The sequence below is a fragment of the Anabrus simplex genome, chromosome 8, assembly GCF_040414725.1.
Source record: "Anabrus simplex isolate iqAnaSimp1 chromosome 8, ASM4041472v1, whole genome shotgun sequence".
Lineage (NCBI taxonomy): Eukaryota > Metazoa > Arthropoda > Insecta > Orthoptera > Tettigoniidae > Anabrus > Anabrus simplex.
In genome coordinates, this window is record NC_090272.1 from 237,121,492 (window position 1) to 237,193,580 (window position 72,089).

At 38.9% G+C, this 72,089-nt stretch overlaps 2 protein-coding genes across 2 annotated transcripts in view; one reads left to right on the top strand and one right to left on the bottom strand.

Annotated features, from left to right (window-relative positions):
* Positions 1-23,812: 23,812 nt before the first annotated feature.
* LOC136878752 (zinc finger protein 501) lies at positions 23,813-42,369 on the bottom strand. The gene is made up of 3 exons (XM_067152209.2): positions 41,717-42,369; positions 37,185-37,261; positions 23,813-29,313 (listed from the first exon to the last, which is right to left on the bottom strand). The coding sequence occupies exons 1-3, from the start codon at positions 41,828-41,830 to the stop codon at positions 28,614-28,616; spliced, it is 891 nt and encodes a 296-aa protein (XP_067008310.2). The 5' UTR covers positions 41,831-42,369; the 3' UTR covers positions 23,813-28,613.
* A 17,386-nt stretch (positions 42,370-59,755) lies between these two features.
* The window catches only part of LOC136878753 (TAF5-like RNA polymerase II p300/CBP-associated factor-associated factor 65 kDa subunit 5L), a 79,088-nt gene continuing 66,754 nt past the window's right edge, over positions 59,756-72,089 (top strand). The window contains exons 1-2 of the mRNA XM_067152210.2: positions 59,756-59,919; positions 60,270-60,430. Coding sequence (XP_067008311.2) covers positions 59,851-59,919; positions 60,270-60,430 — 230 coding nt within the window. The 5' untranslated portion in view covers positions 59,756-59,850. The remainder of the gene's footprint in view (positions 59,920-60,269; positions 60,431-72,089) is intronic.

Below are 72,089 nucleotides of genomic sequence, written 5' to 3' on the forward strand. Positions count from 1 at the left end.
TGATTCGTACACTTTCCACTGATAAGCATTAAAAAATATCATAATTAGTCCGCCTCTGTGGTGTAGTGGTTAGTGTGATTAGCTGCCACCCCCGGAGGCCCGGGTTCGATTCCCGGCTCTGCCACGAAATTTGAGAAGTGGTACGAGGGCTGGAACGGGGTCCACTCAGCTTAGGAAGTCAACTGAGTAGAGGTGGGTTCGATTCCCAACTCAGCCATCCCGGAAGTGGTTTTCCGTGGTTTCCCACTTCTCCAGGCAAATGCCAGGATGGTACCTAACTTAAGGCTATGGCTGCTTCCTTCCCTCATCCTTGTCTATCCCTTCCAATCTTACCCTCCCGCACCAAGGCCCCTGTTCAGCATAGCACGTGAGGCCGCCTGGGCGAGGTACTGGTCATCCTCCCCAGTTGTATCCCCCGACCCAATGTCTCACGCTTCAGGACACTGTCCTTGTGGCGGTAGAGGTGGGATACCTCGCTGAGTCCGAGGGAAAAACCAACCCTGGAGGGTAAACAGATTAAGAAAGAGAGAGAGAGAATTCATAATTATCCGCCCACTGCAATGTGCTCCAGTCAAATCAAACAAGATGATGGGCATTAAATGTGTCCTGTTACTATATTTTAACAATCGCTATTTGTGTGGTATTAGATTATATTCAGTGTAGTGAACAGCCAGCGTCAGTGTTCTACACGAGTGGATTAGTGATCAAGTTTGTTGTGTACTGGAGCGTACTCCTCTAATAAAGTGAACTGTTATAGATCGAAACACATTAAAAGTGAATTCTCTGCCAAGAGGATTATAGTTAAGTCTCGATAATCCTCACTGAGTACACAAGGCATATATAAATCCTCTCTCCTAGCTTTCAGCATACATAGTAACCAACATCAGAGCTCCAGTCGATTTACCTTTAACAAAGCGTTTCTCATCTCATCACGTACTTATTTACAAAATTAATGCCGCTGCAGCCTCATCATGATCAAATCTGTTAAATTAAATAAATTAATGCTACTACAGTAACTGGTAAATTCACGAATCCAATTAGAATTTTTAATCATGTTCTGAGACTATGTAAACTTTAATGGATGGGTGCAGACTGGAATATAGCCTACGTGTAATTCTTGACTCTATGATTTGCATTCATTCTTGCTCTTCACTTACTACTATAAACATAGAATTTACTAAGTTATATTTGTGTTATTTCTTCGTGTACCGGTACTAAAATTGTGCTATGTTGACAACATTTTCGTAGATAAGAATGAAACAAGTTTCACCCCATTTAGGAACAATGTTCATGAACATATCACCAAATTGAATCACTGCACATGCAGTATTTGTCTTTAACGATGAACACAAAATTTTATTTAAAGACTAGCAAATGTACCCGTGCTTCGCAACGGTATTCTACATTGTATCCGAATACCGAAGTAAATACTGTACATGCAGTAAATAAGATTGTTTTAAAATTGCATGTCTCTTAGCGTTATCCGAGAAACAGCATGGGGAGGTCCGCAGACGTTGTTTCCAATGTAAAGTGCGAGTTGCAGAGTTGTGATGATAACGACAGGTCCACTTGTCTGCCGCAATTCACTATGCGTAACGTCAGTCACATTTTGATGGGTAAATTTGCTTATAATCAGGCGCACCTATACCTAATGATAAAGAGAATCAGGTAAAAGAGTTTTAAAAAATGTACGCTCCTTTGCCTTCTGCTAGTCAAATCAAGAAGGGAATTATACATTACAACGGTACACAGGGGTTGGAGAACTGCCCCCTTCCTATTGCTAATTAAGGTCGATGTGGGGAGTGCTGATTACAACAGCAGACGCCCTCCTGCTGAGAGTCACTTTTGATTTGTAAAGTATTAATTACAATGTAAGACACACCCCTTTCTAGATCGCTAAAATCGACTTAAATTAATAAATGTAGATCGACATACGGAAGTATATGCATGTTCACCTTCGTTTACAGAATAACTGCTGCTAAACGGTGCATTCATATTGAAAAACGGATTGTATTAAAAGACGACTCTGGCCTCATTTAGCTATCTAAATGGCTGGCCCTATGGTATTTCCTCGTATCTCATCTATTTAAAGGCAAGATTATTTTAGAACCGTTGAATAGGGTGAAATTTGTGTAAGGTTTTCACACAGTGAATTACTTTTCAGATACTTATGCGACAGCTTCAAACATAGAATTTGGCTGGGTGGGCCAATATTCGTGTAGAATTTGATGATCCCATCTTTCCTATAAGTGAATCAAACCATCAATTTACGTGTACAAAGTGCAAAATTTAGGTAATTCCAGAAATAGAGCCAAATTTAACATAAGGGATAGAGATACAACAAAAAGTTATAGGATCAAAGTTGTAGATCACTCTAAATTGAACGGAGATTGTGCCATCCGTTTTGTGATACGACTTACCGTCTAGCCACCAAACACCTCGAAAGGAAAGTCTGCGCCGTCATTAAAATTGCCTCCATATTTCGATATTTTTGGGGGGTAAAAAATTATTTTTTTAAACATCTCGTAAATCTTCCATCGATTACAGGCAAAAAGCATTAATTTTGCCAAATTTCTATTTTCTAACTCGTCTGGGAGATTGTGCTGCCATCTTGATATGGGAGAGGGGGTTAAAAATTAGGATTTTCAGGAAACTTTTAAGCCCATGAAACGTATAGGTCATCCTTCAGGATAAATATCACCGACTGTGTTCTTATGCAGATTTGAAAATTCCCAACGTGTCCCTCTTAGAGAATTTTGAGAATTTTAGATTTTTCTAGGGATCCTGAAGTCATCAGGTTGTCTGGTACCAAGTTTTAAGTTTCTAGGATGCCTAGAATGGTCTCATTAATTCACGTCTGTTTTCGTTTTTATGCCTTAATTTATATATGTATAGTACAGTATATATAGATCGCGCCAAACTGACGTCTATTTATTAATATGGATTTTATATTTCACCCGCTTCCGAAGTGGTTCTAGGGGCGTCTTACTCCCACAGTGTGTTTTCCAGGTAGTAAGTCATACTTGAAAGTCATACTGAAACATACACACGTCTATTACCTTGGGCATATTTGACACTTTATTTTTTCACCCTTTCTCACCCTCTATGCCAAAGGGGGGCATTTTTGACAATTTATTATTTCACCCTTTCTCACCCTGTATACCAAAGGGGCTGGACTTTAAAAATCCGGAATGTTACTATTCATCTCAGGACCCGGAAAACTATGGATTAGGCAGTATATTCGATTATTATTATATCTCATTACCCTCCCCCCTAAAGGGGGTCAAACTTTGAGTTTTAAAAAACCGGGAGTGTTACTATTCATCTCAGCGACCACGAAAACTATGGCCTCGACACTATTTTCGATTATTTTTAAATCTGAATCCCCCTCAACCCCATCAGAAAGGGGGATGAACTTGGACTTGTAAAATATCCGGGGTCTCACCATTCATCTCAGCGACCCCGACAACTATGGATTCAACATTATTTTCATTTATTTTTATATATCACTCTCCAATTGCCACCCACCACGAAGGGGGCTGAACTTTAAAAAAATTGCGGAGTGCCATTATTCATCTCAGCGACCCCGAAAAGTATGGATTCTACACTACTTTCGATGATTTTTATATCTCAGCCCCCTCGCTCATCGGTGCCTAAGGGTTCCTGGGGTGTCCTACCCCCACGTGGTTTGTCTCCTGATACTAAAATTTCGAAGTGTACAATTCACCTCGGCGAAATCGAAAACTATGTATTCGACACTATTTTCGATTAATTTTATATATCAATACCCCTCGCTCCCGATCCCAAAGGGGGATAAACTTGGACTTATAAAATAAACGAATTCTCACTATTCATCTCAGCGACCCCGACAACTATGGATTCGACACTATTTTCCATTACTTTTATATAACATTCTCCCATCTCCCCCACCACGATGAGGGCTAAAATTGGACTTTAAAAAATTCCGGAGTGTCACTATTCATCTCAGCGACCCCCAAAAATATGGAATGTACACTACATTCGATGATTTGTATATCTCAGCCACTCGCCCCCACCCCTAATGATTCCTAGGGTGTATTACCCCCACGTGGTTTGTTTCCTGATACTAAAATTCCGGAGTGTCACTATTCATCTCAGCGAACCCGAAGCCAACGTATTCGACAGTATTTTCTATTATTTCTATATATCAGTCCCCCATCCCCCCCCTCAACGAAGAGGGCTGAACTTGGACATTAAAAAATTTCGGAGTGTTGCTATTCATTTCAGGGAGCCCGAAAAGTATTGATTCGACACTACTTTCGATGATATATATGTCGCACCCCCTCTCCCCCCCCCGCCCCTAAGCGTTCCTGGGGTGTCCTACCCCCACGTATTTTTGTCTCCTGATACTAAAAATGCGAAGTGTACCATTCACCACGGCGACCCCGAAAACTATGTATTCGACACTATTTTCGATTAATTTTATATATCACTCCTCCCTCGCCCCCGCACCAAAGGGGGATAAACTTAGATTTATAAAATATCCGGAGTCTCACTATTCATCTCAGCGACCCCGACAACTATGGATTCGCCACTCTTTTCGATTATTTTTATATATCACTCTCCCATCGCCTCATACCACGAAGGGGGCTGAACTTGGACTTAAAAAAATTCCGGAGTGTGATTATTCATCTCAGCGACCACGAAAAGTATGGATTCAACATTACTTTTGATGATTTTTCTATCTGAGCACTTTTGCCCCCCTGCCCCTAAGGTTTCTTGGGTTTGTGGTTTGTCTCCTGATACTAAAAATCCGGACTGTACAATTCCCATCGGCGACCCCGAAAACTATATATTCGGCACTATTTTCGTTTAATTTTATATATTACTCCCCCCTTGCCCCCACCCGAAAGGGGACTGAACTTGGACTTTAAAAAAATCCAGAGTGTCACTATTCATCCCAGCGACCCCAAAGAGGATGGATTCGACACTATTTTCGTTAACTTGTGTATCTGACCCCCTCACCACCCCTAAGGTTTCCTGTGCTGTCTTACCCCCACGTGGTTTTTCTCCTGATACTAAAAATCCGAAGTGTACAATTCCCCTCGGCGACCCCGAAAAGTATGTATTCGACACAATTTTCGTTTATTTTTATATATCACTCACCCCTCACCCCCACCCCAAAGGGGGCTCAACTCGGACTTTAAAAAATCCGGAGTGTCACTATTCATCTCAGCGACCCTGAAAAGTATGGATTCGACACTATTTTCGTTATTTTTTATATATGACCCCCTTGTCCCCCCCCCCCGCCCCTAAGCTTTCCTTGGCTGTCTTAACCCCACGTGGTTTGTCTCCTGATCCTAAAAATCCGGAGTGTACAATTCACCTCGACAACCCCGAAAACTATGTGTTCGACACTATTTTCGTTTAATTTTATATATCAGTCCCCCCTCGCCACCGACCCAAATGGGAGCAGAAATTTGACTTTTAAAAAATCGGGACTGTCACTATTCACCTCAGCGACCCCAAAAACTATGGATTCGACACTATTTTCGATTTAGCTTTAACCTGAACCCCCTAACCCCCACCCCTACGGGGGGGTAGTGGTGGCTTACCCCCACAGTGCCCGTCTCCAGATAGCAAATAATAAGTGTTCAAAATTTGATTGAAATTGCTCCAGTAGTTTAGGAGGAGATGTGTCATTTACACACATACATTTATCATCAGCCTCCCCTCGCCCCCCACCCAAATGGGAGCAGAATTTTGACTTTTCAAAAATCGGGAGTGTCACTATTCACCTCAGCGACCCCAAAAAATATGGATTCGACACTATTTTATATTATGTTTTTACCTGACGCCCCTAACCCCCCACCCCTAAGGGGGGTAGTGGTGGCTTACCCCCACAGTGCTCGTCTCCAGATAGCAAATAATATGTGTTCAAAATTTGATTGAAATTTCTCCAGTGGTTTAGGAGGACATGTGTCATATACACACATACATTCATCATCAGTCCCCCCTCACCCCCCACCCAAATGGGCGCAGAATTTTGACTTTTAAAAAATCGGGAGTGTCACTATTCACCTCAGCGACCCCAAAAACTATGGATTCGACACCATTTTCGATTATTTTTTACCTGACCCCCCTAACCCCCCCACTCCTAAGGGGGGCTAGAGGTGGCTTACCCCCACAGTGCTCGTCTCCGGATAGCAAATAATAAGTGTTCAAAATTTGATTGAAATTGCTCCAGTGGTTTAGGAGGAGATGTGTCATTTACATACAAACATTCATTTTTATATATATAGATGCACCAGGAACTACACTGCCTGACGGATGCCATTGTAACTTCGTACGCGTACATATTATCTGCGCGTATATGAATTACTAGCTGATGTATCCGTGCTTCGCTACGGAATTCTACATTGTAGGCCTATACAGAATTGTAGGCTAGGTAGTGTACACATTGTGAGCAAGACTGTAATAAATTGCATAGCTCTTAACGTTACCCTAGAAACGCAAGGGAGAAATCACCAAACGTCTTTTCTCATATGAAGACTGGGTTAGGAATTTTCATTGAAATGGTAGGCCCGCTTGCCTAGCATCAGTCACAATCAGGTTGGGGAATTTCATTAAATTGGCAGACACTTACTCTCCACCTGCCTGTTCACATCCTCAGAAAGACTGTCCTAGTAGATTTCCCAACTGAAATGAACATAGGTCATTACAATGACGTCAGTCACACTTTCTCACTTTAAACAAACAGCTGCCGATCTAACAGTCCAAATTTCCAGAGCTGGAATGACCAGGACGCAGACAGACGTGATACGTGAACACTCTTCGTCTTTTTTTAGGGGGGGGGGGGGGGGGGGAAGTCGAATTGTGGATAGTCCCAGGGCAAAAGCTATGTCCTTTTACTAATCTGTTTCCTAGGAGTACCCAATGAGTCGGAAAATCTCAATTCACTACACTGGCGGTGGAAAAATCTATCTGACTTAGAGGCAAGTTTTCCCTACAAGCCAGAGGAGAAACCCCCTCTTCACTGCTAATCTATATAAATAAAGTTGTTTCTGTTTGTCTGTTTGTCTGTTTGTCTGTTCCACCATCACGTCGAAACGGCTGGATAGATCTCAACCAAACTTCATATTTAGAGTATACTCCTCCCGGGGAAGGTTTCGATATGCATATCATTTTAAAATCTTTGAATACACGGGGGGTTTATAGGAAAACCAGAATGGTTTTTCCACCATCACGTCGAAACGGCTGGATAGATCTCAACCAAATTTCATATTTAGAGTATACTCATCCCGGGGAAGGTTTCGATATGCATATCATTTTAATATCTTTGAATACACGGGGGTTTATAGGAAAACCATAATGGTTTTTCCACCATCACGTCGAAATGGCTGGATAGATCTCAACCAAACTTCATATTTAGAGTATACTCCTCCCGGGGAAGGTTTTGATATGCATATCATTTTAAAATCTTTGAATACACGGGGGAGGGGGGGTTATAGGAAAACCAGAATGTTTTTTCCACCATCACGTCGAAACGGCTGGATAGATCTCAACCAAATTTCATATTTAGAGTATACTCATCCCGGGGAAGGTTTCGATATGCATATCATTTTAAAATCTTTGAATAGACGGGGGTTTATAGGAAAACCAGAATGGTTCTTCCACCATCACGTCGAAACGGCTCGATAGATCTCAACTAAACTTCATATTTAGAGTATACTCCTCCCGGGGAAGTTTTCGATATGCATATCATTTTAAAATCTTTGAATACAGGGGGGTTTATAGGAAAACCAGAATGGTTTCTCCACCATCAGGTCGAAACGGCTGGATAGATCTCAACCAAACTTCATATTTAGAGTATACTCCTCCCGGGGAAGGTTTCGATATGCATATCATTTTAAAATCTTTGAATACACGGGGGATTTATATGAAAACCAGAATGGTTTTTCCACCATCACGTCGAAACGGCTGGATAGATCTCAACCAAACTTCATATTTAGAGTGTACTCCTCCCGGGGAAGGTTTTGATATGCATATCATTTTAAAATCTTTGAATACACGGGGGGGTTTATAGGAAAACCAGAATGTTTTTCCACCATCACGTCGAAACGGCTGGATAGATCTCAACCAAATTTCATATTTAGAGTATACTCATCCCGGGGAAGGTTTCGATATGTATATCATTTTAAAATCTTTGAATAGACGGGGGTTTATAGGAAAACCAGAATGGTTCTTCCACCACCACGTCGAAACGGCTCGATAGATCTCAACCAAACTTCATATTTAGAGTATACTCCTCCCGGGGAAGGTTTCGATATGCATATCATTTTAGAAACTTTGAATACACGGGGGTTTATAGGAAAACCAGAATGGTTTTCCTCCATTTTCTCTTATACTATTGATTTTCTGTAAACTTCGTTTACCGTACGTGAAACGTCTCTTCATTATAAACAACTTTCGTTATGTTCATAATTTACCTTACTCTGTACATGACGGAGAAATTTACAATTTTCTGCTGGTACCATGCTCTGCATTGAGTGACCGACAGACCGACAACGAACCTACAGGTTACCATGGCAACGTCTCTGACTGCATGCCAGCAGGGAAGTAACGTATTGCCATTTTCCTCATCATGCTTTTAAATTCGTGGTTGTTCCTTGGGTAGAAGGCAAGAGAGGCGTCAATCGGCCTATCTGCGGGATATTGGCGGAATATCGTTGGATGTTATAACCGCCTTTGAATAGATTAAGTAATAACACCATTAGTCATCTTCTTATTATTTGTTTACCTAGGAATCAATGGACCTAAATTTCTCCTCTGTTACCGCTTTATTATATCCATAACTCACACTAGCATCATTTATTGAGGGGCATTTGATTTTCCAATACATTAACTTGGCATTTACATATTTGTCGTTATCCGGCTGTCCTCAGTTATAATCCATTTTCTATTACTTTCAACTTTCTTAACTGTATTATTTTCTTCCTTAATTACGCCGTATGTACGCGAGTGCTACAAACTACTGGATGTATTTCCACCAATACTCATATTTAGAATACACCTGTCCTTGATAGGTTTTAGGGCAAATATTGTTTCTAAATCCCTGAATTGACTGGGGGTTTATACGAAACCGAAACAGTGATTTTGCACTTCCACAAAATATACACAACCAACGTTAATTTAAATCTACCTGCCTTGGTAGCAATTAATTTCTAAACCTTTTTTCTCATGTGCATCATTTCGATACGAGGATTAATAAGGGAGGTATCATTAACGGACCGTTTTTTTGTACAAGTCCCATCGGACTTAACTCTCGAGCGGGTGCGTGTAAAGCGTATTCCTTACAACTTGAAAACTACTGAAGACATTCGAACCAAAATTCATATTAGCATCCACCTGTCCAAAGGTAGGTTTTAAACGTAAATAACATTTCATGTTCCGGAATGGACTGGCGGTTTATAGCGAACCGAAATGGTGATTTTACTCTTCCACAATATATACAGAACAAGACCAACCTGACTGGAAATCGACCAAACGTGATGGAATTCCACCTCTAAACCTTTTTTTCATGTGCATTTTTTCGTCAGGAGGATTAATAAGGGAGATATCATGAATGGTCAGTTTTGCAGGTTAAGTCCAGCGGACATAGCCAAAAAGGTGTTTTACATGGAGCAGATTCCTTGTCTATATAAATCAAATCGTAACGACTGTGTGCCTCTACACTGACTATTTTGGCGAAATTTTCGTACAGCTTTCCGTTTAAGGGGTAATAATGACCATCTGCATAATTTTTGGTTTAGTTTCCTGAAAGTCCTAATTTTTACCCGCCTCGTCCAAAATCCAGATTGCGGCATAATCTGCCAGAAGAAAAAGAAGATAATTGAAATTTACAAAATTATACGTTTTAGCCTGTAACGAACGGAAAACATCCAAGATCATTAAATTTTTCACTTTTTATCCCCGAAGAATATCGAAATATTCAGGCAATTTTAATGATGGTGCAGACCTTCGGAAATTCCTATCACATAACAGATTACACAATCTCCGTTCAATTTGGAATGATCTACAACCTTGGTCTTATGACTTTTTGCCGTATCTGTATCCCTTTTACGTTTGATTTTCCTCTATTAATGGATGTTAAGTCAATTTGGAATTTTCACATGCATAATTCATACCTTCGGTTACTTATATGAAATACAGAATCATCAAACTCTTCACGAAAATTGGCCCACCCAGTAGCCATATATGAGCCAAATGCTATGTATGTAGCTCTCACATAATTATCCGAAAAGTAATGTAATGTGAGATAATCTTACAAGAACGTTACCCTGTTCCACGTTTCTAACTCAATCTGACCCAAGAATAGATGACATATCATAGGACCAGCCATTTAGGCCACTAAATCCGGCGTGTCTTATGGTATAATCCTTTGTCGATATGACGTACGTTTAGTAGCAGTTAATCTGTAAATGAAGTTCTTCAATATTGTAAACACGCATATACTGTCGTATGTCGATCTCCAACTCCTGTGTAACTGTCATTAGTAAGGAAGGTCTACAATTGTAATGAATAGTTCACTTCTCGATTTGACTTGCAGAAGGCAAGTGAGCATGCAGTTTTGTTTAAAACTCTCCTACCCGATTGTGTTTGGCAGTAGGCAAGGGTGCCCGCCATTATAAAGAAATGTCCTCATCTAAAATGTGACTGGCATTAGGCATAGTGGCCTGCTATTTTGATGGAAACTCACCAACTTGGTGTGACTGGCAGTAAGCTGGCTGGAGGTAGGAAAATGGGCCTGGCATTACAATGATAACTGTACAACTCAATTTCGAGTGATAGTAGAGTAATTACCTGCCATTATGATAGAAACTACTGAACTGTAATCTGTCTGGAAGTAGGAAACGGGGGCTGCCATTTTAACGAAAACTCCCCAAATCGATTCTGTCCGCATAGTAGGCAATGGGGCCTGCAATTATAATGTAAACTTCCCAGATTGTGAATGGCAGTAGGCAAGTGTGCCTGCCGTTATATCACAAATCCATAACAAACACTTTACATTGGAAACAACGTACGGGGACCTCCCCATGCTCTTTCTCGGATAACGCTAAGAGACATGCAATTTTAAAACAATCTTATTTACTGCATGCACACTATTTACTTCGATATCCGAATACAATGTAGAATACCGTAGCGAAGCACGGGTACATTCGCTAGTTTGGAATAAAATGAATGTAGAATTTAATAACACCGAAGAGGAAGAAGCTCTTTTTAAGAAAGGGCTCTTTTAAGGGTTGAATTTTGAGTTATTTAGTGAATTGTGGTGGTATAATTTAGAATATGCCTAAATTGTAATTCTAGACCAGGTCATACTACTACTATCAAGTGAGCCTCAACCTTAAGTGTACACACTGCTCATTCAAAACAGCACGTCAGAGTAGAGATCGATGGCTGGAATACTATGATGAACCAGTGTGTTACGTACCAGCAGTACGGTATCAGAAAATGTATGAACCAGAGGAATGACATGCTAAAGAAGAAAGTTTTCTAGCTCCCCTGCTACTTCCTACTAATATTCAGTCCGGCTGTTATACTCGGTACGCAGCAGTAATCCCATCTATCGGAGTTGAGCGGCAACATAAGAGACAAAGAACATCACAACAAACAATGGTCAATGTTATGTTATTGTTGATCAATGTTATGCGCTTTCGATATAGTCGGGCTTCACATTTAGTTTCCTACCGACTCTGAAATACCACTCTTATCATAGTCGGTATGGTAAAACAATATAAAATATAAATGGTCGGAAATTGTATTCTCTATAACTTTTGTTATGTAGTACTTTTCGATAGGACCAACATTAACATAGGTATTTAAAGAATAAATTTTAGGCGCCTTCCCCTAAACTACAACTTTATCCAGGGTAGATAAATTTGTTCAGAAGTTAGACTGTAGTTTCTTATTCCACGACTCTATATACCAATTTTCATTAAATTCCGTTTTTCCATTTTCTCGAGACTCGGTGTTGATATGGACTTAGCAACAAAAATACAAATTCTTTAATATCTGTGTTATCAAAGCCGGTACGGTAAAAATGTATGACATAAATGATCGGAAATTTAATTCTATACAACTTTAGTTATGTCGTATTTATCGATAGGACCACTAATAATATAAATATTTCAGAATTACGTTTTAGACCTTCCCCTAAACTACTATTTCACTCAGCGTGAGTAAAATTATTTATAGCCTAGATTGTAGCGGCTCATCCCCCGACTTCACATACCGATTTTCATTAAATTTTCTTCAGCCGTTTTCTCGTGATGCGTGTACATACATACATACAGACAGGCAGAATGACAGAAATTACGGAAAAGTAAAAAATGCAGTTCCTTGTTACTATGGATATGACCGATACAGAAATACCATTCTTTTCAAATTCTGAGCAATGTACAGACACAACTCTTATTATATATATATATAAATTAGAATTGCAATTCTCAGTAAGAGATAGAACGGCCACCAGATTTCATTAGTGCTGTTCGTGTTTTAGTGTTGTTACCTGGCCTGGTAGCGTATATAAGGGGCGTGAACAGCGTCAGATATACCCACCACCACATCTGGCCTGGTAACATGCCCAGCATGGGGACAGGCAGATACTCCTGTAGTATCACAATCCCACTCCTCCCTGCTATCTTTCTCTTCTTAGAACTAAGAGCATGTCGGAGGCCATGTAGATTGAGTCGATGGTCACGCGGGGGGAGCGGGCTACGCACCCCCCCACCCCGAAAAAAGTCAGATGTTGAGTGGTCACTGTGAAGGACATGGAGATGACGCGTAGTCGTGTGACATCTGACAGAGTTTGAAAGGGGCCTGATTTTAGGTCTTCATTTGGCCGGCTGGTCGAATCGTGCAATGTCCAGATTTGTGGGGCTTTCGAATGTGTCAGTAGCCCGATGTTGGACTGCATGGGAACGTGAAAGCAGGCATACTAGTCGTCAAGGTTCCGGTCGACCACGTCTGGCCACCACACGGGAGGATCGTCGTATTGTGCACCAAGCATATGGTAATCCCTTCAAATCTGCGCCTGTCATTCGAGAACAAGTAATGGACTCCCTGTAACATCGTGTGTCATCCCGTACCATTAGTCGGGGAGTAGCAGCAGCCGAAGTAGGGAATTACCGTCCCATGGTTAGGCTGCCACTAAAACCACAACACAAACGGCTGCATTTGGAGTGGTGCCGTGACCGGGAAGTATGGACTGCTGATGAATGGCGTCGCGATGCTTTATGGTTCTGCACTACCCTGGTTGACCATCAGCTGCGAGTATGGCGGTGACCTGGTTCCATTCTCCCAATGTTCTTGAGACGCACAGTGGTGCGTCATAGTGTGGGGCACCATCGGGTATGACTTTACGTCACGGCTGGTAGTAACTGAGGGAACTCTGTCGGCACTCACGGACATCCTGCATCCTCATGTACTATCCCTAATGCGGCAGTATCGTCCTGCCTATTTTCAACAGGACAATGCTCGTCCACACAAGACACGTCTCTCTATGAACTGTCTGCGTGATGCTGAGGTATTCCCGTGGTCAGAAAGATCCCCAGATCTGTCCCCGATAGAACAGCTTGCCTCAAAAGAGGACATGACGGCTTTATGACACCCTTCCCAATCGGATCAGCGCATTTATCCAGGCCAGAGAGGGTGCAACGTCATACTGATAAGTGGGCTCGTACTGCCAAGTTTCTTGTAAATTTGACTCGATTTTGTAATCACTGAAATAATATCACATACCCTCCCAACTCGTGAAGTTTCAATTCGTTTCCTCACCCCTCCCCCTTTCAGGGTGCTGCAATTTTTTTTGTGAGCCCGTGTATGTGTAGATTTATCATATATATAACTAATGTATGGCAATAATTTCTCAGCAAATATTTGCGAAAACACGCTTTTCAACTACAAATACTCATTCTTTTCACAAAAAAGGAAATAAAAGACATTCGTAAAATTTTCATTCTGGAAATACACCCATCAAAAAAGTTTCGCATCACTTCGGACCAAAGAGTTCATGACACTTTACAAAAGCTACAGACAGCGTTTCTTATTCACCAACAAATGAGAGCCTCTAGAGCAACACACCTTTGCTTTCTGAATTTGAGTTACTGAATACAGCACATTACAGTACCTACCTTTAATTTCGTGTAACACCGCCCCCTTGCACTGACGCATGCCTGAATTCATCTTGGCATACTGTCCACCAGTTTATCGAGGTAATATTGGTTCAAATTGTCCCAATACTCAATGATGATTCATAGTATATCTCGTAGAAATGTTGGTTGGTCAGGAGTTCCATAAACAGCTTTCTTTAATTTATACCAGACAAGTTCAATTTGGTTCACGTCTGTGTTACACAGTGGCCACTCTAGTCCAACGATTCCGTGATCACGAAGGAAGTCATGAACGAAAACCGCACGATGAATGTGCGCATTATCTCCTATTTTGAAAAATTCTAAACCAAAAGTCTGGGGAACGGAGGATGTCCCTGTATCGTAGACATGACATTGCCCTCATGACTAGGATTGCTTTACGGTGCCTCCACATAATGCCACCCCAAAACATCACGGAACCACCAGCTTCCTGCACGTGTGTGACACGGGAAGCCTGATCAGGTTGCCTCCAAGCACTTTGCCGACGATCGTCAGGAACAATACTATGCGACACTCATCGGTGAAGAGGACTTTAGGCCAATTCTGAAGAAACCATTCAGCATAATGATAGCCCCATCTTTACCATACCCCATTATGTCTAGGTTTGGGAGCTGGGCCTTGAGAAGTTATGTCTCGTCCAAACCGTTTCTCACAGTTGGGGCTGAAACACGGAGACCTGTGGCTGTCCGCAGGATTCGAAGGAAACGAACAGTCCTTGGGCGACTTATGCGAGGCAAGTCATCAAGAGCTGCGGTTTTTCATTTTGCAATTTATTTAAGGACGTGTGAGATAGGATTGTAATTTTTTAAACAGCAGAATGATAGTGAAGAGAAGATGAATTAGGAGCGATAAGACACTATAGGACACACACAGTAGGCCCACAGAACAAATGTTATGTTATTACTTAACGTCAACTGAACATAAATTTGGTTCGAAGTTAGAGCATTTCAGGAGGTTATCGATCCTCAACCAAGTCACACTCCGTGGGTTTTCCACTGATGGATTTTGTCATGGATATGTATATGTGTACATGTGTGTGGTTTATATGTGTTTGTTTTATGACAACACACATTCTGTTTTGTGGTTGTGGTGCTTTTCTCGATATGTGGACTCAGTTCCAAAAGGTTTGCCATGCCTTTGAAGCGCGGGAATATATTTCTACTGCAGTAGAGCCAGTGGCGGCCGGTCAGTACGTGCTACCGGGCTCCAGCACGTAGCTTGAAACTGTGAGGAATATTATTTATGTACAGTAAAATTATCCTGGTGCCTTTTCGTTATTTTGAGTACGATATGAATTTGTGTTTTGTGAAAATCAGGACGAGATCCGTCGAACACCTAGCGCCGTTCTCCCGGGGAACAAGGCTCGTGCTCATGTGAAGTGAGCCCTTGCCTGTAGCCTGGAGGAAGCAATACGCAGGCGCAGCCAAGCTTGCAACACTCCCCCTAGCCGGCGGAGTATACCATAAACCGGGATCAACTTTCACTGATCCCGTTTATAGTTACTTCCTCTCCCGCAAGGGGGTAGAAGTACTCGATGTCTCCTGCTACCTTGATGTTCACGGCCGACTGGATCCCTCGCTGCGCTCCTTAGCTAGCTAGAGCGACGCATCAAGTCGGCCGTGTGATGTTGAACGTGGTAAGCGAGTCTGCCACTAGAGAGTAGCATCGTCTGGGCTCGAAAGTAAAGCGTAAGTGGAGGCAATCTATCTCACACATGCTTATTAAAATATCCATCTACCTTTTGTGTCAAAAATAAGGAATTCGTAGGTGAGTCAAAGAATCTTTGAGTGACCCTAAATGTGATCCCGCATTACAATGTAATTTACTCTGGTGAAATGAAATAGCGTATGGCTTTTAGTGCCGGAAGTATCCGAGGACATGTTCGACTCGCCAGATGTAGGTCTTTTGATTTGACTCCCGTAGGCGACCTGCGAGTCGTGATGAGGATGAAATGATGATGAAGACAACACATACACCCAATGATGGTTAAAATTCCAGACCCAGCCGGGAATTGAACCCGGCATCCCTGTGACCAAAGGCCAGCGCGCTAACCATTTAGCCATGGAGCCGGACTTTTACTCTAGTAATAGGGGAGGTCTCAATGAATCAGTCGGCAGCTCTTTCAGTTGCTTTGTGCGGTTTTTAATCTCGCGGTTATATTACTGGTGCGTGTTTTTTCTGTCATTGTGTTAGTGCTCAAGTTTATACGGAGATTTATCAAATTATTTATCCACTGCAGTGTATATAAAGTGAAATTAAATTAGTGTTCTTAGTGGGGATTTATATTCCCACGATTCTATTTGCACTGATGTAAGTTGCGCCATTAGGTTAGTAAAAACAATATTTCTAGAATGATTTATTTATCTCGTAGACAGTTGTCGAAGAATTCATCTGCTTCCAAATTAATGTTGTTTTTCTTTGTTCTGAGTTATAAATTGTGAGAAAAGTTGTATTATTATTATTATTATTATTATTATTATTATTATTATTATTATTATTATTATTATTATTACCAAGTTTGAAGTATGCGTTGTTCATCATGGCAATATGCAGATTTAAAACAGCGTATTTAGCTTGTTTTTTGTAGCACGTAGGACGATTTTTTCACGGGCCGCCACTGAGTAGAGCCAGTGTAGTTGTAAGATTTTGGGAGCTTTCTTTCTTTATGCTACGTACGGTCCATCGCTATAAATGTATAAGGGTGTTTTAATGAACATTCACCTGGTAAATTACCGGGTTAATGAACAGCTAGATTTTACTTGTTATTACGACTGAACATAACACGGTGTTTCACTCATGAAAGTGAATCACAAAGTAGGCATACTCGTTCGAGCCTAGTTCAGTTCAAAGAAATAATTAATAGAAATGATTCCAAGAAGTCTATATATTAAAAGAGTTTACTAAAAACAGCTTTGGAAAATCCGTCCGTCCGTTTTACTCGACCGATTTGCTTCATTTTTTTATTTTATTCTCTCCGGAATTTCCTGCCGGTGAATCATGAGACTTTAATATGTCTCTAAGTTCAGCCAACTTTGTGTAATCATAAAATCAATACACTAAAATAATGATCACTCCAATAATTGCAGACGAAGGCTTATCCTAACCCGCAATACACTCTGTACTTAGCAGGTAGCTAAGCGACTAACACTTCCGTTAATATTCTGATATAATATGTGATTTTCATCCTTAGTAATGTCACTGCATGCAGCCATGTTTGCTACCTGTCAAGCCAGAGTGTACACACTTCCTCTGATCACGGAAGAATATTATTCCCTGCTAAATACTCTTTGATTCTCTAACCTTTCCCAGCTTCCACATATATTCAACAGATGACAGAGCGTCCTTAATAACATACATGCTGCTGAGAGAAAAAAGTCTGCGTACAAACAAACCCGTCATGACATACGTCTCGCTATTTTATTTAAGATTTTGATTAGGCCTAGTATGCGGTTAAGTGGAAAAGAGGGCCTCGAATCCTAACTTCGCCACTGAAGAAAGGCATAAATAAATAAATAAATAAATAAATAAATAAATAAATAAATAAATAAATAAATAAATCTGGGAACACCTATCGAAGGGTAATCAAACTAGCTACAAGAGAAAGAGTGAAGGCCATATAACTTTTAAAAAATTCTCTGTCTTGCAAGAAATGCTCCTTCAAGACTAACCTATGAGCTCACAAGACAAATGTTCTGTATAGAAGAACAGCAATTTAATACTATTGCCTTCTATGATACAATACCAAGCTTTACCTCAAGAACAGCGGGATAAAAAAGAAAATATTTATATGGATAGATTTTTACCAAACAGACGGCATGATGACGTCAGACTGGATGAATTCTAATTACGAACTGCGGCATACCATAATGCGCTTCTTATTAAATGTTCATAAAAGGGCAGGCAAAACAATATGACTATGACAGCATTAAAATTACAACCTCATTTATTGAATGGTACCAGTTTCAACGTTTCATGACGTCCGTGGATGTTGAACCCGGTACCATTTAATAAATGAGGTTGTAATTTTAATCAACATCATATTTTGTATTGAAAAGGTGGATTTTGTACAATTTCACTTACTGTTTTGTTAAATAACACAGATCAATAATTTTAAAGGGAAACAAATGTAAACAATTTGTATTGATTTGCATAACACAGGCCGATGATTTTTAAATAACAAATGTAAACAAACTGTAGTGATTTAAATAACAGAGGTTGATGATGTAAAGAACAAATATAAACGAATGGCAGTGATTTAAATGACAATCCAGTCTAAATGGAAACAAAGTCTGATGATTTAAGGAGTTAAGTAAACTTTGATTTAAAGACTGAAACAAGATTGAAATGGAAACATTTAAATGTGTGATAAATATTTGATTTAAATTAATTGTATAGTATTTGGAAGTTCACAAAACGGAACTATTTAATTACCTGTTGGGTTTATTGGTCTGATATTCATGCCATCAAGTGACTCTGTGATTTAACTGGTTTAACTTCTTTTTGACATTACATTTATTTTATTTTACCTGCCAGAGTTAAAAAAAATAGTTTGCTTAAAATGGTTTTCATTCACAACTTTTTTTTTCTCTTACTTCTTCCCTGCCTACTTAAATCATTTTTAGTAATTTTTATTTCAAAAATATCACAAGGATACACTATGGGCCTAACAGCCGGAGCCCATATTTAGGCTGGGAAGGGTACAATAATTTATTTTCATTGCCTGTATTGAATTTAGAATTAGATGATCACAATGCTCCTTCATGGCTAACCTATGAGCTCACAAGACAACCATTCTGTGTAACATCAACCTCAAACCTCAACCTCAACATCAAATCAATCAAATTTATGTGCGGCGAATGGCAGTTACCTAAGAGAATAATGGACTCTGCTGTAGAGGGAAAGAGAAGCAGAGGAAGGCTACGACGATGACGGTTAGACTCATTCTTTTAATGTTTAAAGTAAAGAGATGTGGAACGAATCAAAGCCAATAGAGATTGTGGAGGGAGAAATGACACTTGCTTTATATAATCATATAATGATGTACAATAAACAACGTGCAATGAATCTTAAGAAATTTCATTTGAATTTCTATCGATAATGTACACTGATTTGGACTAGAGATAGACAGCGTATCTTTCATTTGTTTTTGGGGGTAGGTAAAAATGCAGGTCAATAAGGACGAAGTATTTGTTACCAGTACTTATATCTAATTAAGTGGGAGCATTAGCAAATGAATAGTACCAGTGCATAGTTTTAAAATCCATTCAGCAACTGCAATATCCAATAATGATGATGATGATGATAATAATAATAATAATAATAATAATAATAATAATAATATGATCAAGAAAACTAACAGGTTTAAGTACCTGCGAGAATGGCTGGAACCCAATCTCTCCGAAGGAGTAGCATCATCAACTCAGAGTTAATAAGCTAGAACTGGTATTCCCATGACCAAGAACACCTATAATAAAAAGGTCCCTCCCGAAACGCATGAAGCACTACCAGAATGTCATCGGACCTGAAACGTTCTATGCTTCAAAATGTCTAATATTCAACAGGAACGGACTCATGGACAAGCTTGAAATCCAGAAGAGAAGAGGAAGTTATCAGACCAGTCAAAGAAGAGAATGAATACAAAAGGCGACTCAACCAAGAGCTCTACAAATACTGAGAACAAATCACGGACGTAGCCAGGAAGAGACGCCTAGCAGGATGCACCATGCCAGACTGACCAATCAGCTTCTCGTTTACTGGCAAAAGAGGAAGACCAAGTCACCATCGCTGATGGAAGTAAACAAAGATCTGCAGGAAATGGGAGGAACATAAAGAGAGTTAAAAGTCTTTCAGGACGATGATCAAAGAAAAAAGGTTGCAGTACAAACCAACAGGAAGGAAGACAAGTACACTCTGGACAAAGGAGAGGAAAGAACAACACAGCCAAAGGATGCGCAATTACTGGGCAAATATCAAATCCCAACCTAAATGCAATAGTTGAATATCGTGGTCCTCAGTCGCCATACCGTTTAGTTGTTACTATCTAGTATCACGTACCCATACACCTAGGATAGCTCTACTAGAGCTTTAGATTTATAAAGTATACATTTTGCGGATTGGGAAAAATTAAGGCAAAATATTAACTCCTCACCAAATAATCCTGGGCCCCCTCGGAAACTAATTTTGTTGAGCAGGTCATGTCTTACTTACGAGGAGATGATGACTGCATTATGTGACTGTGAGATTTTGATGAATTCTCGACCTTTGACTTATACCATGGAAGAAGGTTCTGAGCTAGTACCTCTCTCCCTATTCATGCAAGATATAAGGGAGATTGGTGTTCCTGATCTCGATATGATAAACACACAGGGCCTCAAAATGAGGTTTAGGTACAGACAAACTTTGAAAAGAGATTTGAGAATAAGATTCAAAGTGAATATTTGGGGCAGCTGGTGTTACATTGTGAAAAAGAGGGCACCCGTACTGTAGTTGTGGGGGGGACATTGTCTTGATCGGGTGTGATAATTTCAAGCGTATAGACTAGCCGTTGGGATACATAGTTGAAGTTTTAACAGTAAAGGATGGTGTTGTCAGAACAGTGAAACTCAGAACTGGTCAGGGTAAGTTATTACGTACAATACAATGGATTTATCCATTGGAAGTGTCTTCTGATGACCCTATTGTGTTCTCTAGAATCTATGATTCTTCAGGTGTACCAAAGGATGACAACAGTGGTCATCCAGTTGTTACTCAAAGTGGTGGAGCGATGAGAGTGCCCGACAAACTTGCCTTGTAAGCAAGAGGTTTATATTTGTTGGTATTGTTGAGTAGCTTTCTGCTACTCAAAGTGGGAGTATGTTACATCAAATTTTGCTGTCGACACTGTCGGCCATTTGTCAGCAGTCCATCTGCTAGACACTTAAGAAAAAGAAAAACAATTGAATGTGGCAATGTCTACTATGTCTGTAAAGTATGAAGTGATGTAAGCTGTAAAAAGAAGTGTTTTTCATTAAATTCAGTGCAGACCATCTTAAATTTTCAATTGTAAGACTTCCTTAAAACATGTTTCTGTGTGTAATGGTATTACACAACAATGCCAATAAGAAGGGCTTGTCCTACCCGCAACAACGTCCTCTGCTGAAAGATTATTCAAGGATTTAAAAGGATTTCCTGTGCTCACTATTTTCAACCACAAGCCAAGATTGTTAAAACTTTATTTCATATTTCTAGAATGGAACTCTGACGTAACTTCTCAACTAGATTATGTGTCGTAATCACAATTGTGAATTTTAATCTTCGAGTTTTTACAACAGAACCCAATTTTTAACACTAATTTATTGTATATACCATATTCATTTCTTTGACTAGTCAATTGTATGATTCTCATAGCTGAAGATGACCTCAATGGAGGTCAAAACTAGGATTAATAAAAAGTGTATTGAATAAGTTGAATTATTTATTGTCCCTACCAGAACTGTAATTGCAAGTGATAAAAATCACTGTTGTCCGTATTGAAGATACTGAATGTAGGATGCTAAATGGTTTATTTCGTCACCTATTCAATACATAAAAATTTTACATTTAGGAATTTATTATTAATTCCACTTGAGACATGTTTCGCTCTTCATTGAGGGCATCATCAGTCAAATTACCTCCTCAAGACAAAAATCAGGTACCTGATAAGTATTTAACATGCACAAATTAATACACATTACAATGGGAAAATTAAGTACGAGAAACTCTTGTACAATGGTGATGGTTAAACAATATAAGTTTAAAGAATAAGAAGTCAGCACCAATGCTTAAAATTACTGGGTAATTATAGCAGAGTTCAGCAGTGGTGCTCTGAAGAATAATTGATGCACTCACAGGAAATTATAAAGTTTATATAAAATTATTATTTACAGTATAACAGTCGGGGGGAAAGGGTATAGTGCTCGGCGTCAATGTTTTTAACAAAAATTACTGCCAATGGTTGGTAACTATACAGTAAATTTACATTATCCAATTGAACAGTTGAGAATTTACAGTTTATATACATATTTACAAGAGAGCAGCTTGGCGAGCAAGGATATGAAAAAAAGTATATTACCAAGTGCGTCCCGTTGCTTTAATCGTTGGAAGATGATTGTAACATTGACATATCAGAAATACGCAGAGTGGTATAATCTTAGTTAATAATCACAGGGGGCAGGGAAAATATTCCAGAGTCAAATGAGGTTCTATAGGCATCAAACAGAAAGTTGTCTGGTTGAAGCACCGGGTTCGGTACGGTGAATTGGTCAGCGTGGACAGAGACTCAATGACCATTAATTAATAATAAATTCCTAAATGTAAAATTTATATGTATTGAATAGGTGACAAAATAAACCATTTAGCATCCGACATGAATTGTAATTGTCTTTCAAAATGGATCATTATGAAAATCATAGCTTATGATCTACGCATATCAATTCATCAAGAATGAGATAGAAGAGTTTATTGACAAGGTGATTGAGCATTATGGAAGGGATTGAAGATGTGAACAACTTTTGCTCATATGAATATGGATACTTTTCTTTCTGATTCTTCCTGTGAGGACATTTCTATTTATTTTTATTATTGTGATATGCTTAGCTGGAATATTTGGCTTCTTCAAAGAAAAATATCTGTGAATACCCTGCCTATATAATAATTTCAAGATTTGATTCTATTGTTGTACTGCAGCAAAAACTGAGTAGTTAATTCTGTCAGGTGAAACACTGAAAATTTTGGAATATGGGTTTCACACTTAACCCCTTAACTGGGTTTGACGAATAAACTGTTGCAAGAGTATTGGGTTTGACGCCTTGAGGCATTCTTGTGATTCTAAATGTGTTCTTACATTGGGTTAGCTGCCTATAGGCATCTGGCTATTCTTATTCACTTCTGCCATCTACTATCATAATTTAAAACTAATTTCATTCATACTAGATGTGATTATTGCTGTCCTATTCATTTTTATCTGGTCTCATGACAGTCGGGTAGTTCACGCCAAGGTGGTAGTCTGACAACTGTCTCATGTTGCCTCGTGCGGTCCGCGCCAAATTCTTCGTAAAGAATTTATTCGTGTATATATACATTGAAATTACTAAATTTGCGAGTTGTTGTTGTTGTTACGATACAGTTGTTCTGGGAACTCCATTGTCCACATTCTGATAAATTTTAGTAAATTGGTCTGTGTATGGTGGTAGACTGTTCCATGTGACGTGAACATGGTTTGGTTAGGAAAGACGTTGAATTACATCGGTGGTGATGAAATAGTGGAACATTTATTACAAGATACTGATACTGATGCGTCCACTGGTGGGCAAAGTGACACAGAAAACAACGATCCTGAAGAAAAGGGGGAAGTGGTAGAAAGTGACACTGTATGGACTCACATTCCAAGTAAGCCTAGGTCTAAATTTCCTTTCACAGGAGATGCAGGTATACACATTGTACTGGAATATCATCCGCTAAACATTTTTGAATTCTTTTTTTACTGATGAACTATGTACTCTAAATGCTGATCAAACAAATGTATATGCCACACAATCAATTGAAAAAAAACTCACGCTAGGAAAATGAAGAATAGAATAGAAGTTGTGAGAAAAAGTGGGAAAAGTGAAAACTTGGAAAATGTCATCATAATAATGAAAGGAATACTTTTTATATTCAGTTTTGTATGAACACACTGTGTATATTTACGGCTTTACAAGAAAAACAGTAATAATACACTTAAGAAAATGGAAATTGCAACACCATGAAGGCATTCGTAGTTTGTGTTGATTTTCAAGATATCGAACGATGCCATGTCGGTATGTAAACGATCAAAGTCTCAGACCCATTGGATTGTTGCTACAGGTCTCCCCACGTGATTGGTCATGGAGGAATCAACTCTAGTATATGGACACTGCTGTAGCGTAGTTGACTTGCAATCGGTGCAGTGAAGTGTTCCCCATCAAACATGCCTTGGCGACAGAGAAGAGCACGCTATCAACAACTGTCGCCATTTGAGAGGGCTCGGATAATTGGGCCGTGTGAGGCTGGATTATCGCTAAGGACTGTCGCTGCACGTGTTGGCCGGTAGGCATCTACGGTACAATGTGTATGACAGCAGTGGTCAAATGAAGGTACCCACACTCATAGACCTGGCACAGGCCCAGCGCGACAGACAACTGTGAGAGAGGATCGCCGCATCATTCGGATGGCCCAGATGGAACCCCATGCAACAGCAGCGCAAATTCGAGCAGCTGTGGCATCCCACGTTACATAACAAACAGTTGGTAATCGCCTGCGTGCAGCTGGCTTACGAGCCCGTATCCCTGCAGAAGGTGTTCCATTGACCCCACAACAGCGACGTGTAAGGCTGGCTTGGTCTCAAGAAAGATCGACGTGGGTCGACGAATGGCATAGGGTCGTCTTTAGTGATGAATCACGCTTCTGTCTTGCCCGCAGTGATCGCCGGAATCGTGTGCGCCAACATACCGGGGAGAGGGGCCGCCCAGATCTTATTGTCGAGAGGCACACAGGGCCAACACCAAGCATTATGGTCTGGGGAGCTATTGGCTATAATGTGAAATCACAATTAGTGCTTGTTGAGGGCACTATGACTGCTCGACAGTACATTGATAGGGTACTCAATCCAGTGGTTGTCCCTATGATGGTGAACATTGCTAATGGGATATTTCAGCAGGACAACGCCCGGGTTCACACTGCACGCATCTCCAGATAAGCTCTCCACGACATCGTAACCTTAAAATGATCCGCCAGATCCCCGGACCACAGTCCTATTGAGCATGTGTGGGAATGATTGGCAGAGGGACCTGAAAGTGTAATCATCAAATCACAACCAAACACTCGTCCTGCATGTTCAATTGCAGCAATGTAGCACCACTCCTTCTGTGTGTTGCAATTTCCATTTTCTTCAGTGTATAATGCTACTGAATTTCTACTATATCACTAATCATTTAAATAAATCAAGTAAAATATATTTTTCTGTTGAGTATTTACATCTGCCGCACACTTACTGTACCCATTCCAAAAGTGCACGTTGCGCTGAATAATTATCCACTGGCTGGTTGACGTTATGAAACTATTCCCCAGTTAAGGGGTTAATCACTGATCCATCTAGGTACTTACTCAACTGAGGCGAGAGACTTTTTTTGTAAATTATATTCACAACTATTTTGAATCTCTAGCATTGTTTTGTAAACAATATTAATCAGAAGGGTATTTAGAACATTATATTTTATGCTTCCTTAGAATATAATGTTTGGAAATACATTTCAAAATATGATGCACTGGGCGAGTTAGCCATGCGGGTAGAGGCGCACAGCTGTGAGCTTGCATCCGAGACATAGTGGGTTTGAATCCCACTGTCGGCAGCCCTGAAGATGGTTTTCCGTGGTTTCCCATTTTCACACCAGGCAAATGCTGGGGCTGTACCTTAATTAAGGCCATGGCCGCTTCCTTCCCAACTCCTAGGCCTTTCCTATCCCATCATCGCCATAAGACCTATCTGTGTCAGTGCGACGTAGAGCCCCTAGCAAAAAAAAAAAAATGATGCATTATGTGTTTTCATAGGTATATAAAATTTAAAAACTCTCTATGCACTGTAGCCTTGATGAGCTTTGGCCTACCATGTGACCACTGCTCAGCTCGAAGGTTAAAGTGACAAGTCCTCTAGGCCATTATTTTTGGCTTTCGAGGCTGGGGCTGTTTGTCAACTGTTCTCATGTAGGTGGAGTGGACCCCAAATCAGTCCTCAGATGGAGACAAAAATCCCTGACTTGCCCTAGAATCACACCTGGGGTCTCCTGGTAAGAAGCAGGCTTGCCAACAGTGACACAAAGAATCAAACTCACAGGTATGAATGGATTATCTGCTACCCTTTGCTTCAAATAGGTGCGAAAACTTAAAAAAGCTTTAAAAAAAGTTAAACCAAACAGACCCTACTGATGATACCGTTTCATTTATAGACTTTATGTCACTGGTTATAGGCATGTATACTCACTGCTCTTCTTACAGTTATGATCATCATAGCAACAGTGACATACAACTGATATTGTTAGCTTACTCTTAACAGTTGTTGCAGACCTAGAGAATAACCAATATTCTCGAAGAACAAGGCTCCGGCAAAAAGAGCTTTTGTCGATCATAAGAAGTATTTTATATACAGTAGAAGTCCACTATAGCGAGTACGGCATATAACGAGAAACCCCTTATAACATCAGTTTTCTTACGTTCCTTCAAAATTCCTATATTAAACTGTATATTATCCTTCGATTACAGCGCGAGCTTTATCAATGACACATCCGTTATTACGAGCTATTTAACCAATATTTATGCACCCATCCATTATATTGCATGCGATCTATCATCTTCGGTATCGTTTCCTCGCTATGTCCACTGGCAAGCTCTCTCATTGACATGCAAAGGCGATGTCAGAGTCAATTAGTAATACAGACTGCTGTTCCGTAAAGCAAAATGGAAATGAAATAGGAGAGCATGTTTTCGTAATAAGTACATAAATAACGTGTCCGATAGCAGTTGTAAACTTGTTAAAAAAAAGGCTGAAGTAAACGATTGCTGAATATTAATGCTAAATACTGCAGTTAAGTAAGAATGGGATACACCTCAAGGTACGGCAGAGTGAATAATTGATTTCAGAAGTTAGTTTATATTTTCTTGCGCCGGGTTAATTTTTGGAAAGGCTATTATCATGTAAATTTATAGCGAGAAGGTTATCACTTTTCTACTGGCACTTGATATATGTTTTTATGGTACATACACAGTTAAGTTAGGTTCGCTGACGCTGCTTGAATAAGAAAGCTGAAGCGTTTGCCACAAAATGCAACCTTCGGTATTGTTTTCTCGATATGTGCACTTGCGAGCTCTCTCGTCAACATTCGAAGGTGATATTAGAGTCCATTAGTAATACCTGCCATCAACTGCCGTTCCGTAAATAAAATTAGAAATGAAAGAGGACAACATGTTTTTGTAATAAATATGTAAATAATGTGGTCGACAGCAGTTGTTAACTTGTTAGAAATAAGGGCTGTGTAAACGACTGCTTAATTGTAATACTCTACACTGAAATTAAGTAAGAATGCAATACACCTCAAGATCGAGCAGAGCGCATCACTGATTTCAGAGGTTAAATTGTATTTTCTCACGTCCGGTTAAATTTCGGTGAGGCTATTTCCATGTAATTTATAGCGAGCAGGTTATCGCTTTTCTACTGGCGTTTGATACATGTTTCCATGGTACATATGTGGTATACATAGGTTAGCTGACGCTGTCTGATTAAGAAAGCTGAAGCATTTGCCACAAAATGCAACCTTTGGTATCGGTTTTTCGCTATGAGCACTTGCGAGCTCTCTCGTCGACATTCGAAAGCGATGTCGGAGTCGATTAGTAATACTGGTTGACTGCCCGTTCTCTAAAAGTGAAATTCAAAACGAAAGAGGATAACATGTTTTTGTAATAAAAGCCTAAATGACGTGGCCGATAGCAGTTGTTAACTCGTTAGAAATAAAGGCTAAAGCAAACGATCGATTAATTTTAATGTTATATGCTGAAATTGAGTAAGAATGTAATTCATCTCAAGATATGGCAGAGTACATCACTGATTTCAGAGGATAGTTTATATTTTCTTGCGTCTAGTTAAATTTCAGAATATTCCCATGTAAATTCGTAGCAAGGTGGTCATAATTTCTCTATGTGCGCTTGAAATGCTTTCATGATGCATATACGGTTAGGTTAGGTGTCGCTATTTGAAGAAGAAAACTGAAAAGTTTGCCACAGAGGCCTCTGGATTGATACTGTAACTTTTTTCAGAATGAAATTAAACATATACTTTCACGTAGTATTGGATTTTGAAAAATAACAAACAAGTAAGCCGTAGTGTGGATATCATCCGCGAAAATGCAAATTTTGAACAAACTGATTGTCGTTTCATACCAATTTTAATGTATATGGGTTTCCCCCTAACTTTTAAGAAAAACCGGATTTAACGACAATCCGTTATAACGAGTAAATTTTTCGCTGTTATGAATTCTTGCTATTACGGACTTCTACTGTATTATCTCATCAGAAGGTTACATCTAAACTTTTCAATACCCCGCCATCTCATGTGTCTGTTGAGACAGCACAACTAGCAGTTGACCTTCGCCAGTAAATTTTAATATCACAATTCTTCTTAATGTCTATTCAGACTACACTTAGGTGCAAAAAAGGTCTTCACATACTCAATATATCTCAGTACAACCATTCATTTTGGTGCTGTCTGTTCATATGCTTGTTGAGACTACAGTATCGAGCACAGGCCATCAAATGAGAACCTAGGCCTAGTTTAATATCTTGTTCTCCCCAATGGTAGATAATAATAAGAATATTGAGAGTATATTGCACAACTCAGTATCAAGTTCCTTCCTGATGTTGGCTGCTCATGTGCCTGTTGAGACTTCGTCGATGAGCAAAGGTCCTGGCACATTCATCACACTGATATGCCTTAATTCCAGTGTGAGTCCTCAGGTGTGTAGTAAAGTTGCTTCCAGAGTTGAAACAGCGTCCACAAACTGTACACTGAAAAGGCCGTTCTCCCGTATGTATACGAACATGTTTGGTAAGGTTGCCACTGTTATTAAAGCTCTTATCACACTTTTTACAACTATACGGCCGTTCACCCGTGTGAGTGCGCAGGTGCATCACAAGATTATTGCGAGATATGAAGGACTTGTCACACAAAGTGCAAGCAAATGGCCGTTCACCCGTGTGAGTTCTCAGATGCTCCACAAGATGATACTTAGAACTCAGATATCGCTCGCATATCTGACACTGAAAGGCCTTTTCTACACTGTGAGTTCGTAAGTGTTCTGTCAATTTACCACGGCGGCTGAAGCATTTGTCGCACAGATCACAGCAGTGTGGTTTCTCCCCCGTGTGGATTCGTTTGTGCAGAGACAAGTACGAACGTGAACGAAATTCCTTAGAGCAGATATCGCACTTGTCCTGTTTCGCTTTTGAGATTTTCTTCTCATAATCATTGGTAGTGTTGCCATTGTTAGATAACTTCACATGCCCCAGTACGGTATTGAATACTGCTGTTGTACTTACATCTCTGAAACAAAAGAAAAAGCAATATATCCCAAGTGTTAGTAACAAGTTTAAAAGTGATCCTCATTTATACTATTTTGCTGAATAATTTATTTGTTCTTTAATGATACAGATATTTTACATTTCATTCGACAGTCAAGAAAGAATATTCAGGAAAGGAAACCATCAGTGGCTCCAAATAGTCTACGAAGTGGCCTCCATGGTCTGTCGGTGGATGCAGAGTGGGTCTCGGCCCTCCAACAACTTTGCACTCCGACCAGCCAATCGAGCAGAGGACGGGTGGTCACACCTCTACCGTGGCTTTACGCCTCTGCATTCGGGACAGGGCTGGACCTCACAGCTGCCCCCAACCATCAGCTGTCCTGAGAATGGTTTTCCGTGGTTTTCGATTCTCCTGCATTAAGGCGATTGCCGGGACAGTTCCTAGTATAGGCCACGGACACCAATCCCCTCACTTTCCCCGTGCATCTCCTTCACCATAACAAATCTCCCGGCCTGAGAGACAGAGTTCTCGTCTAAGAGGCCCGCCTCCCCTGCAGGGGAGGAATGAAAATGTTTTTAGTAGTAGTAGCCTCCACAGTATGCACTAGCCATGCATCGTGGTAGGTGTGCTATTTACCAACTGATGAGCCGAAATTAGCACAATGGGGCAAAGCACTGACGAAACATTGGACAGTCAAGAGAGAATATTCAGGAAAGGAAACATTGCTATCTTGAGCTCCAACTGAATAACAGTACATAATAAACTTGTAGTTAATTTCACATAATTAATGAGTTAAGTAGTGAATACACAAACACATATGTACGTCACAAATAAGTATGTGATGAGTAGAGCCCGCATTATATGTAATTACACATTCTGTTCCCATATATGTAGCTACAAGACAAGCTAAAATGTCAGCAAATCACACTAAAAGGACCATTATTCCAGGAGTTTAAAGTTACATATTTTTACATATTTTGATGTGCAATAAATATTTAATTATTACATAGGTATTTTAAATATTTTGAAGGATATTGCTCATCTGAAAGAAAACACAATTCTTTTTTCACTAATTTTACATCAATTTAAGTTTTCTAATTAAACACTTGAAAACAGGTTGAAAAGTCTGTACTTCTCTTAACATCTGAAAATAATTAATTAATAATTTATCGTGAAGTATTCTGTTAAAGAACGCATCCGTAAGCTTTGTTGACGGTTCGTACATCCCTTAAGAAGAAACAGTAAGTGTGAAGTGTGGGTCAATGACACGTCGCTGCTACTTCGGAGAAAGACACAAAGTACAACACACATACTGCGTGCAGTTCCCAGTAGCATTCTATATTTGAAATACGTGTCAGTGACGTTCATGTGAAGTGGAAGGTCCTTTAAGAACATCCTAACAGACAGAAGGCATTCAATGACCGCAGAAAATTTGGAAATAAATTAGTTATTAATTGTGCCCCCAAATGAAAATTAGAGGTTGTATAAGATCTGAACTTTTAACTTTTTTCAGGTTTATTTCCTTTTCTGTGTACAAGAATACATTAAATAAAGCTTAGATATTAAGTTACTATTTTTTAATTAATATTACATGTTTAACTACATATTTTGTCAATTTTAGCTACATATTTATGTACATATTTCTTATTTTTATTCTACATATAATCTGGGCTCTAATGATGAGTTAGCTGGAAAATTTACAATATCCATTGGTATTCTTAAAATGAACCTCACAAAAATGCAGTGCGGAGAGTCAGCACATACGGGTTATATGAAAACGTCATACTGGATTGAATAACACTAAAGAAATTGATTCACATCTACTACTATAACACAGTTAAGATAGTTGATCTTATACTGAAATTACAAATGCAGTTCACAAAGGATTACCATCAAGCCAGAAAAATTCTCAAGGGAAGAACTAAAGCTATTTAAGAGAGTCTTCCTAGAAAAATGTCAACATTATTGGAGACAGGCATCTGTTTTACAAATTTGTAAGGGTAAAGAGGAAACCATTCCGAACTACAAACAGAGTGCAGCCTGAATATGATAAATGAGGCCTACGTGTATTATTATTATTATTGTCTCGAATTACAGCACGAGAAATGACATGGCCTATTGTTGTGTGCCTCATGCTAACACTTGTGAGATTCAAAGGAAAAGGAAGGGGTGGGGCAAGGAGAGAGGTCGGGGAAAGGAGAGGGGGTGGAGAGAAGGGGAATTAAGGCAGGAACGAAGGATGTGGGAACACAGATGGCTGCTGAGGAAAGGAGTTGTGAATAGTATGAAAAACTGAAATTATGCCTTGTTAGTTTGACGTTTCTATAAATGGGTATTAGAAGGACAAATAGGATATTAGGCTTTTCTGAAATGTCATTCAGATTATGATTCAGGTTAAAATATTGATCTATATGTATGAAGCATATACATACAAAGCTCCCCTCCTTAATATTACTGAAAGCTGCCACGTATTGCCAAAGTAGTATGACTCAAGGAAAAAGACACGATGAAAGAGTATAGAACAAATGTCAAGAGAGCTACGAGCTGCCAAAGAAGAGGCTTCGTCAAAATGAAAACTGAGACATAAATTAACACTGTCATCACACATACTGTATTGTGAGATATATGACAATATACATACCCAACTAGAAGTTTGGTTCCAAGCATTCGTGAAATTAACATTTTTACAGTTACAGTGGAACCTTGTTATCCATTCCCGGAACCTACGTTTTCCCGGATCATGCGTTCAAATTATGTGGTCCCACAAGCATCGTGATTAAATCACATTGTAAAAATCCCACGTTATCCGTTCCTCGAAGAAACTATTTCCCGTATCAACCGTCCAGAAATTTCAGTCCCATCAACGCTAAATCCTCGATCAAACTGTATCTTACATATGTTAATTTTAAGGACACTTCCTCCAAAGCATTGATACTTTGTCATTATATAAATTCTTCATCTAAACAGTGTTATGTGGCTGAAGATGTTTATCTATATATATAAAATTGGATGTTGGTATGTTTGAAGCTAATAGACTCAAAAACTACTGGACCGATTTTGCTGAAATTTTCACAGTTTGTTCTCTTTACATCTGAGAAGGATTATGAAGTGGTTTGAACGAAATCTGATTGGTAGTTCGGCACTAAGGGGTGAAAAATAAAATAGAGGAAGATAAGCAAACCACAAGACAAGTCCGATCAGCGGGTTGCCTACCCAACAGTATGTGAAGATTATGATGTGTTCCTTGAAACTTTTTTCTGCTTTTATCTGGAAAAATTACTGTAGGGGCAAGAAACCCCTAGCACCCCTAAAGGAAGGGGGTGAAACTTAAAAATCCAAAAATGATGATATTAGTAACGAATTCATAGTCTTTGGGGTAGCTGAGATGAACTGTGACACTCTGAATGCCGTTTAAGTCAAAGTTCGTTCCCAATCTGTATGGTAAACATATTACGACTTACCGTTTGGGAAAGGAAACTGTAGGGTAAGACACACATACGGGTGGGATCGTACAACTGAAGATGTTACAGACGTTAAAACTGGTATTTGGAATCTTCTTTAAAAATAAACACATTTTTTATTTTTGGAAAATACATAAACTATATTATTGGTATTAAATGTTCATAAAATTATTGAAATGGGCAGGAAAAACAATATGACTACGACAGGCATATCAAGACGAGTTATCTGACCTATTTATAAGGAAAGCTGTGGAGCAGCGCATGGGTCCACTAGTAATATATGAAATATGTACCACTTTTAACCAATAAGTTGCCTTAAGCAATTTAGTGTATCGACAAGGTGGAAAATAAAAAATACTTACTTGTCAAACTGTATCTCACGATAGGACAACTATAGCATATTTATGGATCTTGGCGTTAATGCTCCGTCACTGCGATAATTAGAGCAAGTACTGAACTGGAAAAGCGATCAGCAGTGAATCTGCATAAGGGACCATCTTAGCATCGAATTTGGGTGGTTTAGAGAATCTCGGAAATTATGAAGTGGAGAGTGGCCACAATAACTGTAAAGAGATACAGAGCATTTCGACAGCTCTACTTGAAGATGGAACGAGTTTCGTCAAATGTTCGCAATTATAAAACGTCCACATTATGTCCAGGGTTAGATGTTTTATAATTTTACTTCTATTGATTGTATTGCCGAACAGTTTTTCGGCACTTTCCTCAGGGCACTGTATAGTAACTGGACTTTCAGGCAGGAACTGAAACTGCTCCTTCTTAACACAAATCTTGTACAAACCTAGTATTTTAATATTATTGTATACAATTATGTTATTGAGAACAGAACAAATGTTGCACCTTACATACAAAAAGCCATGGGAGGTCTTGGGATTGCCTGTTACTGTTTTGGTCCTAATATAAGACAGGGAATTTTACGTTTTTGTGTTAAAAGTAAAAAACCGCAGTCATTTTACTTGCGCATGTTACATGTTCAAAATAAATGGTTTGTATCATTTCCAACTCGTACTGACATGTGCAGCAAGCGGGCTTTCCAGTTGAGCCCAAGGTCACAAATAACCGTAATTTCTGAAGTTATGATGATTTTTTACCTCTTTCCAAATTGATTGGATTTGTGACGGGCAGAATTGAATATAATCAAGACTGACTCCAATTCTCAGACCGTAATGTTAAAAAAGCATGGCGGCCGAAGTAGCCGGACTGCTGGTATTGGCTAACATGAAAATATCACATACATATTATACCAACGGCGGTAATTTGAAATTATACAGGGAACATCATAGCAAAACATTGCCAACAAATACGCACCACATATTCAACTAGAATCACATATATTCTGCTAGAAAATATAACAACAAGCTGATTACTTAGAAATTTCAATTATTCAGGTAACGTTTTCTCATAGATTTCACTTCACTCGATAAAACTGGTAAAAATGATATTTACAGAATCACTTAGAATGTTTAAAAATAAACTAAGGTGTGAAATTCCTCAATTTATTCTGTCTTATGAGAACTGTGAAACAAAATTTGTTGCCTTAGTTTTGACGTGGTGGACAATTTCATATGTTCAGCACCCAATGAAAGGGAAATACAGTATACTCGAAATAAAAATGTCACTGGCCTTACGTCCCACAAACTAAATGTTTACGGTTTTCGGAGATGCCAAAGTGCCGGAATTTAGTCCCGCAGGAGTTCTTTTACGTGCCAGCAAATCTACAGACACGAGCCTGACGTATTTGAGCACCTTCAAATACCACCAGACTGAGCCAAGATAGAACCTGCCAACTTGGGGTAAGAAGGCCAACGCCATAACCATCTGAGCCACTCAGCCCAAGTACACCCGAAATGATTATGTTAACCCAATGAACGGCCCTGATAATGCTAATATAATGTTGACATATGGCATTAGCAGCATTTCACACAATGTTAGTAATCTTAGTAATGAAATGTTCAGACACTAAAGATATAATAGGTTTTTACCCATTAAAGAACATGAGTGTAAAAACTCTATTGACTCTAAAGATTGGTATTTAACCACATGGATGAGCTTCAGTTCGGTGTAGTCTGCTTGATAACAGATAACCACAGCATGAATCAGAAGGTGTTTGTACTGTAAATCCTGTGTTACAAACCCTGTTAATCCCTCCAAGTCACCATTTCTTCTGTGTAAAGGTACACAGATTGCTCCATCTGTCACACTTATACATTTTGTTCTACTCCAAGATCCAGCCAAACATTTCCGCAGGCAAACACAGATTATTGTAAAATACACTTTCTTCTAAATTACTCAACATTTTGAAGCACATAGACACTGACGGAATATCGCAAGATCAATTATATTCTATCGAAATTAATATTTTTCGAGGAACATGAATAGGTTCACCGTTTGGAATTAGAGGAAAGTCTTCTCTAACCTCAGACTTATTCTCAAAATGATATATGCACACTACAGTTTTCTCACCGACTTCAAAATAATCACGATGTATATTCCAAATCCATTTATCTCTTAAATGTTTTATTCCGTAGAAAACTTTAATAGTTGTATAAGAGGCATTGCCATAGTTTAAACTTAAACCTGGTTCACAACGTGATTAAAACAAACACATTCTCACATTACTGCGTATAATTACACATCTTAGGTGTCAACTGACTTATACAAATACACTTGCACACTTATATTCTAGAAAGAAACTAATATTTATCGTCAACTGTCATGAAATTACTCCGACTACATACGATAACAACTAATCAAAACAAACCCACGTTTCCATTATATCTGGCTACTCGATTCGCCATCTTTGGATGATCGAGAGTAGCATTAAGGTCTGATCAATATCATTTGATAGCCAAGCAGGCATCAATTTTTGACAGAGAGACGAAGTCTCTCATAGTGCATCGGCACTGCCGGTGGCTCCAAGTAGCCTACGCACTGGCTTCCACGGTATGCACTAGCCAGCGTCTTGGTAGGTGTGCTAGGTACCAACTGATGAGCTCAACCTAGCACATGAGGGTGAAACGCTGGCAACCAGGAATGAGTTAGCTGGAAAATTTTTAATAACGGACCATTTATATTGGTATTATAAATTTACTCATTAAGGACAAATATTTCAGATTCCCTATGGGAATCAACATCAACATCAAATTATTAGATTTTTCGAAAAGTTTGGCTAATATAAAGTTTTCACGGGAAACTGACAAAGTTTCCCCTGTAAAACTGAATATGAAGTTTTGAGATTTTGAACTCGCATACTGGTAATTAATGTTTGATGCCGGTTTCGCAGTCTAACTTGCCTGCCTCTCATCCGGAAGGCCCAGGTTTGATTCCTGGCCAGGTCAGGCATTTTTATCTGGATATAAGGATTGGTTCCAGGTACACTCAGCCTGCGTGATTACCTTTAATTGAGCAGCTATATAATGGTGAGATGGCGACCTCGGTCTACAGAGAAACCAGGAATAATGACCGAGAGGATTAGTCACAGTGACCATGCGTCACCTCGTAATCTGCAGGCCTTTGAGCTGAGCAGCGGTCGCTTGGCAGGCAAGAGCCCATTGGGGCTGTAGTTTGGTTTGGCTTAGGAGTGTTGTTAAGATTATAATTATACATATTTCATTTTTGTGATGTTTAGCCAAACTGTTGATGGCTTTCATTTATTCCCAGATTTTCTGTTTTCCCGCGTTATACATTTAATTTTAATGGTCCCTCCAAAAACAGTTCCAGTGCAGTTGATCAAAAGAACATAAAGAAAAGTTTTCCTGAAGCAGCATTCTGTTCTCCGAAACAAAGTTTCATGGTCAGCATTTTGACTTCGCCCGTCTCAGAAGCGAGCTCAGCGTAGCTTATTCCTCTGAAGAGTTTCTTACGATGGGAGTTCTAAAACTTTGTTTTATTTAAAAAGTAGTGGATTGTCATCTTCTGCCTTTTCTGAACTGTTTAAGTTATGTGCGTTGATTTCAACTATCCTAGTGTCCAGTGCTAGTGCCGAATGTTCATTTTTGGCACTTCGAAGAATCCACACCTACTGCAGAAACACACAGGGTCAACAGAGACTCTCGAACTTGTCTTTACTGTCGACTGAGAAGACATTACTAAAATTGAAGTCGTCAAAGAATGAAGAAAAATTCTACAGCCTTGTCATAGAAGAATTCATCAAGGAGAGGCAGATGGAATTAACATTCAAATAGCACAAGACAATGTGAGTTATTATATTTATTTTACTGTATATATCATCTTAGCTTACGATATGTGCTTCCTTACTGTAAAAGTCACGCGTCGCCACTGGTTGGATGATTAGGATCTAATAAATTTTATAGTCAATATTTTTATAAACCTAATGATTATCAATGTACTTTCATTCCACACTTTCTGTTCACAATTCACAAGTAATAGCAGGTTAAGAAACAAAGTACTTACTCAGGTTGTTCTTTGTCACTATCCTTCAGTTTGACAACAGAATCTCTTGTAGATTTGGCTTCAATATCAGCAGAGACCTGTAAAAAATAAAAGGAAACAAATAAAATATCTTAGCTTAGAATAAAATTCCATTAAACTGAAAACTTCTACACATTTATTTTAATAGTGAAAGAAAAACTCTCTGAACAATGGTAAGTTATTATGGAGAAGACAAATTTAGGCTAATATTAAGCAGAGAATTATTGTTTTGCCAAGATTTTAAAACACACACATATACCAATAGCTTAAATATTCTCTAGTTGTTTCATATAAAGGACTAGAGATATATTCATGTCTACAGCCCCATGTATTTGGTCATGTGAAAAGTTTGTCTATTGAAATCTGTGTGGCTTAAGATGTCTGTACGAGAGTACATGCCTACACATGTTACAAAATGTCTGTCCGAGTTTCCAGAGGTTAATCTCAAGAACTGCTGAACAGATTTTGATATGGATTTCATAATTGTATGGAGCAATTAACAGTAAAGGTTTAGATGTCAGGCAGTGGGTGTTTTAGTAAAGGAAGTTGAAGAAAACACAACGATCCAAGCACTTTCTTGGCTTATGCGGGGTAACTGTCAACGACAGACCATATATATGTGCGGAAGAATTGTTGAGCATAAAAATCTCTACAAAAAGTCTAAGATGGTATATACTTATGTGCCCTCAAGAAGCATTTAATAATACAGTGTGCAGTAAAAAGAACATATCATGCTGCAGACATGAAGATCAGACAATACACTGAACAGTGAAGAACACGGTACTACGCGTGACTATGGCGATGAATCCTCTTGGCCATTATTCTTTGCTTTCTACATTTTTCACCTCCATTTGGCTTCAGAATTTTTGTCAAGTTTTCCTGGATTTGTTCTGTTGCGTATCTTCTTAGAATAATTGTCTCAGGGTCAATAGCTCTCAGTCAGACAGCTCCTCAATTAGATCCCTCTGTGGATCAGTTGCAGTAGTGTTGGTCTCCAGATCCCTAGATAGCAGGTTCAAACCCGGCAGAGGTAGTCGGATTTTTGAAGGGCAGAAAAAAGTCCATTCGACACTCCATGTCGTACGATGTCAACATGTACAAGATCCCTGGTAACACACTTGGCGTTTACCTGACAAAATTAATTAAAACTCAGTCTTAGATGCCCAAGAGGGATTTGGTTTACTCTTCCATCTAGTAGACCTAGAGTAACAGAGATCACCGAAATTGACGGGCAAGCAGCCAGATGGCGTCAAATTAAAATGCCTTTATTTTCTTTATAATATCTGAAGCCATTTACTTCCAGTTTCGACTCAGTTAATTTGTAACTGTTAGGTTCTTCAGTCTGCTGAAACTAATTTATGAACAACCTGCAAGAAGGTAACAGTATTACACCTTAAAAAGAAATGAATTATGAAATGAAGAAGCTAACAGTTATTTTTAAAAAAGAAATGAAAATGGTTGCACACAATAGCTGAGGCCATACAATAATATTATTATTAGGTCCTTGATTGTGCTTGTGTAGGCTGAGTGGACCTCAAACCAATCCTCAGATCGAAGTAAAAATCCTTGACCTGACAGGAAATCAAACCTGGGCCTATCAGTAAGAGGCAGCCATACTACCCCCCATCCTCCCTACCGCACTGTGGGTCCATTCAACTGTGCCAGGTTCCTTACTTTCAACTTCCCTATCCGAACTTCCCTGGTAAACGCTTGTTCCCTTCTAACTCCGACAGTATTACCTTTGCAAGGCCTAGGAAGTCTTTCAATTTCATGCCCTTAGTAGCTCCTTCTTTACCTAATACTTTCATTCTTGGGAGGGTCGGACCACTTCTGATTAGAGTTAAGAGGGGATGGTTGCCCACTATTTTAAGGAAATAAAATCAACTATTAAGCATAGCTGTGATTGCCGCTAATGAAGTACCGGTATTCTAAGAAGTTGAAATACCCATACAAAACACGGTTTACCTAATATTGTTATCCTTAACTTGGTATATGCTACACAGTAGAAAATAAAATATTAAGTATTGCCTGGCTTCTCAAGCTATTAAAATACAAAACAAGTATTTGAATACAAATTGTACTTAATTTCCTAAGTACCGTATAGGTTTTGATTCAAGATTTTGTACAGTATTTAAGTGTATAGAGATGATCTCGGGTGATATTTTCTTACACGTCTCCAAAATGCTTGTTATGTTATTATAAAATACGCAAAATAAAATCAATTAAAACCTATTCATAAGTAAAGAGCTAGTCTATAAACATGAAACTGGAAAATGGATGTACTCAAGGCTGGATTAGGAAGACTAGGCACAAGCCTTGAGCTCAAAATTTTGGAGGGGGCAGCTTGTTTCAAAAGTTATTTTTTTTAGAACAACTCAACTGAGTCCTGGGGTCTGTCAAAAGGAATTGTAAAGATTTCAGTAATATTGCATGTGTCAAAACACTGTTTTGTTCCCTGGTGAGACCCTGTCTCGAGTATGGTTGTGAGGTGTGGCTCCCGTATCAGAAAAGCCACATACACCATCTCAAGAGATACAGATAAGGTTCATGAAGTGGATTAGTTTTGGATTCCTGGGCATGCCACTCTCTTCAAGCAGGTATGAAGAATTTGTAAACATTCTTGGAATGAATACGCTGGCAACATGCCAAAAATATGTGAACGCAATGTTAGTGATTAAATGCTTGAAGAATAAAGTGGACTGTCCGGCTATACTGGGGTTGATCCCACTTCATGTTCCAAGCAGACGAACAAGGCAAATATTTCAGATTCCCTATGGGAATCAACATCTATATTATCTGATGGCCAAGCAGGCATCAATTTTTGGTAATGAGACAAAGTCTCTCAGTGCATTGGCACTGCCGGTGGCTCCAGTTAGCCTACGCAGTGGCCTCTACGGTATGCACTAGCCAGCGTATTGGTAGGTGTGCTAGGTACCAACTGATGAGCCCACCCTAGCACACGAGGGCGAAACGCTGGCAACCAAGAATGAGTTAGGTGGAAAATTTATAATGTCCAATAACGGACCATTTATATTGGTATTATAAGTGGTATGTTCCGAGCTGTCAGTGGAGAGATGGCGTGGGAGGACATCAGTAGACGAATAAGTTTGGATGGTGTCTTTAAAAGTAGGAAAGATCACAAGATGAAGATAAAACTGGAATTCAAGAGGACAAATTGGGGCTAATATTCGTTTATAGGAAGGGGAGTTAGGGATTGTTATAACTTACCAAGGGAGATGTTCAATGGATTTCCAATTTTTTTGCAATCATTTAAGAAAAGGGTAGGGAAACAACAGATAGGGAATCTGCCATCTGGGCAACTGCCTTAAATGCAGATCAGTAGTCATTGATTGATTCAGGTTAGTAATAAATTGATGTATTAAAATATTTTAAAAAGACAAATTTTTAATAGAAAATTTTAAAACATCCCAAACATAAAATAATAGACTGAAAACGTCAGCTTGATAACTTTTTTTTTTTTTTGCTAGGTGCTTTACGTTGCACCGACACAGATAGACTTTATGGAGACGATGGGACAGGAAAGTCCTAGGAATGGGAAGGAAACGGCCATGGCCTTAATTAAGGTACAGCCCCAGCATTTGCCTGGTGTGAAAATGGGAAACCATGGAAAACCATCTTCAGGGCTGCCGATAGTGGGATTTGAACCTACTATCTCCCGGATGCGAGCTCACAGCTGCGCTCTCCTAACCGCACAGCCAACTCGCCCGGTAGCTTGAAAAACTATTCCAATCCCTAACTCCTCTTGCTATAAACGAATATTTGCCCCAATTTGTCCTCTTGAATTCAAACTTTATCTCCATACTGTGATCTTTCCTACTTTTAACACCACTACTCAAACTTATTTGTCTAGTAATTCCATTACACATCATCTCTCCACTGACAGCTCAGATCATATGGTACCACATAGTCGAGCAACTCATCTCTTTCTCCCAAGCCTTCTCAGTCCTAACTTCATAACATTTTTTTAGGAAGTCATCCAGAACAAATCAAGCCACTTTTCATTAGACTTTTTTTTTTCAGTTTTTGAAACAAGTAGGATCTTGATGAAGGTCCCATACACTGGAATCATACTGTAATTGTGGTCTCACCAGAAACTTATATGGCCTCTCCCTTACATGCTTACTACAAGCCCTATCATAACCGTATGAAGATATCTGTAACCTTTATTTACAATTCCATTTAGGCCCTTGTGATTACCCCAATGAAGATCTTTCCTTATATAGACACCTAGATACTTACAGCCAACAACGGTACTTCTTAGTGATGGCTCATGTGAGATGCTGAAGCCATACAGAGCCTGTCACATTCCACACCACAGATATATACTGTTTAAAACGTACAATGAAGAGAGGGAAGCATGATAGAATTTTACCTTTTCTGATTTAATGAGCAGGAAGATTGGAAAATTAACCTACCCAAGCAACAAAATCAATCATCTACCAAGTATGTAAACCAATTTTATCAGGCATTTTACGTCAATAAGTCAGACTCACTGAACAACGTTGATTCATAGCGATTTCGTCTTCTACACCTGCCTGGTGCAATGCAGAATCTACATCATTGTTCACCGTTAACTGATTTTGTTCCATGGTGTATTCGAATGTCATAAAGCCCAGTAGTCGAACTTCCAGCGATTCATCAGATTAATATGAAACTTAAAACTTCAATACAAATCTGTGTACTTTCTGTACTAACCGTACCCTAACAAAGCCAACAACGGTACGAGAATTTATTGGGAGAATTTAAATTTAATAATTTTACAATGTGTTGAATGGTGGAACATCCCTCAAACTCTATCATATTAGTTATACGTCAACACGGAAATGAATATCATAACCTTCGAACGGTACGAGAGACGTACTGTTTACTATTCTACAAATTTAGCTACAAAAATAAGTCATAATTCAGAAGTGCATTAGCTGATCAGCACATAAATATATATCAATAAAATTCAAGTTCATTCAATCACGTAGGCTTGTAATATCAGAAGGTATTCGCTAATACACCAATGAAAAAGTAACATGTCACATCGAACAACAATATTAACCCCGATTAACCCTTGTGAAAAATATCTTAATTAAATTACGACACCGGTATAAAAATATTATCATGAGGGATGTTTTCCATCGAGCACACAAGTGTTTGTTTTGGTTTGGTGACACCAACGCACTGATTCAGTCATTTGTTGAAAGTGTTGCCAACCCCATTTTCATTTAATAAGCTATAGATAAGTTATAGACAGAGCCATCTACAGTTAAAGCTGGAAGGTACGCATGGCAACGCTGTATCTATCTGTCAAGCGGAGGCCGAGAGAAAAGGGGGCGTGTCCGATTTTGAATGACTTCACTACATCTAGACCAACACAATGATTGTGATAAATGCACATTCTTCGTAATATGGTACTAAGAAGCACACACATCAGTAAATGCATTCACTGACGTTGGAGATACACAGTTTATATAAATAAAAACAGAACACTTTAAGAACAGTACTCACAAGCTCGATTATTGTGGAGCTTTGACAGTTTCCTCCGCTTAGTGTTTTCATCCCCACTGCTGATATAACTCGTGTTCTTCATCTGCTTTCAGCACTTATTTAACACGACATCGGAAAATGTAGACAATTAACAATCTATCGCACCATTATTGTCACGTCCACAATGACGGCGTTTAAACCAGAACTGTCGATTGTCGTCTCTTCCTAAAGCAGCTCAGGATAGAGAGAACAGAAACTCTTCACAATTTTCACAAACGGTCTTCGTATACCACTGTTCTGCAGACACACACAATGCAATGTAATGGCACCACTAACCCACCTCCCTCAAGTTCTTCAAAATAGGGATCACCTGTTTCATTACTCTGCAGGAGACCTAAACAAGTGTCGCAGCTCATCCTTCTGGATATTGTCCTTAGTGTATACCCAGAAATGTATAGAATATTGCTCCTGACTAGGGATGGCAGTTTTTAAAAAAATACCGATATATCGATATTTCGATATATTGAAAACTTATTTTCGATAATCGATATTTATTGCACATAATATATCGGTATATTCAAGCGATATCGATATATCGTAACCCAAGAGTAACTACAATATCATCACCAGATCTCAATGCATATATATCAATATTGGTTTATTCTGCCTGTGCACGCGACTGGTTGGTTGAGTTTATCTTGCTACTGGAATTCGCGGTTTAATTATCCATGGAAATTATCCATCAACGGCTGCTAATTTCAGACGACCACTAGCCTGCAAGGTTGCTAGGGTTATACTTCCATAACACAAATTTTCATTCACCCGCAGCCACAAGACAGCAGTCGAGGCATAGATCCTGAATAAATAGCTTTTTTAGAGTGAAAGAAGTAGTGTCAGTAATGCTTGATGTTCATATAAACCTCTTAAATTAGTAGAAATGGCTGAAAATAGTTAAGAATATGATGCAGCATCTACCGTGCAAGTATTTATGGTTTTATCATTGCATTGATAGGATAAACAAGGAAGAGGAAAGGAAGCGGCCGTGGCCTTAAGTTAGGTACCATTCCGGCATTCGAGTGGAGGAGAAGTGGGAAACCACGGAAAACCACTTCGAGGATGGCTGAGGTGGGAATCGAACCCACATCTACTCATTTGACCTCCCGAGGCTGAGTGGACCCCTTTCCAGTCCTCGTACCACTTTTGAAATTTCGTGACAGAGCCGGGAATCGAACCCGGGCCTTCGGGGGTGGCAGCTAACCACACTAACCACTACACTACAGAGGTCTTACCACGCTTACGTCTCTTGGTTAACTGTTTTGTTGAAACATTCAAATTTACGTGCAAACCAGATTCAGAATGACATAAAATCAAATGAAATTTTCCAATCATTTACCATACATAGAAGCAGATTCGAACAAATCAAAACATTGTTGATGGCTTCAAGCATGCTGCACATTTTAACGGACTTAAATTCTTAGCTGCCGCCTTACCTTATAAAGTAAGGAATCAATCAAATTCGGAATTATATACAAACAAATTAAAATTTTTAATCATTCAGTATTATGTGCAGATAGATACAAACAAATTAAATATTTCTTGATGGCTTCAAACAAGTTGCGTATTGTTAATAGATCCCCGATTTATAGAACTTCAATATAATTTCAAATCCTTGTATTTTGGAAAAGAAATAATTTTATATCGAGATATATCGCTATTTTGTTTTGATAGTAGGATAATATCGGCATGTCGATACCGAATGAAATATCGATATTTATTATATCGGAACGTCCCTAGGTGTTATCGATGCCTACGAGATAAGTAAAGGCCTCAGCATGCACGGTCTCTTCAAGTACTAAATTGACAAAGTAGCAGCAGTTCAAATATCGCCGCTGGATGTGAGGTTTTCCCTCCATTCCTCAGCACGATTCCAATTGGCATTACGATAATAACTTGCACATAAAAGCACATTACAAATATAAAACATTGCGTTTTGAGTAGGAAAGTGATATTTCTATGACGTTTAATGAAGAAAAATAAATGTATCATCGAGTAATTCAAGATGAGCTCATACGAATCAGGTAGTATAATTGCAACCGGAAAGTACACATCCTAATAAAAATGAAAATACTTCATAGTATATTTTAAAACACTTCAGTATTCACAAAGCCTTCGTCGATGAATGCAGAGTGGGTCTCGGCCCACAAGTGGCCACGGCTGGTCCGTGGTCCAACAGCTCTGCACTCCGACCGGCCAACCGAGCAGAGGAAGGGTGGCTCTTCGTCTCTGTATTCGGGAGACTGGACAGGGCTGGACCTCACGGCTGGTCTCCACTGTCGGATTTCCTGAGAATGGTTTTACGTGGTTTTCCAATCTCCTGCAATAAGGCAAATGCTGGGAGGGTTCCTAGTATAGGCCACGGCCGCCAACCCCCTCACCATCTCCGAGCATCTCCTTCGCCGTAACAAATCTCCCGCCCTCACAGACGGCGTCACCATCTAAGAGGCCCGCCTCCTCCTTCAGGGGAGGAATTAAAACATTTTAGTATTAGTACGTAACCTAGTCTTGCCATGAAAATACCCTGAAAAAAAGTGTTGGCATTGATTGCGACTAGTTTTAGTAGAAATGCTAAAACACGTGCTTTCAAAATGTTCACTACATACTACAGACTTCGAGGAAGGTTGCCACATGCTATTTTTCTCGTCACCGCGACATGACATAATTAAGACCCATTTTTCTCGTAGTTCCACATTTGCTCGTGGAAATAAATGCCACTACCTTTCTGAAGTTTACTTTTGCAGAATGGTGCACAGCAAGAAACCATTGTTTATCACGCGCAATAAACATCTTGTGAATAGAATGTTTAGAATAAATACACTCTCGGCTCTTGTATATTTATCAATATGCACAAAACATTTTCTTAATGTAAATCCAGAGCCTGTTTAGAGTCATTTGACCGGGTCAGCAATGGAACGAATTAAGCCCCATCTAGCGGCGAGAATAGGAAATTTCCCGGCTGCCGAATCCTGTCGCATTCCTCTGGGGCAATGATTAATGACTGACAAATGAAATGATATTTGAGAGTGTTGCTGGAATGAAAGATGGCAGGGAAAACCGGAGTACCCGGAGAAAAACCTGTCCAGCACAAATCTCATATGGAGTGACCGGGCTTTGAACCACGAAACCCAGCGGTGAGAAGTTGGCGCGCTGCCACCTGACTCGCGGAGGCTTCTATTTTCATATCTTTACGTTTAAATATAAACCATATACTCATCACAAGCTGAATACACAAATCAACGCCTTTTATAATGAATTTTAAGGCTTATCTCACCTAAACTTACCTTTTTCCTTCACAGTTTCCATATAGTCTGTGTTGTTAAATGGTGGAGGGCTAACACGAAGTCTAGCGGTGACTCTGGAACTAGAACGTATTTCGCGCTGTGTAAACTGCCATGCGGATGCAACTGTGTTACATATTCCACCGTTTGTATTCGAATTATAGTCCGGCCTACCAGAGGCTCAGAGCAAGGTATTGATTAGATTGGATATTTCCAGGTTGCAATTCCACCTTCACTAGCACCATCTCTTGCAGAATTATCGGCGTTCTCTAGTGCGGATGTTGTTAATGAAAATAATAATTCAAAGAAAAACGATATATTAATGGAAAAACCGATATATTATTCGATAAATCGAATCAAAATTTCGATATCGATATATCGATAAATCGAAAGGAAAATATCGGTATTTCATAAAAACCGATAAATCGTTGCCATCCCTACTCCTGACGTCTCAAAATGCCCATTAAAAATTTCGCATGATTAATGTGAGTCTAACTTGTTTATTACTTCCATATTGAGCCCAATAACATCTGTCTTGATGGAATCAGACATTTCTAATTGGCTACAGCCAAACCTCACTTTTCCATACCATCACCACCACCATCGCAACCCTAGAACACCCTTGATTCTAATTTACATCTCACTTTCTAGGACTTGGGGTGCAGTAACATCGTAGTTACAACCAATAAGCTGTAAGTGACTAAACCTCCTTTCTAAGTTATCAGTTTAAAAGTTTCCTAAGAGTAAATAATTTGCTTCACAGTTCCAACGAAACTTTTTGAGTAAGGCCTAACTCCTTTTCCTTTTAGTGATAATAATAATAATAATAATAATAATAATAATAATAATAATAATAATAATAATAATAATAATAATAATAATAATAATAATAATAATGATAATATTTGCTTTACGTCCCACTAACTACTTTTACGGTTTTTGGAGACACTAAGGTGCCGGAACATAGTACCTCAGGAGTTATTTTACGTGCCAGTAAATCTACCGATACGAAGCTGACGTATTTGAGCATCTTCAAATGCCACCGGACTGAGCCAGGATCGAACCTGCCAAGTTGGGGTCAGAAGCCCAGCTCCTCAACCGTCTGAACAACTCAGCCTGGTCCTTTTAGTGCAAAGTACGAATTGTTCCCTTAAATGTATGAGGCAAGACAAACAGTGTGCTTTCACTGCTTACCTCACAATACTCGATGAGACTGTGAAGTATTTTATAATAGATTTATTTGTACACATTTAACACTAACACTACAAGAAGTGGTTCTAATGTAATTTAATAAATATGTGACTGTGACATTTTACCATTTGTTAAACATGTCATTTCTTTTACCAACACCTGATAACATATTCACACAGTGACATGTACAGTGACATATCTTCGTGGATTTTCAGTAAATGGGTTACATTTCGCATATCATCCATCTTCTTGTTTACCCTACTCTACATTTCCAGGCTACTACCTTAAGGATCTTCTCTTTTAACACTTTTCGATGACAAATATTTTGGCAAATTTAAGAAGATAATTGGACATGCATCAGGGAGAAGCTCATTAGGTTTAGGTGGTAGTATGGTTACATTGACTTTACTATCACAAATGTTATCCCCTGTTGAAAAACTTTCGTATGTGACATGTTTTATGCATGGATCCTTCCCAGATTCCCAGTTATCCCGTTTAAAATGACAAATCCATTTTTGTTTTAATTCCTCGTCTGAAGGAAAACTAAATGAGGTAACAAACCCCTTTATAATGCTATAGTTGTTACGACACATGGGAATACGACATTTTATGGGCATCTGCAAATAAACAAAACATTTTATTAATAAGCCAAATTCAGTCAGCAACAATCACAAATAATGTTATTAATTTAACGTCCCACTAACTACTTTTACGGTTTTTGGGAGACGCCGAGATGCCGAAATGTTGTCACGGAGGAGTTCTTTAACGTGCCAGTAAATCAACCGACACGAGGCCGACGTATTTGAGCACCTTCAAATACCACCGGACTGAGCTGGGCTTTGAAAGCCAGCTCTACAGTTCAAGCTATTGAGCCCTGGTTAGCCTTCACATTATTTCGATAATAGGCTCTACGTATGTTTATTCTATCACTTATCTTGTTGTATATACTAGAAAGTATTCGTGAAAAATTAAACGAAACACGAGACGAAGTTCACTAGACATCAACATACACGGATAGATCCCACGCTTTCACCTTAGCCTCCACTGGACGTTGCCAAACTTACATGACTCCGGCTTGTAACTGTAGGTGGCTCTAAGCAAATACAGTACAGACAATACGCGATACTTACGGATTTTGCCTTGTTAAAATGGGAGACAATTTGACGGTGCCGCTCCTAGTGACTTGACCTGAAAAGTCGCGCTAAATTCAAATATAAGTGGAAATGCATATACGAAAATGAATAAATAAATTACGTGTAGAAAGAAAGTATTATTGAGGTATTAACTTCGAAGTTGCTAAAGCAATTCTGGATAAATGAATGAAGAATTATTTTAAAGGTTATTATTTAAAGACTGAAAATAGGCATATAAACAAGATGTGAAATAGACTGCTGTGAAATGGGTTGATCTTTCATTTATGCATTACTTTTTTTTTGTTTTAGCATTCCTGCTTGAACTTTTACGGTTAGATTTGTCTTTTTTTTCTCATTTAAGAAGCATTGGATCATCACACTTGTCAATAAAAATATCGGCACATTCCTTACACACATGATGCATTTAAAAGCAGGACAATTTTCATCTTAACATGAAGCCTACTAACAGAAACAAAATCTATAAAATCCCGGCTTTAATCTGAGAAGAGGGATAAAAGAAAGAAAAGTATGAAAATGTTGTCGATAGTGATGCTTTGAGGAATAGTTACGTACAATTAGAGTAAAAATGTAACATACCCTTGGCTGTATAGTCGAGGATTTTTAAAGTCGCTGGCCTGGAAATGATCTGAACACATCTTACAATTCTTACATAAGCGTAACGTCCCTTCTTTCTTGTATACCTTATCCAAATCACTTATGTGACATTTCAAAACTCACAGATCACACCTACAACAACACATGGGTATTGAAGGTTATCTGCTGCACTATACAATAAAATGTGCGTATTATATTTTATGCCAGTTAAAATATGGGTCGAGCAGGTCAGAGAATTATGAAGTACTATAAAAATCTCTTTGTCACTGGAAGAATGTATATGAAAGCACAATATTACCTACATTTTCTTGTCACGAGGGTAGCGAAAGAAAGACCGCGCATTCTCCTCTACTTCATAGTTAATGCAGCCAAAAACAGCACGTACCTTTCCCTCATGTTGCGAGGAGATATCAAGAAATGCCACACGCTACTATTTAATGTCAGCTCACTGAAAACGCATAAATAACACCAAAAACTTCACACACAAATACACGTGCTCTTATGGCAGAATCAGCAGTTCTAAGGTCTACATGCTAGAGAGAGCTCTAATAGCCGTCCCTCGATATCTCGCTGAGTGTCGCGTATTGTCTCTACTGTATTTGCTCTAAGGAAGCCTGCCACCTTTCGTGGCAGAAAATGCTAATCTACCAACGAGTTAGAATATCTAGCTCGTTGTACCAACTTGTGTCTAGCGCCTGACAGTGTGCAGCCACTCGGCTACGCTCGGGTGAGATCTGTCGGCTATACTCGGCTGTGCTCGGGTGGAGTCATTCCGCTGTTCTGCTAGCGCTCCTTCAAATGGTAGAGGGGGCGCTTTCCAATAGTAATGGAAAATGAGTGTCCAAATATTGGACAGTATTCAAATATTACGTTGTTTTATTGTAATTTAAAATTCAATACTGAATGGCAAGGCAGTACCGAGACTATAGTTACTAAGTAGTACTCTACATTTTTATGGCTTTTATAATGTAGAGCTGACCTAATTTTCTCCCTCAAGACATCTCCTAGTAAACTCTAAACTTAAACAGCACTTCAACCTATTAAAATAATAAAATAAACTGATCGTACCTCAGTGCGCATGGCAAGGCAATAGTGTAACTGAAATTGCAATACCGTAACCAGGACGAATAGAAGTACATAGCGTGACGACTTCTGCTGTTTGATATGTTCCTACACTACGCGGCGCTGGTGTAGGTAAACAGGGATCAGCTGTCCCTGAACATGTGATTTTAAATGAGATCTGATGTGACTTTATTCGGAATTTATCGTTTAAATTATTTAAAACCGTGTGTTTATTATTCTTATGTTTCAGGAATGTGCATTCTCTTTACTGACTGATGACTGTGTTTATGTGCGATCTGTGTTTCGTGCAAATTAAGATGATAGTGTTCCTTGTTTTGAAAGTAATATGTGACAAATTCGTAGGAAATGTTTTACATTTAGTACTGATTTAATGGCCTTACTTCTGAAATTGGTTCCTCAGTGTCTTAACGAATATCTCAAACGGTCATGTGTGTATAGAGCTATTTCATTAATTCACCACAAAATCAAACTCAGTTGCAATTATCAGCTATAACCTTTAAAAAACACATGTTCGACTGTTGGTGTACATGCTGCGTAATATAAACATATTAAAACTCTGCAGGCACCCACATGATGTTACGTACCGGTATGTCATACATATGTAATTCCTACATAACTACTTAAGTTAAATTATATATTAACATGCTCAAATTAATGAATCTTATCAGCACTTCACCCCATCAGTCAGTTAACTGGACACCTTAGACATTTTCCGGGTATGTTTTGCGGTCGTACAAGCTTGCATTTCTTTCCGTACTTCTTTTGTTCGGAAATAAAATCGGCATCGTATATAATGAAAAATTAATTTTGGTACTAAGTCCTGAGCATGTTTAGTACAGCACCCCAGTCTATAAGAAACTGTAATTGAAGGTAAACTATCCAGGCATTCTTGAAATATTTCACTCCATATGCTTCTTGTACACTAACATTTCTCACAACAACTTCCTCTACATGAGAAAACATCAAGAATAATTCACTCGATGGATAAATAAGATAGTTGGATGCGTTAAAATATTCTTCTAGACTTGTTAGGTCCTCCTCTGTATCGTTTTGCATAGAACCAATACATGCTGTACAGCCTATCACTTGGCTTGCATGTTTAACAATATACCCACAGACCTGATTAATGACATTAATTTTTGAACTGGTGAAAGGAGCTATTTGTTCATCCTCCCAACTTGATAATGGTAGACCGAGCTAGTTGGGCATGCGGTTAGGGGCTCGCGGCTGTGAGCTTGCATCCGGGAGATAGTGGGTTCGAATCCCACTGTCGGCAGCCCTGAAGATGGTTTTCCGTGGTTTCCCATTTTCACAAGAGGCAAATTCTGGGGCTGTACCTTAATTAAGGCCACGGCCGCTTTCTTCCAACTCCTAGGCCTTTCCTATCCTATCGTTGCTATAAGACCTATCTGTGACGGTGCGACGTAAAGCAACTAGCAAAAAACAAAAACAAAAAAAGATAATTGTGGCTGATCAAAAGTAAGCGTGTTGTAATTTTTTTCCTGAGCTGTACATGTGATTTTGGCTTTCTCTTTGACAACCAGCTTTTGCTATGGCCCTAATCTGACTGAAAAATTATGTTAAGGGTACTTTAAGGCAGATGTTGACGTGGGATAGCCTTCGACCACTTTGAGAACAGAGTGGGATCTTTTGGGGGTGAAACAAAAATGACGCTTATCATTCGAATGTTTATTGTAACCCGAATTACAACCCGGGACATTGCAAGTTGTAGGCATATTCATATGCGGTAGTAAATTGAAGCATATGTCAAAGTATACGTATTACTTCTCAAATGCATACAGTAATCTTTTTCACTTTTCAGTTCATGAAAAGTCAATGCCAGCTATTTTGCACTTATACAACTGGAGAATGTATAAAGCTACTGAAAAAGACCACAAACGGTTTGCACACTTGCACAGTAAGCCGACGAAAAGCGCGCGTACTTGGCCCTTTTATCGACAGCAGCACTGCAGGTGGCGGAGAACATGTACACCGTGTCTGTTAACATGTGATTCAGAGGGAGTCGTCACACTATTCATTTCTATTCGTCCTTGTCCTTCCGTAACTACAAAAGTATTAACTAGTACGGTACACATTTTTATGCCTTTCGTAATATAGAGCTTGCCTAATAGTCCTTTTTCGTCCTCCAGGCATCTCCACGTATACTTCAGCAGCACTTCAGATATGAAAATAACAGAATAAAGTGATCATGCTTCAGTACGATATTTACACACTACTCTCAAGCTCGTCTTTACCTATCACGTACACATGAATATTCTTACTTAAATGAAATTTATGTCACCCACTCAAGCATGCAGCCACATATATACAGTACGGTAACATACACTATGTACACTCACGTATTTACACTTTAAACAAATCAGCTTAGCAATAAATTGGCAGCAATAGCTTCTTGCTCGCTATCGGTAGGTCTTGATAAACTCAACGGTGTCTTTTTATGGGCCTTCTCCGTGGAGAACAGTCTTTTTTTGAAGTTGAAACTTGATTGCGCCAGATGATGAAGTCGATGGAGTCCGTATTGTCCTTTTTATTTTGGACATGAATAAACGAAATTATAGGCTTAAGCTGATTTTCAACAATGTTTGCATGCTCAGGTGACTGGATTTCGGCAAGAATTGTTTCCAAATGTTCTCGAAGTGGCAACTTTCTCTTTTCCACGTCACTGTCACATTTTTTTCTTGAGAGGATTCCAGAGTTCATTGAAAACAGCTGCACTTTCGTTACAAGAGGGCGATTCTTGAATAGTCAGTACATCCCCTGGGCTGGCACTTTCATTCCTACCACTTCCGCCTCTGATAATGATTAAACTCTTTCCAATCAGATGAATGTGTTTGCACATATTAAATCTAATGGACGAATCAGTGCACGTACAAATGTACGTATGGAGGCAGAACTTGCGTTCTTAAACTGCAGTTACAGTTTTCGCCATCCATCTTCCTTACTTCATAAAATTCCGTCTGCTTTTCAGAAGGAATTTTCCATAGGTACGCCGCCTTCGTAGTTTGCTCCCTCGGGAGAGACTGACTGTGATTTCACGTGCCTTTTTCTCAGCGCCAACAATTTATTCGTAAGCTTGCCTTTATTAAGAAAAATGAAGCGATCGAACAGTTTGTCTCGGAGAAATCTCATAAGAGTGTGGATAGTAAGGTCAAGTCTCTTGGAATTCTTGCCTTTCAAATAAATGTGCTTAACTACTCCATGCAAACGCTCTAGGTGCATATTAGTGTCGAGCCCTGCATGGAGGCGATGACAATAAGTCCAATTAGTCACCGTCCGTTCGTAGTTAGCCTCAAAGTACTCGCCGAATTCCTTGGTGTCGGGATCACCTTTCAGGTCAGCTGTTAAGATACCAAGCATCCTAGAAAAGGCAACTTCGTCTCTTTCCTCCAGTAGTACTCTAAGCTCTTTGTAGATCTCAACTTGTTTCTCGAACCCTTTGATTTTGCAGAGGTTTTTCCTCCATGCCCGATCTACATGCCACGAACAAAATAAACGAAACTTGGGGGAAGGGGGCATCATGACTGCAAGCCATGCTTTATAAAATGTTTCAGTCATGCCCGACATGAACCCTTTAGGGTTAAACGCGTCTGGAAGAGCATTTCTAATCGTTGTAAATAAAATTTGAAATACTGCTGTGTCGGACCTATTTGATAGCATGAAAACGCAAGGGAAACCCTGACATTTATCATCTATCACTAAGAGGGTAGTCAGTTCGAAAGCATACTTACTTAGACCTTGGGCACCATCAATACAAACAGTGTTCCTTCCAAAACGTTCAAATATTTCTTTCTGCGCTTTATTCATAATAATGAGGGCAAAATCTTCCTGTTTTAGCTCAGGATTTGCTTCAGAAGGTATTCCCTGACCTTTATAGAAATGAACTACGGCACCGATTTCCTGCATCTCTTGGATCCACGATTCAACACTCGTACAATCGTTACCATGGCGTACAGCTTCGGACTTTAAATTGTACTGCTGCTCAATGTTTAAAAGATCCTTTCTAGTGAGTAAATGCACACGCTCTATGTCAGTACCACCGACAGAATCCCTAATTTCATCCAATATATTATCGAATGGAATTTTCATGGCAGTTTTTGTTGCCAGCTCCTTTCTGTCTGATTCAGAGAGTCTCAACCGACCTAACTCACCCTGGTGATTGACATGAGATTTATAGTACGACACTGAGCATCACAAAACGTTTATCTTCCCTCATTAGTGAAAGTTACCTCCAGTTCCTGGGACACATTTTGAGGAGAGAAGGAGACAATTTAGAAAAGACCATTCTGTAAGGCAAAGTTGAAGCCACCAGTCCAAAAGGCAGAACAACCAGTAGATGGTTAGACCAAGCAAAGAAGATCACCGGTCTACCTCTTCACAATATCTTAAGAAGAGCTGAAGACCGCTCAGGATGGAAAAATCTCGTTATGGATGCAGTTACAAATGAAGTGAAGAAATGAGGTCACGACGCTCAGCAATGAATAAACCGATTGATGATGATGATGATGACTGATACTTTTCCTGATACATGAAATAGCCTATAATATCTATTGACGCTGGGCAGTGTCCTTTTATTTTATTGCTACCAAGCATTTTTTCATTTCCTTTACATTTCAAATGACCGTCTCTGTGGCATCGACAGGAACATTTCGCTGAGCCATCAAACTTTCGAATGTAACAAATTCACACAAATCATCCTAGGTGTAAGGCTCATTTCTAAAGATAATAGGCAACTTGATATATTTGGAGTGTACAGATCGGGAAAGGGTAGCACTGATGCGGATTCAGAATTATTTGATAGGATAGTCAGCTATGTGGGAAACGACATGGAAAGAAATGTGATTGTAGCGGGAGATCTGAATTTGCCAGATGTCAATTGGGAAGGAAATGCGAACGACAGGAAGCATGACCAACAAATGGCAAATAAGTTAATATGGGAAGGACAGCTGATTCAGAAAGTGATGGAACCAACCAGAGGGAAAAATATTTTGGATGTGGTGCTGATAAAACCAGATGAGCTCTATAGGGAAACTGAAGTAATAGATGGTATTAGTGATCATGAAGCTGTTTTTGTGGTAGTTAAAAATAAATGTGATAGAAAGGAAGGTCTTAAAAGTAGGACTGTTAGGCAGTACCATATGGCTGATAAAGCAGGTATGAGGCAGTTTCTAAAAAGTAACTATGATCGGTGGAAAACTGTAAATAAAAATGTAAACAGACTCTGGGATGGGTTTAAAGAAATTGTTGAGGAATGCGAAAACAGGTTTGTACCTTTAAAGGTGGTAAGGAATGGTAAAGACCCACCTTATTATAATAGAGAAATAAAGAGACTAAGAAGGAGGTGCAGACTGGAAAGAAATAGAGTTAGAAATGGCTGTGGAAGTAAGGAGAAATTGAAGGAACTTACTAGAAAATTGAATCTAGCAAAGAAGGCAGCTAAGGATAACATGATGGCAAGCATAATTGGCAGTCATACAAATTTTAGTGAAAAATGGAAGGGTATGTATAGGTATTTTAAGGCAGAAACAGGTTCCAAGAAGGACATTCCAGGAATAATTAATGAACAGGGGGAGTGTGTATGTGAGGATCTTCAAAAGGCAGAAGTATTCAGTCAGCAGTATGTAAAGATTGTTGGTTACAAGGATAATGTCGAGATAGAGGAAGAGACTAAGGCCAAAGAAGTAATAAAATTTACGTATGATAACAATGTCTTTTACAATAAGATACAAAAGTTGAAAACTAGAAAAGCGGCTGGAATTGATCAGATTTCTGGGGATATACTAAAGACAATGGGTTGGGATATAGTACCATATCTGAAGTACTTATTTGATTATTGTTTGGTCGGAGGAGCTATACCAGATGAATGGAGAGTTGCTATAGTAGCCCCTGTGTATAAAGGAAAGGGTGATAGACATAAAGCTGAAAATTACAGGCCAGTAAGTTTGACATGCATTGTGTGTAAGCTTTGGGAAGGCATTCTTTCTGATTATATTAGACATGTTTGTGAAATTAATAACTGGTTCGATAGAAGGCAATTCGGTTTTAGGAAAGGTTATTCCACTGAAGCTCAACTTGTAGGATTCCAGCAAGATATAGCAGATATCTTGGATTCTGGAGGTCAAATGGACTGTATCGCGATTGACATGTCTAAAGCATTTGATAGGGTGGATCATGGGAGACTACTGGCAAAAATGAGTGCAATTGGACTAGACAAAAGAGTGACTGAATGGGTTGCTATATTTCTAGAAAATAGATCTCAGAGAGTTAGAGTAGGTGACGTTTGTCTGACCCTGTAATAGTTGAGAGGGGAGTTCCTCAGGGCAGTGTTATCGGACCTTTATGTTTTCTTATATATATAAATGATATGAGTAAAGGAGTGGAATCGGAGCTAAGGCTTTTTGCGGATGATGTTATTCTCTATAGAGTGATAAATAAGTTACAAGATTGTGAGCAACTGCAACGTGACCTCGAAAATATTGTGAGATGGACAGCAGGCAATGGTATGTTGATAAATGGGGCTAAAAGTCAGGTTGTGAGTTTTACAAATAGGAAAAGTCCTCTCAGTTTTAATTACTGCGTTGATGGGGTGAAAGTTCCTTTTGGGGATCATTGTAAGTATCTAGGTGTTAATATAAGGAAAGATCTTCACTGGGGTAATCACATAAATGGGATTGTAAATAAAGGGTACCGATCTCTGCACATGGTTATGAGGGTGTTTAGGGGTTGTAGTAAGGATGTAAAGGAGAGTGCATATAAGTCTCTGGTAAGACCCCAACTAGAGTATGGTTCCAGTGTATGGGACCCTCACCAGGATTACCTGATTCAAGAACTGGAAAAAATCCAAAGAAAAGCAGCTCGATTTGTTCTGGGTGATTTCCGACAAAAGAGTAGCGTTACAAAAATGTTGCAATGTTTGGGTTGGGAAGAATTGAGAGAAAGAAGAAGAGCTGCTCGACTAAGTGGTATGTTCCGAGCTGTCAGCGGAGAGATGGCGTGGAATGACATTAGTAGACGAATAGGTTTGAATGGCGTCTATAAAAGTAGGAAAGATCACAATATGAAGATAAAGTTGGAATTCAAGAGGACAAACTGGGGCAAATATTCATTTATAGGAAGGGGAGTTAGGGATTGGAATAACTTACCAAGGGAGATGTTCAATAAATTTCCAATTTCTTTGAAATCATTTCGGAAAAGGCTAGGAAAGCAACAGATAGGGAATCTGCCACCTGGGCGACTGCCCTAAATGCAGATTAGTATTGATTGTATTGATCCTTTTCTATTTTGATTTTCCAGTCTTTAAACTTTTGTTCTTTAGAAAATTCTAAAAGTTCAGTCTTAAACTGGAATCTGATGATCACTGATAAAATGTTTAACAATTTCGTCTTTAGTTCCACGATCTTCTACACAAAGGGGGCATTTCATTTTCGATCGAGTTTCAGAAATATTGTTCCTATGTTTTAAATTTTTATGGCGAATGAAACTGAATTTATTAGTCGTACTAAAGGAGCACAAATTACACTGAAACTCGGGAGAGGAATTAGACTGTTTCGATTTAACGTGACTGTTTAAGTTTTTCCTATAATTAAAATCCTTATTGCACACATCGCACCGGAATTTCTCCATTCTAAGAATGCCGCGGAACTAGTTTGTCACCTCCAGTTACTAATTAGCAGACTCTAGATCGTTCTCTCTATATACCGTGTTTCACTCATCAATAATTCTCGACACTACACAACAACGCCTAAGCGGGAAACTGTGCCTATAAAACTAGCGGTAGGCGCCAGTTCATGTGAAAAGACGCGCCAGATAGAATGCCAAGTTCTCTCTATACACGATCACTCACTAATTCTCAACATTATCGTCGCCATAAGACCTATCTGTATCGGTGCGACGTAAAGCCCGTAGCAAAAAAAAAAAAAAAAAAAAAAAAAAAATCTCATCATTAAACAACAACGCTTCAGCGAGAAACTGTACCTATAAAACCAGTTGTAGGCGCCAGTTCATGTGAAAATATGCGCCAGACAGAATGCTAAACGAAGCAGGACCGAACGTAGCTGAGCTGCTCCGATTGGCTGCACATTGCAAGCAGGACCGAACTTAGCCGAGTTGCTCCGAGTGGCTGCACATTGTCAGGCGCTAGACACAAGTCGTTGTACTATACACATTGCTCCTCGGGTCTCCGCTACTTTCTTTGGCACTGTACAATTCGGTTAGCCGCAGGGAGTAAAGAATACGAACGACATTTTGTGCGTATTTCCGATAAGAACTTTTCTTAATAATTAAATAAATTAAAGGAAAGAATTAGTTGAAAAGACAACAGGGTTTGCACATATTTTAAAAATAATTCCTAGTTTCAGGTGGCCAGAATGGAATAAGAATGTAATTTTTCTCCATAAAGGCCGGTCTCCACTGATTAACATTTAACAACAACATGTTAAATGTTAACTGGTGACACCATCAGAATGTTAAATGTCAAAAACTGTTTCATTTAACATTGTGTCCACACTTAATAAACATGTTAAACTTGACATTTTGCTTATATACAGGTAGTTCATCATATCAATTTATGGTAATACATTTAGATGGTGTCTAGTATTTTTAAATAAGGACAATGGACTCAGATGAAGAGGAATTGGCCTTTGTTATTGCCACTGTTGCTTCTTGTTATGATTTAGAAATGCAGTTTTATTAGGCACATTTTCTCCCCTCACTCTGCTCATTGCTTCAAAAGCAAACCACTTTGAAGTATTAACTTCGTCCGATCCCGACTACCGTACCGAATTATCTGAACTTTCTGCAATTTTCGACTGTAGTGGGAGCGGAGGGACGCTAGTTTTTTTTTTCGATTTACTCGCGGGAACAATTTTAGATATTTTCGAGTTCCTGGAAACTGTCGGCTTTCTTCGCTTTATATCTGTATTCCTCTGATGAGACATCCCACAAATAAGGCCTTTCTATTATACGGTATCATTAATTAAGTCCAGAGTAATCTCCTTGCTCTACTCCATTTCTGACTATACATTTTAGTATAGTGCAGAGAGAACGACACACGTGCGTGTACTGTATTTGTAGCTTATAACAAAGAGAAGGAGTGTTGCGGAGTGTTGTAATTATAATCCTACTACATGAGGAGCACGTCGTTTGCGTCGTTTAGGTTATGTGTTGGCATGGAAACATCATGGAAGTTGCCGAAGCTGTGCCGACATCGCACGGACAACGAATTGACTAGACATGTTTTCCACTTGGAGCGGAAAACACGCCAACATGTTAAAAGTGTTAACTCAACATTCTGAGTTAACATGCAAAGTCAATTGGAAGACACAATCACAATATACATGTCAACTGTAACATGTTAAATTTAACATGTTGGTGTTAAATGTTAAACAGTGGAGACCGGCCTTAAGGGGGATGTATTGAGTTCGGTCTTTGTTATTGATTTTTATAAAAAACAAATGCATTTTATAAAGTTACAACATATCGTATTCTTTAGCACATTGTTTGCGTGTATGGGCCATTTTAGCAACTACTTTACGGTACAGTAAAGTTTGATTTTAGACATCAGACATCATACAGTGTGGTCGCAAACTTCCATTTCTCGGTAGGGATCTTTTTATACAATGTGGATGTTTTGGAGAATTTTGTAATCGACACATTGGCTACCTTGTTTCGACAACGGTTTGTTTTAACCACGATGGCGCCGAGCGTTGTGCTTAATATATTTTACGAGGATGTTAATATGTTTATTTAATGTATAGATAAGTGTATTGAGTTGTCAATATGAGACGTTCCAAGAGTGAAGTTATCAAATCAACCATTAGTTCTTATTTGAAACGACGCCGATATTCTGTATGTATATTTGACAGTTGTATTTTATTGCATTTTAGTTAGGTTAGGTAAGAAACTTAGTAATTGATTTTAAACATTCTATTTAAATTACTTTTTGTATTTCTTTTTACATTTTCTTTCTGTTACGGTTTTTATATTGACAATGACTCTTAAAAGGTTAAAAATCTGTCTATTATCGAAAATAGTGGATTGTTACAAGTATCACACCTGTTGAATTGGCCAGATAGTTAGCTGGAATGATTATGGAGTAACAGTAGAGGAATTACGTGTTCTAGATCCATTTTACACGTAATATTATAGTTGGTGTTCCGATTTAGTTCTTATACATGAAGCCTCCCTCTTTATTACAGGATGTTGAACAACCTTGCTTCTCTGGCATCGCTCAGCCAACATATACAGGACAACAGATGGTTTTAATGGCAGCTGTTGAGAAGGAGACTCTTCAACCTAATTCTATATCACTTGGGAATATGGGCAATGATGCTGCTCAGGTTGATCAGCAGTTTACCAGGTTTAGTTACAAATATGTTGTCATATTTTAAAATAAAAATACATGCAATTTGGCCAGTGTTTACCTATTTTTGTAAGTTAATACCTGTATTGAAAAGTTACTACACTCTGCATATAAGTAACATTGCAGTTGGTTTTCTTGTTGTGAACTGTGTTGCAGCTCTGCTGCTAACAGTGCTATCAACTAAAGGTACAGAATAAGACAAAAGAGGTGACATTGTGATTACTCTTGAAACTCAAATCTGAATCCCCTGCTTTCCAACTGAGTGATTTAACTCAGTGTTCGTAAAATTTCTCGTTTTCACGTGGGGATCACTTTTAAATCATCGCTGAAGAAACAATACCACATATGTGACAGTGCTCTTCCTATCCATTATTTTCCTTTGGACTTGTCACACCTTCCAGCCACATATGGAGTTGCAGTCTATCAGAACAGTTTTCATTGTTAATTTTCTTAATGCTACAGTGTAAAGGAATATGAACCTTACCGGACCATACTGTAGGAATGTATGTTTACATCAAATATTTATGCACTTCTATACTACACTGTATTTAAGTTTCATTTATCTTTATCCAAAAGTGTGGAAAAAGGAACTCGGCGTGAATTGTTTTGATGGACTGCATATCCATATGTGGCTGAGAGTAGCGGTGTGAAGAGGAGGTGGCCCTTCTGTTGATTAAATTGGATAATATGATTACAGCGCTCCTCCAGTGATCTCCGGAACTACCAGTGGAGGCAGCGCAGTTACGGAGCTTCGGAGGTTAACCGGAGGGCTGCCTCCTGTTTGCAGCACTAGTTCAGACTGTATGGTCCTACTGGGCTGTAATTTCAAACTTATGCCCATGAATGTTGGCACCCTATAAAAAGTGTTGCCTACATACACAGAAATTGATCTATAGACTATCACTGATATTCCATATAACACCGTATCCCTTACCAAAAAGAAATAAAAAAATGTATAGTCATTCTGAAGAATGAATGCAAACTCACATTAAAATCTTTTATCATAAAATTAATTATCATCAGCATATTATTCATATCTCATTTAGGTGCAAGCCTTGTGAATAAATGAATTATATCTATGTAGGTTCAGTTGTTTCTCAGAAAAGTGTAGGCCTTGCCCGTGAAGAATTTATACAATACCCTGTGTTTATTATTATTATTATTATTATTATTATTATTATTGAAATATTTGCATTACACGGTGTCAGAATACAGTAGGTTCAATTTACACTTGAATTCGCTTTTAATTTCTGGATATATGTCAAAAACGCAAAAGATGTGACCAGAAATATAGGATGATTTGTTAGCAGCTGACAGAGGAGTTCAAGTCTGTAAGTGTTGCGCTGTAAAACATGGCACAGTTGAATCGGAAAATATTACAAATCTTATGTGGAATACCATGTAGAGGAGAGATGTGTTCACTGCAACAGCCAGGGACCCCTCCCCTCTCTCGGTACTTGCCACGATCCCCGCCTTTACCTAACCGCATTGTCTTGTTTAACCGAGTTCAATAAATCATGTGGAGTGTCAAGGGTTTGTGTGTTATTACATGCGCTTTGCAAATAGTTCAGCGACAACAAACCGGGAATTAAATATATAAAGGGGGAGATTATACTCTGCTGGAAACAGAAGATGCCAAAGAAGGAATTGTAGGTGCCGTGGCGACTTGGCGTCCGGGATTATATATAAAACATAAAGCATTTCAGTATAATACAGTAGTGAAGCACGGGTATCTTGCAAGTAATTTATATATAAGAAACCATAAAGGTCATCTGCTAGATCTCGCCAGAATCCTTCGTGTTGAGCCTCACTGGAATAACCTCTCCGAAACCTGAATTGCCTTTTGTCAAACTAGTCAGTAATGTTTGCAAACATGTGTAATATAATCAGAAAAAAATACTTTCCCAAAGTTTAAATGCAATACATGTCAAGCTGACTGGCCTGTAATTATACACTTTATGTTTATCACTCTTTCCTGTTTATATTGGGGTTACTATAACAACTCTCCATTCGTTTGGTGTAGCTTCCTTATCCAAACAGTATTCAGGTGAGTATTTTTGTTATGATATACATCCCAATCCATTTCCTTTCGTGTACCACGAACCTACTACGCTGGCGTAGCAGAGGGAGAGGTGATACTCCCATGTGACGTGTGCCAGGTGGCGGATAGGGGGTCCTAACCAGCTTGCCGGCTGACTTGAGAGAAATAAATTACCTTTCACGGACCAAACACACAATCCCATGTGGGTTTTAGACGCAGACAAAGAATACACCCATGGTATTCTCTGCCTGTTGTAAGGGGCGACCAAGGGATGATTGTATTAGAACCATGAAACTGCTTGTGATTAGTACCACCACGCAGGGAATACCATTGGTCATTTTTACTTGCGCGTAGTATCACTATGTTAGGTACGAAATAGGTTTGTGATTAGTAGAAACAGAGTGCGTTGCCGGCTTCTACAGTACCTGTGATTAGTACACTTTAGGAGCGACACCATGGTGAGCTAAACCATGGTTCTGGCTTGCCTATGATTAGTACCCACTATATGAGGAATACCATGGGATAGTGCGCGTCCCTGTGGTTAGTACACGTATGTGATGAACACCATAGGTTTGCGTTGCCTGTAAATGGCGCCGTAATGTGCGAAACACCATAGGTCTGTATTCCGTGTGTGAATTTCATTACCTGTGAGTAATACCGTACTGTATGGAATACCACAAGTCTACACTACTTTTGATTAGAACCGCAACATGATAAATACCATGGTTCTACTTTCCTAGCGATAAGTACCATTATGAGGGGCCGATGACTTGGATTTTGGACCCCTTTAGACTAAAAGCATCATCGATTTAGTATTATGCTATAGTAATACTATTGTTTCGTGTCAGTTTCTGTCAATGCGAGACATTGCGGGTTGGATCCACTGATTGTTTTAAATTCATATCCATCCATTCATTCTTCGTCCTCACGTTTTGAATTCTGGTCAGTGGGGGATTTTGGACTTTTAATTTATCATTCCATTTTGTCTTGTTTCGTACTATTAGGGGCCGATACCAAGATGTTAGGCCCCTTTAAACAATAAGCATCATCATCATCATCAACCTTTAGTGTATCCTTAGAAATCTTAACAATCCCAGCTGCTTTTCTACATTTTTAACTTTTATGTCTGTTTGTAAATGTTTGTATTACAGGTAAATTTCAGTACTTTGCCAGAATTCGTTGCCTCCTCTATCTGGACATCATCCTTATATCCAATTATCTCTACATACTGCTGACTGTAAGTCCTCACATATACATTCCTTGTGTTCATTAATGATTCCTTGAAATTTCCTTCCTGGAATCTGTTTCTGCTTTAATTTACCTATACATTTCCTTCCATTTTTCTCTAACATTTGTATGACTACCAGTTATGTTTACCATAATGTTTTCCTTACCTGACCTTTTTGCTAAATTCAATTTCGTAGTAAGTTCCTTAAGTGTTACCTTACATCCACAACCCTTCCTAACTCTAGTTCTTCCTAAGTGTCAATGATGATGATGATGATGATGATGATGATGATGATGATGGTGATAATGTTATAGGGAGGGGGTGAAACCCACTGTCAACACATAACCTATTCCTGTCGAATAACACCGAGGGATCTGTTCAGAGATTAATGTCTCCATCAGACAGACGAATCAACATCAAAAGTGTCATATGACCTCACTTAGTATAAAACTGCAGAGAGGTTTGGAATTTAACCCAGACTTTCGACACTCAAACTAATGATTAGAAATGTTATTCCACCAACGGGACTCAAACAAACTAATCATGGTGTCAGACCATATAGACACGATGCCGTAATGATCGTGTCCACCAGGCTATTTGGATTTATGCTGGTGAAATCAAGTCTGAAATCAGCACCTACATTCAGTCAGTTTCTGTATTTTGTTTTAATTTCAATTAGTGATGAAAACCCATCTCTCATGTAGATAACTTATGTAGAAGTAAACTGAATTATTTTTTAAAGGCCTACTTTCTTGTCACTGGCATTGACATCCAGAAATTAACCATTCATTTCATTTGAAGTCTGGTGATGTTTGAGAAATCTGAGAAATCTTTCATTCTTTTTCCTTCTCATTCATTTCACATTACAGTAGGGCCCACGAGAGTTGAAGTCTGACGTTTAGCGCCACCGGCGAGAAAAAGTTGACTAACGCTGCTCGAAAATGGCCTGTTGCTATGACAACGATAACAGAGTTGCAACATTTTAGGACGCTATAATCACGTGGATTGGCTTGCTCTCAGTCACTTTTGTCGTTCATATTCTGACTGATTTCTTTTCTCGATGAAGTATCGTCTTCCTATTGTGTTTATTATACCGTAGTTTATTCCTGAATTGTACAGGTACCGTTAACAATCCGAGTTAAAAAAAACTATCAATGTGGGTAGTGTTGTTCTATTCTGTGATTAACATGTGCATTTGTTGAGGTTATTGTCAGAAACTGATGATTTTGTTAGTGATTATGAAATCTTTTATATATATCGATAATGTCGTGTTCTGTCTTAAATGCTGGAATTATTAACACTAGCTTAGGAACCGGTCAAGGGTAAATGAATTGTATTAGGCCTAGGCCTACATGTTTTATTAAACACTCAGCCTGTCTGAAAGGGTGGTAGGCTGCAAATGGAGGTAACTATGACAACGCAGCGTACTTCGTAGTTACAGCTTTCGCCGCTCACCTGCCAGACTTCAACTCTCGTGGGCCCTACTATAGCGGGCATGCCTCTACCTATCAGTGGCTTTTAGTCACGCACTTGCTTCCTTGCTCTCTGTGGCCCTTTGTACTTTCATATTCTTTTGCATTATTGCTGATCTTGATTTGATCTCCTCCTTACCGAGCAAGTTCGCCATGTTGTGCAGCTGTGAACTTGCATTCGGGAGATAAGTTGGTCCCAACCGCACTGTTGGCAGCCTTGGAGATGGTTTATCTTGGTTTCCCATTTTTGAAACCCTGTTTCTGTAGCTTAATTAAGGCCACGGCCTCTTTCTTCCTACTCCTAGCTCTTTCCTATTCCATCGTTACCATAAGACCTATCTGTGTCGATGCAGCGTAAAGCTAATTGTAATGATCTCTTCCTTCCCGTATAAAAGAAATCCATGTATTGGGTTAATGTTCAAAAACTACTGACAGATGTACAAAGCCTTAAAACTTTGCAGGAATGATCTCCATAGCAGCTCTCTTTACACTCTATGCATTCAGTTAACTGCTCTTGGACTAAACTTCCACATGACTTCCTTATTTTTGGCTGTATCGGAAAACGGTATAGAAGGAAAAATCGCCATGAGTTATTTTTGTACAAAACCAATCGTAAGAGAGATACATAGAGTTTTGTATTTTAGCCCCCTTCTGAATCACCCCCTCATGCTGCAGTTTTTTGAACAACTTGTAACAAAGACCATATTCAACCTTATTCTAAACTGAATACCAAGTTTCATTTAAATGCTCACATCCATTTTCCTTTTGATGGTGTAACAGACAAAGACTGACTCGTTGGCTGAATGGTCAGCATACTAGCCTTCAGTTCAGAGGGTCTCGGGTTCGATTCTGATTAATTATTCTGGCTCGGGGACCGGGTGTTTGGGTCCGTCCCAACACTCTCTTCTTCACATTCACACAACACACTACACTACCAACCACCACAGAAACACACAATAGTGATTACATCCTTCCATATAGGGTTGGCGGCAGGAAGGGTATCCGGCCGTAAAATAGGACCAAATCCACATGAGTGACGCAGTTTGCACCCACGACCCCACTGGTGTGGGAAAAGTGGTAGGAACAGACGAACAGACAAAAACAAGTATTAAACTGAATTCGACAATCATGTTAGCATTCTTGTTGGAAAAGAAAATTAACCGACTGGAGCATCACATTTAAAAGTAATGTAATCGTTGAAATACATAATCATATTAAACACAACACAGTTTCTCCCTTTTCAGGAACAAGTACTACACTGGCGTTCTAACGATGGCAGATTCAAGAACTGGAATGATCCCGCCTCAAACAGCGGTTAACTCTGCTTTGACATTTTCAGTTAAGTGTGCACACTACCCGTTCTTACCAGCGCCTCATAGCAGGAATCGAATAGCTGCAATACTATGATAAATCAATGTGTCACATACCAGTAGTTATCAGAACATGAATAAACCAGAGGAATGGCTCGCTAAAAAAAAAGAAAGTTATCAAACTCCCCAGCTACTTCCCAGCAGTATTCAAGCAGGTTGTTCTACTAGGCACGCAGCAGTAATGCCATCTCTTGGAGATGAGTGGGAGTAGAGAAGACAGATCACGTCACAATGATTAACAGTCAGTGTAATGTTATTGTTGATCAGTTTTATGGACTTCTGATATTGTAGACCTTCTTATTCAGTTTTCTTCCGATTCTGTGACATTAGAATATTCAGTGTAAAGGGAGTCCTTTTTCCTCCTTTCATGATGTTCCTTCATGATTTTTCTCATTTTGATAGTCATCTTTACAGTCTTCCTCGCCAATATGAGCTGCTGATCATGCGGTTTTCACCTTAAAAACACTACCATCGCTAACATGATTGAATATTATTTCCATATTAGCAATGTTTTGTGTCGACATGGATTAAACAACAGAAGTCTAAAGTATTAATATCTCTGTTATCGTAACGGGTATGGTAAAACTGTGTAAGACATAATTTAAATAACCGGAAATTGTATTTTCTATAACTTTTGTTACCAGTATCGATATGACCGCTAATATCGTAGATAATTGAGAATTAAATTTATGCCTTCCCCTAAAGTATCATTTCATCCAGCGTTGAATAAAATAATTTATAGCTTAGACTGTAGTGTCTTATTTTTTTTCTTTCTTTGCTATTTGCTTTAAATCTCCTTGTAAGATGTGTATTGTTTAATGTAACGCCTTGTGTAATATAAATGCCTACATCTTGCCTATTTCCCACATTTTGGCTGATGATGACGCAAACACAGCGTTGAAACTAGTTCCAAATGCAAATACATGTTATAAATAAATATAACATTTTTGTATTGAAAAGGTGGACCGTTTTAAGTTTTCCTATCACAGATAGGTCTTACGGCGACGATGGGACAACACAGGCCTAGAAATGGGAAGGAAGCGATCGTGGCCTTAATTAATTAAGGTACAGCCCCAGCATTTGTCTGATGTGAAAATGGGAAACCACGGAAAACCATCTTCAGGGCTGCCAACAATGGGGTTCAAACTCATTATCTCCCAGATGCGAGCTCACAGTTGCACGCTTCTAACTGCACGGCCAACTCACCCGGTAGTATCTTATTCTATGACATGAGTATCGACTAGAATTGATGAATTTCATCTTATTCCAATATCTGCGTTGACAAAATATCCAATTGTCAAGTGAAAAAAAAAAGGTGTGTGTGTTTTCGGACATATTCTCATTGCTTGGCAAGAAAAGTCTTACGACATAAATGATCGAAAATTGTGTTTTCTGTAATTTTTGTCATGTAGTGTTTATCGAGAAGACCACGTGTAATGTAGGTATTTTAGAATTCAATTTTAGGTCTTCCCCATAACTACCATTTCAACCAGCATAAGTAAAATTATTTACAGCCTGAATTGTAGTGCCTTGTTCCCCAACTTCACTTACTGATCATTAAATTCTGTTCATCCATTCTCTCGTGATGCACGCACACACATACATGCAGAGACGACTGAAAATTAAAAATTGCATTTCTTTCCTACTGTGGATACGGCTGATGCAGAAATGCATTATCAATAAATACAAACATCGCCCTTTAACCACTCTGAAAAAAGAAAAACCAAAAGTACTTTATTTTCTACCTTCACATTCAATGAAGATATTTATAAGGTCACTAACGTTTTTAAAAAACATGATATTAAAATATCCTTCAGAACCATCAATAATAACGCAACAATCTTACACAACTCATCTTCTATTAATAAAATTGATTGCTTTTCAAAATCCAGTGTATATAGGGTAAAATGCAACAGCTGAAATTTTACTTATGTTAGACAAACAGGAAGGAGCTTTAAAATAAGATACTTGGTACATGTTAATGTCCTCAAATACAATAAATTTTCAGCAGTTGGGCAATACATGAATGATTACAATCATAAATTTACTGATATTAAACATGATATGGAAATTATCAAAATTATGAATAAAGGACCCCTCCTTAACATAGCAGAGAACTGCTTTATACATCTAGACCAATATTTTAATCCAAATTACAATCTTAATAACATTTCCAGAAAAACTGAATATTATTTTTTACCTGCTCATTCACCTTTTCAGAATCTTAAAATCAAATAATCAAGATACGATTTTTCATTCTATTTACGGTGCTTTACTTAGGCAATCTTCCATATTCCCTCATCCCCGCCTTAATAACCTCCCACCTCACCCCTCTCCTCTCCTTCCGCTTCCTTTCTTTTCTCTTCTCTTTCTCCCCGCACCTCCTACACAAGACTTCCTTTGAACCTCATCTACTCCACCACCCATTCTCACTTCTTTTCTAGCTCCGCTCAGCTTATTACAACACAAAGTAATTTCCCATATAACATGTTCCATTTAGGTATTTTCTTCCCCCGTAACTTATCTCCTTCTTTCTTACCTATCATTTATTCAATGTCAACTGTACGGTCCGCATTGAACTGCAAATTTCTTACCACTTTTATTTAATTCTATATATATTAAGCCTCCACGGGCAACAACCATCGTCGTTCAAGATTCTAGAAACAGAAGAGCTTTTTTCTAGCATCATGCTTCGCATCCATGTGTACAAAATTTATGAACATCAGAAGACAGTGTGACAACAACTCAGTTGATCTTTAAATGGAAAGCAGCATCTCTTATGAGCTAGCCTATATTGATTTCCTTGACCAGCAATTTTAAGGATTACTTTTACAACTTTTTAATGTTATACGGCGCACTGGACGTTTTTATGAAACTCTATTTTTTAACATAGTGTAGCGTATCTCTCGATTCTTAAGCCTCTACGTGCAACAATCACCTTCCTTCAAGTTCCAAAAAACAGAAGAGCCTTTCTAGCATCTATGTGTTATTACTTTTACGAACATCTTAGGAAAACGACATGACTTCAGCTCAGTTGTTCTTTGAATGGATAACAGCATCTTTAAGGAGCCAGCATATATTGAATTCCTTGACCAGCAACTTAAGGATTTCTATCTTTAACAACTTATTTAATGTTGTACGGCGCACTGGACTTTTTATGTATCTTTATCATAGAGCTATATTTTAACATAGTGCAGCACATGTCTCAGATCTTATCTCAGTTTCTCACATGGTATGTACAATTTTGAGACCTTGTATGTCTTTACGTTGTTTAATTTATTTGATACTTATGTATTTAATTTGCTTTAGGCTGATGACCTACTGTTAGGTCGAAACTAGTCCTTAAACATATATGTAATTTAAACTCTGTATAGTTTGTATTGAAAAGGTGGACCTTATTAATACATTATTTTAACTCTATTGTAATCACAGTTCAGTACGGATGTATTATAATGAAATTTATTTCTTTTAATCCAGACACCACTTGCGCATAACACTACATATAGTCAAGCTAAATATTTTAACTCTGGTGTAATTGATGCAGTTATGCTGACAGTAATGAAGATTTGTCATTTAAATAATCACTTTTACAGTATTTAGGCCTACATTTTAATTTGAAGTACCCAACAACTCAAATATGTATTAATATTATCTAACCAGCACATATCTAGGTTATGTTAGCAGGGTGGTCTGTAAAAACGGCTGGGATTGGAATTATGTATATTACTTGGACTTTGGTAATGATTCTTTTATTATAATATTAATTAGTACTATAGTGGTATTGGCTGCCATGACTAAGAGTGCTCAAATCCTCTTTTCTTCATGATTACCGACAGCTATGGCTGCTCCTACACCCGTATCAGCTTTCGTACATTCGTCAACATTGGTTACGGCAGGAGTTTATTTGTTGATTCGGTTTAATAGAGAGTTTGTTGATACTTGATTGTCTAAATTTTTACTACTTATAGCTGGTCTTACTATATTTATAGCGGGCCTAGGAGCTAACTTTGAATTTGATTTAAAAAAGATTATTGCCCATTGAAAAGGTCCCAGGGAGAACATTGAGTAACTGTCAAAAATTTAATAAAATATCCATTCTTGAAGGGAAAGTGGTAGATGAAAACTGCATGGAATTTCCAAATGAAGAGTGTTGAACATATAAGAAAACATTTGCAATGAAAGTGGTTCTCATCTATGGAGTGGTTTTTTTTTTCTTTCTGTCTTTATTGGACAACTGTTTCTTCTTCTTGAGGCGCCTTCTCCTAGCGGAGGTTGGCGGTCCACATAGCCAGCTCTGGACGCGATGTTGCAGCATGGAAAGCATCTTCTGAAGTGCAGTTGTGCCATCTTCGGATGTCCTTCAGCCATGAATTCTTACTCCTGCCAACAGACCTTTTCCCCTGTATTTTACCTTCAATGATGAGTTGTAATAGCTGGTACTTCTCGCCTCTCATAATGTGCCCTAGATATTGGGTTTTTCTTTTTTTAACAGTAAGTAATAGTTCTTTTTGTTTCTTCATGCGATGAAGGACTTTGTCATTTGAAATTTTCAGCACCCGTGGTATTCGGAGTAGGCGGCGATATAGGTACATTTCAAAAGCATCAATTCTTTTTTCTAGATTTTGGTCAAGGGTCCAGCTTTCACATCCAAAGAGAAAAATGGAGAATACATAGCACTGAATCATTCGCATTCTTAATTACACACTGTTTCATGCTTTATCAAATACCTGTTCACTCTCAGAGGACCACTTGTAATCTGCAGATCATAGTTTTCCCAGTTCTACTGCAATGGTCAGCATATGATGGAGAAACATTGATGTGGAAGAGACTGTCTTTGCAGACATCTGTCAGTCAAGAACTATGAATTGCTGTGAAGCCATTTGATGCCAAGTGTCAATCATACCAGAAGGTGACTACATTTTTAAAAACATAAATGTCTTTAGAGGATAACTTCTCTTAAAACAATCATGAAAGTGCTGATAATGAGACCAGACTCAAGCCCAAATCCCTCTCTCTCCAAACAATTGCAATAACTGACTGCTAATTTAAAAAAAAAATTGATCCTGTAAGGAACTTGGCAGTTCGATTCAGGATCAGTCCGGTGGTGTTTGAAGCATGTGTCAGCCTTGTGCTGGTAGATTTACCTACACATAAAAGAACTCCTCTGGGACTTAAATTCTAGCGTCTCTGAAAACCATAAAAGTAGTTAATGGGACATGAAGCCATTATCATAAAAAGGGTTTGGTAGCTGGTTTTTGAACAGCATTCAAAACTCCTGGCACTCCATGTCGTTGTTGGCATGCTGAAGACTTCTGCTGGTGCACTAAGTTTTACTCGGCAAATCCATCCAGTAGAATTGGGCTATTGTTGCTAGACAGCTGTTCAGTTGGAATGTCAGAATTGGTAGCCAGACAGGCCAGCAGCTGAAGCCATGCAATTATTATTGACTTTTTTCACCTGCTTCCTGTGCTCTTCTTATGATGAGGGACAGTGGGAAGACACCCTGTACAATGTTCTATTGGTCTTATAGAGTCTCCAATAGAAT

Excerpts from the sequence above, each read along its gene's own strand:
- LOC136878752 (XM_067152209.2), bottom strand. The coding sequence starts at position 41,830 with ATGACATTCGAATACACCATGGAACAAAATCAGTTAACGGTGAACAAT. Across the intron at positions 37,262-41,716 it reads CTATGAATCAACGTTGTTCA|GTCTCTGCTGATATTGAAGC; the intron begins GTGAGTCTGACT and ends TATTTTTTACAG. Across the intron at positions 29,314-37,184 it reads AGTGACAAAGAACAACCTGA|AGATGTAAGTACAACAGCAG; the intron begins GTAAGTACTTTG and ends CTTTTGTTTCAG.